General features: G+C 34.8%; 5 protein-coding genes and 1 long non-coding RNA gene across 7 annotated transcripts in view; 1 reads left to right on the forward strand and 5 right to left on the reverse strand.

Annotated features, from left to right (window-relative positions):
• Nucleotides 1-22,548: 22,548 nt before the first annotated feature.
• Nucleotides 22,549-24,287, forward strand: LOC141665303 (uncharacterized). The gene is made up of 3 exons (XM_074471284.1): nucleotides 22,549-22,825; nucleotides 22,978-23,246; nucleotides 23,505-24,287. Exons 1-3 carry the CDS (start codon nucleotides 22,549-22,551, stop codon nucleotides 24,285-24,287), a joined length of 1,329 nt encoding a protein of 442 aa, XP_074327385.1.
• Nucleotides 24,288-30,709: 6,422 nt separating this feature from the next.
• Nucleotides 30,710-31,690, reverse strand: LOC141665304 (uncharacterized). The gene has a single exon (XM_074471285.1). The coding sequence runs from the start codon at nucleotides 31,688-31,690 to the stop codon at nucleotides 30,710-30,712; it is 981 nt and encodes a 326-aa protein (XP_074327386.1).
• Nucleotides 31,691-33,431: 1,741 nt separating this feature from the next.
• Nucleotides 33,432-34,412, reverse strand: LOC141665305 (uncharacterized). Its single transcript, XM_074471286.1, has one exon. It carries the CDS (start codon nucleotides 34,410-34,412, stop codon nucleotides 33,432-33,434), a length of 981 nt encoding a protein of 326 aa, XP_074327387.1.
• A 1,741-nt stretch (nucleotides 34,413-36,153) lies between these two features.
• Nucleotides 36,154-37,134, reverse strand: LOC141665306 (uncharacterized). The gene has a single exon (XM_074471287.1). It carries the CDS (start codon nucleotides 37,132-37,134, stop codon nucleotides 36,154-36,156), a length of 981 nt encoding a protein of 326 aa, XP_074327388.1.
• Nucleotides 37,135-39,437: 2,303 nt separating this feature from the next.
• LOC141668726 (uncharacterized) lies at nucleotides 39,438-40,873 on the reverse strand. The gene is made up of 2 exons (XR_012553167.1): nucleotides 40,517-40,873; nucleotides 39,438-39,763 (listed from the first exon to the last, which is right to left on the reverse strand). It is a non-coding gene; the product is annotated as an uncharacterized LOC141668726 (long non-coding RNA).
• Nucleotides 40,874-69,307: 28,434 nt separating this feature from the next.
• Nucleotides 69,308-72,089, reverse strand: part of LOC141664072 (acetyl-coenzyme A carboxylase carboxyl transferase subunit alpha, chloroplastic-like) — a 4,926-nt gene continuing 2,144 nt past the window's right edge. For both annotated transcript variants that reach the window (XM_074469933.1, XM_074469932.1), the window contains exons 6-11: nucleotides 71,607-71,721; nucleotides 71,353-71,507; nucleotides 71,187-71,238; nucleotides 71,030-71,098; nucleotides 70,557-70,634; nucleotides 69,308-70,487 (exon numbers count right to left, since the gene is read on the reverse strand). In XM_074469933.1, coding sequence (XP_074326034.1) covers nucleotides 69,471-70,487; nucleotides 70,557-70,634; nucleotides 71,030-71,098; nucleotides 71,187-71,238; nucleotides 71,353-71,507; nucleotides 71,607-71,721 — 1,486 coding nt within the window. In that variant the 3' untranslated portion in view covers nucleotides 69,308-69,470. The remainder of the gene's footprint in view (nucleotides 70,488-70,556; nucleotides 70,635-71,029; nucleotides 71,099-71,186; nucleotides 71,239-71,352; nucleotides 71,508-71,606; nucleotides 71,722-72,089) is intronic.

Raw genomic sequence — 72,089 nt, forward strand, 5'->3', positions numbered from 1 at the left:
CCTGTCAGCCATGCAGTAGTTAAGACAATAGTTAATGGGCACGGGAAATAAGTAATAATTACTATGCACATGCAGTTTTTCAAAAAAAAAAAATTGTTCCCACTAAACAAGTAATTATGACTGTCTTTATCTCACTTAAACCAATATTCTGATAAAATAGAACCGTTGAAGTATTGACCAAAAATAAATCAAGTAAATAAATACTGCCACGTAAGCTTCAGAACTTGACTATTATCAGAATTTAAAGGTCATCAGAATATGGCTTCTGAACTCAAAAAGTTAATGTTTATTTCTGTAATTCTTCACACAAATACTGATATGGTTTCCTCAGAACTTAATCATCAGAACTTCCATCACAACTTGTCCTCATAATTTATGCAACTAACACTTAAACTGTTCATCTAAAACAACATTGATCACCACAGTAATTTTTATCATTTATATGGAGTGTAAGTGTGTGTTTTAAGCTAAATATCAGACAAAGAGTAAAGTCTGATTCACTTCAGTACATCTTAGAAATAAGGCATAACTAAGAACTTTGCTCAAAATCTGTCATTAGTCTGAAGTGTACTATAGAATGAGTTCATGCATGAGTCCACCTCAACTGTTTTGTGCTCATTTTATACATCTTTTGATATTCTTTTTCACAGGAGCTTCTCAGTGTAAGTGAGTCACAACTGCTTATCAGAATTTATACTATTATCAGAGTATTTTTTCAGTAATCAGAGAATGTGAAAAGTCACCAAGAAAATTTTATTTTGCTTTTCTAATGCATATTACTTAATACCAGCAATGCACTTGGGTCTTCCCTTCCACATACATTTTTCTCTAGATCTCAAAGAAGTACCTGATATTTATTTTTTTCTATACTTTTTCTTTTGATAAGTGAGGCTTATCAGCACTTAGTACATTCATAAGATTTACCAACATCATAACTTAACAGATAAGAAGCACTATTCTAGTTTTTGACTTAGTAATACACAAAGTAAACCTAACCAAGCTCAATATCAGAATTTGCTTGTGTTAAAAGATTTCCACATAAACAATTACTTCAAACATGGGATTTTTAGTATATTAGAGACTACTATGTCAGCATCTAGCACAGTTATCCTCATTGGATTGAATAGTCACAGGAATATTCATATCACTATCAGAGTTTAGAAATTCACATCAGACAACAATCAGCATTTAGGTAAATTTCAATTTAAGCACAGATTTTATATAGATAGTAATATTTGTAAATACTGATCATAAGGTCTGATGTATCAGAACATAAACTAAACAGATTTAGAGAAAGAACCTGAAACCATTCCAAGTTCATTTACCAATCTTGTAAAAGTAGCTTCACACAGTGGTTTTGTGAAGATATCTGCTAGTTGTTGATCTGTTGGAACAAAATGCAATTCCACTGTACCTTTCATCACATGCTCCCTTATGAAGTGGTACCTAATGCTGGTGTGCTTTGTCATTGAGTGTTGAACTGGATTACCTGTCATAGCAATAGCACTTTAATTATCACAGTAAATGGGTATTTTAGAATATGTTAACCCATAATCCAGTAACTGATTCATCATCCAAAGAATTTGTGTACAACAACTTCCTGCACCAATGTACTCTGCCTCTACAGTTGATGTGGAAATTGACTTTTGTTTCTTGCTAAACCAAGAAACTAATCTGCCTCCAAGAAATCGGCAGCTTTCACTTGTGTTTTTCCTGTCAATTTTGCACCCTGCAAAATCTGCATCTGAGTAACCTATTAGCTTAAAGTCTGATTCCCTAGGATACCACAATCCTAGATCAGTTGTACCCTTAAGGTACTTAAAAATTCTTTTCACAGCTGTTAAGTGAGGTTCTCTTTGATCTGCTTGAAATCTTGCACAAAGACAGGTAGCATACATAATATCAAGTCTACTTGCAGTTTAATAGAGTAGTGAGCCAATCATACCTCTGTAATCAGTAATATCTACTGATGTACCAGTATCCTTATCCAATTTTGTTGCAGTGGCCATAGGAGTGGATGCACTTGAACAGTCTTGCATTCCAAATTTCTTCAACAAATTTCTGGTGTACTTAGATTGATAAATAAAAGTTCCTTCTTCATTCTGCTTGACTTGAAGACCCAGAAAATTGCTAAGTTCTCCCATCATACTCATTTGATATCTTGAATGCATTAGCTTGGCAAACCTTTTACAAAGTATGTCATTTGTAGAACCGAAAATGATATCATCAACATATATCTGCACCAAAAGTAAGTCATTTCCATGGTTGAAATAGAATAAAGTTTTGTCAATAGTCCCTCTATTAAATCCACTTTCTAGAAGAAATTGAGCTAATGTCTCATACCATGCTCTTGGAGCTTGCTTAAGGCCATAAAGTGCTTTATCAAGTCTGTAGACATGATTAGGAAATTTTGAATCTACAAAACCTGGAGGTTGTTCAACATATACTTCTTCTTCCAATTCTCCATTAAGAAAAGCACTTTTTACATCCATTTGAAAGACTTTAAACTTTTTGTGAGCAGCATAAGACAGAAATATCCTTATGGCTTCTAATCTAGCAACTGGTGCAAATGTTCCATCATAATTAATTCCCTCTTGTTGAGAATATCCTTTTGCAACCAGCCTTGCTTTATTTCTTGTAATTATGCCATCACTATCAGTTTTATTTCTGAACACCCACTTTGTACCAACAACAGATCTATTCTTTGGTCTTGGCACTAGGGTCCAGACTTTATTTCTTTCAAATTCACTTAACTCTTCCTGCATTGCTTGCACCCAATCAGCATCTTGAAGAGCTTCTTCCACTTTCTTTGGTTCAGTCTGAGAAAGAAAAGAATGATAGAGACATTCATTTGATGTTGATGTTCTAGTTCTAACACCTGATTCAGGATTTCCAATAATCAAGTCAGGTGTATGTGCTTTAGTTCACTTTCTTGCAGATAGAAGGTGATCTCTAGAACTGGATGCTCCCCCATGATCCATGCTGTCTCCATCAACATTTTCTAATACTCCTCTTGAAATTATGCTCTCTGAGTTGGATCCTTCAGAATTTGAGTTTTCAGAGTTATCAGAACTTGGCCCATCAGAACTTAATGTATCAGAACTTGAAGTGCATGTTCTAGGTTCTGATGCTTCTTAAGATGTGGTTGGATTTTCAATATGCTCCCCCTGCACAGGTGTATTTTCCTTTGGCATAGTCACCACAGTTTCAATAATATCAGAGTTTAACCCATCAGAGTTTGTAGTATCAGGATTTAGACTATCAGAATTTACAAAATCAGAATTTAAAACTTCATTCTCAAATCTCAGCTGATCATGATCATTGAAATCTTCAAGTCCAGTAATCTTCTTATCATCAAAAGAGACATTGATACATTCCATGACAACCCTTGTTCTTAAATTGTAGACTCTGAAAGCTTTTATGGAAAATGGATATCCAACAAAAAATCATTCATCAGCTTTTAGATCAAATTTGGATAGCTGTTCAGGATGAGTCTTAAGAACAAAACACTTGTATCCAAATACATGAAAGTACTGCAGATTTGGCTTCTTTTTCTTCACCATCTCATATGATGTCTTTCCATGCTTATTGATAAGTGTTGCATTCTGAGTAAAACAAGCAGTCTGCACATCTTCAGCCCAAAAGTAGGTTGGTAACTTTGCTTCATCAAGCATAGTTCATGCAGCTTCAACAAGAGTTCTATTCTTTCTTTCAACAACTCCATTTTGCTGTGGAGTTCCAGGAGCAGAGAATTCATGCTTTATTCCATGGTCTTTGCAGAACTCTTCCATTATCATATTCTTGAACTCAGTGCCATTATCATTTCTTATGATTTTCACAGAGTCTTTGACCAATTTATCCAGTTGTTTGACATGATCAATCAAGATAGATGCAGTTTCACTTTTTGTGTGCAAGAAATACACCCATGTGTATCTGGTAAACTCATCTACTATGACCAAAGCATATTTCTTCTTTGCAATAGACATGACATTCACTGGACCAAATAGATCAACATGTAGTAGGTGATAAGGCTCAAGAATAGAAGATTCAGTCTTGCTCTTGAATGAAGATTTTCTTTGTTTTGCCTTTTGACATGAATCACAAAGGCCATCAGGAGCAAATACTGATTTTGGCAGTCCTCTCACAAGATCTTTCTTGACTAGTTCATTTATATTGTTAAAATTTAAATGAGAAAGTTTCTTGTGCCAATCCCAGCTTTCTTCAATTGATGCTCTGCTTAACAGATAGATTGCAGAACCATCAGAACTTGTTGAAAGCTTGGCTTCATAAATGTTACCATGCCTGTATCCCTTCAGAACAACTTTGCCTGTAAATTTGCTCACAACTTCACAGTGTTCTTCAAAGAAATCCACATGATAACCTCTGTCGCAGATTTGACTAACACTCAGTAGATTGTGTTTAAGTCCTGAGACTAGAGCTACTTTTTCAATGATGATATTCCCAAGATTGATATTTCCATATCCCAGAGTTTTCCCATGTTGTCATCTCCATAAGAAACTCCTGGGCCAGCTTTCTCCATAAAGTCTGATAGCAGGGCTTTATTTCCAGTCATATGTCCTAAACATCTACTGTCCAGAACTAGGATGTTTTTCATGTTGCCCTGCAATCACAAAAACTACTAATGATTAGTTTTAAGGACCCAAAATTGCTTGGATCCTTTGGCCTTATTAAGTTTGTTAGCATTTGCAGCAGATTTAACTTTAGAGTTTATGCTAACATTTTTCATATCAGATTTTATAGTATAAGACTTTGCATCAGAACTTACACTAGAAGGAATAATGCTAACTTTCTTTAAAGAAGGTTTTATTTGATAATAATCATAATACAAACTATGATATTCCTTACAAGTATAAATGGAATGCCATAAACTACCACAATGAAAACAAGGATTTTGTGGTTTAAACCTAACATTTTGACTCTTAACTCCTGATTTAGGAGGTAAAGAATTTATATATTTATTCTTCCTGTAAAAAGAAGCAAGATGGTTAGTGTTTCCACAGTTATTGCATTTCTTTCTAGGAGCATTAGGAACAGACTTATAATTATTGCTTTTATTCTTACCTTCCTTTCTATTCCTATTTTTCCTAGGTGACTTTACCTTATTTACATTCTTAATCTCTTTCAGCTTATACTTAAGTTGCTTCTTTGTCATTAAGCCTATGTTAACTTCAGCTGGTGTATCATGTTTTAATTTGTCAGAAGTTGACTCTGCCTTATCTTCTGTATCAATATCTTTCATCTTTTCAGAATCAGACTTTACAGTTTTAGCTACAAACTTAACAGGATTTACCTTTGGCTTAGTAGTCTGTTTAACAATAAGTGGCTTAATTTGTCCAGTTCCTATTTCACTTTTATCATCTCCATAACCTAAGCCCTCTTTCCAGTTTCCACTACTTAGCAAATTCTGAGTTGTTCTGCCAGAGTTAGTTCAAGTCCTGATAATCTCTATTTCCTTTTCTAAATCGGTTTTTAGAGATTGATTCAATTTTAGCACTTCATCTCTAACATAAAAAGTATCATCTCTTTCTTTCTGAGTTTGATGGAACATAACTAACTCTTTTTTTAAATAGTCATTCCTTTTCTTAAAAGCCAGATTTTCAGAAGTTAACCTATCACATGTTAAGGTCTAATCTCTATAGCTAATGAATATGGTTTTAAGATAAGATCTCAGCTCAGAGATATCATCAGTATGAAAAGCATAAGTTCTTTGAGGTACCTTTAACTCAGCAGCTTCAGAACTGCTCTCAGCATTTGCCATCAAGGCATAGTTCACCTCATCTTCAGAATCTAAAGTGTATGTCCAGCTTTTCTTCTTTATGACAAGTGCCTTGCCTTTGTCACCTTTTCCTTTCTTACAATCAGGAGATATGTGGCCTTTCTCACCATAATTGTAGCATTTAACATTTGAGTAATCTCCTATGTCAGACTTTCCTGCTTTGCCTTCAGATTTTCTGAATCCCTTCTTATCAGAACTTCCACTTTTCCTGGAAAACTTCTTTCCCCTTCTGAATTTCCTGTAGGCTATCTTTGTGATACCCTTCACCATAAGAGCACACAATTTTATCATCTCTTCATCAGCATCCATCTCAGATAGACTTTCAGTTTCTGAATCCTCATCATTATCAGAACTTGATGAATATAAATCAGACTTTGTGATAAGAGCCTTTCCTTTTCCTTTCTTTGAGACATCCACTTTGGGGGATTCCTCCTCAGCCTTAAGAGCAACTGTCCTTGACTTTCTCCCATGTCTCTTGCTTCTTTAATCCATCTCAAGTTCATGAGTTTTTAGCATACCATAAATTTCATCAAGAGTAGTTTCATCAAGAGCATAGTTGTCTCTTATAGTAGTTGCCTTCAAATCCCAACTTTCAGGAAGAGCTAAAAGGAATTTAAGATTAGAATCTTCAAGATCATATTCCTTATCCACCAGTGACAGATCATTCAAGAGTTTGACAAATCTGTCATATAAACCAGTTAATGATTCATCAGGTTTTGAGTCAAAGTGCTCATACTCTTGAGTGAGTATAGTCCTCCTGTTCTTCTTAATTGCACCAGTTCCCTGGCATCTTGTCTCCAAGGCACCCCATATCTTCTTTGTAGTCTTGCAGTTAATTACCCTGTTTGACATGACATTATCAATGGCACTATGTAGCAAATGTCTTACCTTTGCATCTTTGGCAATAGATGAGATATTTTCAGTTGTATACTCACTTTTCTCCTTTGGTACAGTCTTTGCTGGCTGATCTGCAACTACAACAGAGAGCTTGGTTGGCTTATATGGTCCTTCATTAATTCTGTCAAGGTATTCTGGATCTGTAGCTTCCAGAAACATAGCCATCCTCACTTTCCATAGGGGATACTCAGAAGGTCTCAGCATGGGAACCCCAATACTCTCATATCGACTGTGGATTTGAGTCTTTGGAGTTTCTTCAGTTTTGGTGGGCTTGGTTGGAGTTTGTTCTTCTTCAGACATGATTGTTTTGGATCTTTACTGTATATGTGTTAACAGATTTGCTCTGATACCACTTGTTAGGTCACACACTGTAGAAGGGGGTTGAATACAGTGTATAATACAATTAAATCGAATTAAGAAAACAAGTATGTAACAAAGAATAATCTTATTAATAAAACAGTATTGCAATGGAACTGTTCTCTCTCAGTGATGAACAAATATCACGAGAGCTGCTAGGGTTACAATGAATAATATTCTCGATGATGATAACATATATACCACACAGTTACAAGATAATCTCTAATTGATATCGAATATAATTATGTATCCTAAAATATATCAATTAGTTATATTTTCCTCCAAGTCTTCTATTCTTCATAGAATTCTTCTCCATGCATATCTTTTCTTGTTTTAGTCTTGATCTTCTTTTCCTTCAATCAGCAGCCTTTCTTATCTGAAATTCTTCTTAAGTCTTGATATTATCTCCTGATGAATATCTTTTTATATCTTAAGTTCTGATAACTTAAGTTCTGATATCTTAAGTTCTGACTTCAGTATAAGTACTAATTTCCAGTTAAGTCCTGATTTGTCCTGTTAGTCAAGATCTGAAAACTAAACACAAATCATTATTAGACATGAAATCACAAATATATCTAACACACGACATCCATAGTCGGTTTGCACACGATCTCACCCATGCACTTGGGACTGCATTTAGAGCCACCAGTGTTGACATCTAGTGGCCGGTATTTGGTGAGGACTTTGTGTATCCGCCTCCTGATACACCTAACACTCCACCCGTTGAGGGTAAGGATTCTGATTCACATTAGGTATCCCTGAATTCCTTATTATTACCTTCACTGAGGACAGTGAATATTTTAAGTTTGGGGGTAGTAATTGAAGGAATATAGTTTTGTCAGAGTCACATATAGTTGCATATTCATGATAGTTTAGTACATATAGTTGCATTATTTTCCATGTAGTTTTTTTTATTTTTGGTAATTTTTAAGAAATTTTGTTCATTTAGTTTCATGCATTTGCATTATAACATGATCCCTTAGATGATTTTTCTGATTAATTGGTGATATTGATGCTAGTGTAGTGATGTCGTATTTAGTGATGTTGAGTCTTATCGAATTGATTTTCATGTTAAAGATAATTGTATTTCACTAAGTCTTATAGATTGCTAGAGTGCTAGATTATGATCATGGTTTGTTTGTTTGTCGAGGTTTAATCGTTGTTTATATTTAGAATTTAGGATATTCTCTTAATAATAAAAGACATGGATATTTAGAATTGGAAAAAATTGGATTTCATTGCTAGTTGTGTGGCTAGGTGTCAAATAGCTAGTAGCCGGCTCATATTTTTATGAGTAGTCTAGGGTTGGGCGAGATGGAGCGAAACACATTCGTTTAGAAATTCGTTGTAAAAAAAATATAAAAAAAGAAAAAAAAAGAATAAGTGTTATGTATAATTGATCACGAGTGACCTCTTTAGTACTTGAGTTATTAAGTTCTTAGGGGACTTTGTGCCTAGTAACCTAAGGCTTTTATTGTCTGGGATTCGCTAACCTAACGCTCGCTACATGGGTACTATTGTATAAGTCTTTTGTGGACCTCACTCATTGCACGATCAAATAAGCATACTTGTGTTTTTTTATTGTAAATAAAAGCATGAATCCATGTTAAACTCCGACATAAGAATTGAAGTGTTATAAGTTATTTTGAGTCTAGCTTTTATTCTATTTATAAACTTGCGATTGTTTTGATAAGTAGTGAGTCATGATTGTCGATCTAGTTACGATATTACATCTGTAAGCATTTGCACACACGCACGTCTCTGGTTTATAGGTTGATTTGTCAGATTGATTGATCTTTATGCGAATAACTGCATTTGCTGAGGTGTTGCTTGTGGATTGGTTTAGTTATTCTATGGGGATCGTTGCATTCGTTTAGTTACATTCATGCATTTTTATTTCTTGTTCTTTGAGTCTGTTTATGCTTGAGGACAAGCATCGATTCAAGTTTGGGGGTATGTTGAGTGGCATTTATGACACTTTATAATGCTCTAATAAGCTTTGAATTGATGTGTTTGTACTCAAGTTGTTAAGTGTTTTAACGTGTTTTTGAGTGTTTTTTGTATTTCTGGCATTATCTAGGTAATCAGGTGAATTAGCATTGTTTTGGTGCTAATTTGGTGTCAAGGTGGTGTTGGAATAAAAGCTCGTCGAAAGTCGGCTCAAATCTGCAAGAAAAATGAAGAAGTCAAGTTCTGGCAGAAGCCCAGCGCGCCCGCGCTGATCAAGCGCGCGGCCACGCCTAAAGTATAAAAAGCCAGCGCACCCGCGCTGATCAAGCGCGCGGCCGCGCCGTGTCGGGTTGGCAGAATCCTGTTTCTACTTGGTTTCTGAGAGAAAGAATTCTACACTGCATGGGGCTGCTATATAAGCAACTTTAATCCATTTTTAATAAAAAAAAAGAAGCCAGAGACATATCAAGGAGAGCCGTAAGAAGACCGTATTAGCACGATTCAATGAAGACGAAGAAGATCTTGTTTTTACTTGTGAATCTTTGTTTTAAGTTGTAATTTGGATGCTAGTTTTCTTATTTGTGAACCTTACTTTTGTTTCATACTTGGTGATTTATTCGTTATAAAGACTACGTTTCTTATATCATGTTTTCATTGGAACCCATGTTGTTGATGAGTCCGACAATGGGATAATTGTTATCGTGGGGTTCTAGCGGATTTATTTATGGATTTCTTTAGTTAAATTATTGATGTTTTAGTATGTGGTGATTGTATGATAACCTAGTATTGGTTGTGCGTATTCGTCTTATGAGCGTCGCGAACTTATAAGATAGTGTGTTAATTCTTAATGAAGCGAAAGTGAATTTAAGGAATTAGAACTTACCATGCTAACATAGGTTCATGTTATTGTTATGCATGATTCGTGGGTAATTTTAACCATCTTACTTGCCCTGTGTAATCAAGATAGATAACTTGTGCTTAAACCGTTATGTAGTCAAATTCTATAAACATATAGGATCTCAATATAATTGGTGTCTATTCAGCTTCTATCTCTTTTGTGGATGTCTGGTAGTATGGTACTCATGCAACGAAAGTTGGCGTTTATCAGTTTCGTGTTGTCTGATTAGTGTCATCACCATTGCATGCTAAGGTTAAGAACAATAAGGCTATTGAATGAAGTATTTAATGAAGTTAGAATCCCATGTTTGTCATATATATTAATTCAGTCAATCTTATTCTCTTAGTTATAATTGTTAGTTTAATTCTTAGTTATAAACAACCTCAATTTGTTATCGTCTTAGCATTGAATAATAACCATACATTGTTGCTTAAGTGCATTGATTAATTAGTTAATCAAAGTCAGTCTCTATGGGAATGAACTAGAAAAGATTTTATACTACTTGCGAACTCGTATACTTGCGTGTATTATTAGCGCATGTTTAGCGACTAACAAAATACACTTTGAAAAACATTTTTGAAATATTTTTCTAGATTATGGCTTTTTACTTTTGATTATGTCAATTAAATTCATGCATATTTGGAGAGGCTATACATGTTTTAAATTTTATGTTAAATTATGTAAATACCAAAATAAATAATTAACCGAAGATGTCCTTTCAAATACTAACCAAGTCAACCCCGACGTCTCATATTCATTAGACACCAGAGTTAGGAGCTATAAATCAAAGAAAAACCCCAAGTTAAGTAATTCAAGGAACCCAACCTTGAATACAAATAAAAAATACTGACCAAGTAAACCCGACCATTCATATTCATTAGACCCCGGAGTTAGGGGCAAATCAAAGAAAAACCCCAAGTTTTTCTTCTAAGTAATTCAAGGAACCCAACCTTGAACACAAATCAAAAATTCTATATCCGAGAAACAAAATCTAATCCCCCATCCGGGAAACCTATCTTATTCTCACGCCGGAGGTTCCGCGGGTATGCCAACCCTTCCGGTTCTGTTTTGCAGGATCCTCGCCTACAGCTTAACCGCCATACACCCACTCCCGTATAAATGGAAACTGAGTTCAGATAGACGAAGGAGAGGATCCCGAGGTAGGACGGGGGTTATCAATGCTAAATTCCCGCAATAAAATTTTTTAATGCATCTTTATGGAGCTAGTAATTTGACTAAATTATAGATGTAAAGGTGGACAGTTGAGACCAGAGATTAGAAGTGATGCCAGGCCTTCATCAAGTTACTGTGAATCAGGACTCCTAGTAGCATCTCCAACGCTAACATCCAAAACCGTTAGCTAAAACACTATTAACTAAAATTTTATTGAACATGTAAATATTTTTGCTTCAGTGACATTAGCTATATTCATAATATTATTTTTTTCATTAATTTTAAATATGAAATTAAAATACATTTAGTTTATTATTTTTTTGTAAGGGAGTTTAATTAGTTATGTTCAATATCAGTAGAAATAAAATATTATATTCTCTAAAAAGATATTTAATTATAATATTATAACATTTTTATATTTATATCAATATTTTAAAGTAAACATTATAAAATAAAAATGAGTAATTATTATGAATATTAAATAAAGTATATGACTAAAACATATTTTACTATATTAGAATTTTTATATCTTTAGTTAACACTGAAATAACTTTATTGCACTTAATATTACATAACATTATTGTTTTATAAATAAAAATACAAGTAATACATCTATATATATACATATAATAAATATCAAGATATATGCATCATTTTTATATTAGAATATTATATATTAAAGCTTAAATATGTTATAAAAAATATAAAAAATAAAATTTAGAATAAAATTTAGGCTAGATTAGGGTTAATGAGGTTAATGTTGGAGTATTATGCATGATGCAACAAATGTGGCGTGCATCTTTTTCGTTATCTAAAATTATACATAACATGTCTTTCCGTTGAAATGTTCCATTTTTTACATGTTAGATATAATAAAGTGACATGTAAATATTATACCGCATAACATTAGAGATGCTCTAACATAATATTCTCAAAAAGGGTGGCTGACGTAGTTGTCGGAATATGTTTCATGCTTTCTTGAGCCCAAGATACTATTTTCTTCAAACATTTACTTCAGAGATTGTACAGTTAGCAGTTAAATCCTAGTGCATCTACTTCTGTATTGACATAAGCTTTCTATCATCTTCCTTATGTTATATGTAAATACATCGCTAGCTGCAATACTTTCACTCTTTATCAATTAGAGAAGCTCCGGTGGGAGCTCATTTACCTGCCTCGGGACTGTCAAATTGACTTGGCCACCTGATTTTAACAAAAATAGCATTGGAGTGGTTCTGACAAAATTGGGAAAGCCCACTACGGTGGCCACTACCCATTTCATTTCTTACTAATATTGTTTGTTTTTATTATTTTCTTCCTCACCGACTTACTTTTTTGTTTGTTTTTATTATTTTATATACTAGCAAATGATCTCCTACATTGTATGAACTTGACTATTACCCATTTTTCATTGACTGGCATAAATAGAGCCCATTACATATAAAAGTGGTCTTGGAGCATTGCAGATGATCTTAAACTCATTTGAAACCTTGGGTTCTTCTATTTGACTATTCTTATTTATTTACACGTGAAGGAATTAAAATAATTATAAGTTTGCTTTTGAAAATTTGGTGTACTTTTTTTGTCCGACAGAAGAGAGCCTGTACTTGGATTTTAAACTTATATTCCCTTTATCCATCCCATTTGTTTGTACTTTTCTTTTTGGATATCCATTTCAATCTTTTACATTTCAAAAATTTTCAAAAATAATAAAAATTTTATAATATAAAAAGTAATTACATCCACTATTTCTCTTCACTATACTCACTTTATACATATAATATTAATCAGTTCACTATACTTATTTTATACATATAATATTAATCAATCACATTACTTTAATCACTTTTGTTATTTTTCTGCATTATTTTATTATTTTTGTTAATATCTGTAACCAACCTAAATGTAAATAAATGGGAGGGAGTATTAACTTTTGCATCAGAAACATCATGAAACGATATGACGTGCTGGCACTCCACTCATTTGTTTTTAGTATCTATAAATTTTAATATACAAATGAGGTATCAACCTAAAATTTTTTTTTTTCAAATATTGTAAGAAATAATAGTTCCATATAAATATCATTTTCTGCAGGTCCGTAGTTTTTGTCTAATATGGTAGAACTCTAATTTTATATATTATAAAGCAGTATTTATATGTAGACCAACGCAAAAACCCAATATGCCGTTAACAACCATATTATTTAACTTATTTGGCTTTAGCTAAAATTAAACTTCGCGTAGATTATCTACGTCATAAAATGTATAGATAATTGCATGCAACAATACTCTTAATAAAAATTACAAAATATCTGGAAGTTTCTGCATCATTTCTATTATTCTGTACAACCGGGATATGTACGGGTGAACATCAGTCAGTTTGGGCGGTTTGGAGGGTCCAAACCGAACTAAAGCGAAATTAGCGGTTTCCCTAAAATCCAATCCGAAACCAAACCGTTATGTGAAAAAATCAAACCAAACCAATCTGTTTAAAACGGTTCGGTTCGTTTTGGTTTCGGTTTAAACCATTTTTTATATAAAACAAAGTTAGAAATTAAATTAACTTTAACTTGTAAATAAGAATCGAAAGTTTGTATTATATTATAGAATTATATTTTCTATTATAATCATATTCAAATATATATATATATATTATGACTTCGAGAATTAAAAAAAAATTAAGAAGACACGAAAGATGCGATCAACTCTCATGATTTATTATAAAAATAAAAATAATGAAAATATAATAGGTACATAGATATTAACATCTTTGAATAAAATATATTAAAATTAGTTCTTTTATATGTTTTAGTTTACACATATGTTATAAATTATAATTTTATTATTAATTGCACATTACTAATATATGTATATTGATATTTCATTCTAAATATGCGGTTCAGTTCGGTTATTTCGGTCGGTTTGGAGGTAAAAACCGAAACCAAACCGAAATAATTCGGTTTTTAAAATGCCAATCCGTAATCGAACCAAACCGTTAGTAAACCGTAAAATTCGGTTTGGTCGGTTTGAATTGGACAGTTTCGGTCGGTTTGGCTAATTTATGCTCAGCCATAAGGATATGTAGTAAACTTATGCACAAGTCTTCTTTGTAGGATTTGTGTCATCCCAGGAATATGTACATTACATATATAATAAATGCAAATCTGGCGAAAGCCTGAGAGAATATCTTGTAATCCTATCACGCGCAACTTCCAACTATGTCATTGAGGCAGGTTCCGACGATGCTTAGGGATAACAACAAATCGGTTCTAAATGTGGGCTCCCTGACTTTTTTAGCACATTTGAATGGAGAAATCATTTTTTTGGCACAGCCATTCAAAACTTTCCAAAAGTGGCACGGAAAGCCACTTCTTCCGGGGTTCAACCCCAAAGACCCAGAAGAAGTGGCGTTTTGGGGTAATTCATTTTTTTTTGCTTTTTTCCTTTCCTCTCCGGATTGACTTGCAGTTGGCTTGAATTGTTTGTAAGTGGGAAATAGTTAATAGAGACCTAATTTTGAGTCTTGATATTAAATTGGGAAAAAATTATTTTGGTGTAATTTTTTTTGTTGGGTAGTCATGCAAGCCTATTTTTATTACTTAATTTTTGTTTAAAAAAAGTGTATGTATGACTTTTTGTGGCTGAAAAAAGGTACCTTGGTAGTCGGCAACGAAAATATTCAATGAAGACGTAGTTTTGAGTCCGAATATTAAATTGAAAAAAAATCATTTTGGTGTAAAAAAAATTTTATTGGGGAGTCATGTCAGCCTATTTGTAGTATGTAATTTTTGTTTTAAAAAAAAGTACATATATAACTTTTTGTGACTTCAAAAAAGGGTACTTAGCGAGTCGGCAAAGAAATGTTTTTATGAAAGGGTACCTTGATTTTTTTTTTTGTAATAGAAAACAATAACATCAATTATGCAAGCGAATACAATATTCTTATCTTTTAGTAAAAGTAACAAGATGAAATCGACTTGTCAACTTTTAAAAGTCCGAATCTTCAGACAAATATGAAGATTTAAAAGAAGTACTGTGTGTACGTAAAGGAAATGCAGATTTCTTAAATTCACGGGAGTAGGCACATGCAGATTTTTAAAATGATTTGACAAGTCAACTTTTGTTTTAAAATGAATGACACAGTTGAATACTTTCATCTTAAAATTTTTAGGGTCAATAATATCAATTATTTCCACATTCCTAACTGCACAACCTAATATTACATATTAACCATGTAAAATTATGCCTATAAATAGTTGCAAAAAATAACCTATCAACTAAATTTCCCCCTTTGTAGTATTTCATTTTCTAAATTTTGAGGCTGCTACAGTCAGGTCATGGGCAAGGGTAAGGGACACGGTAGTTCTGATATTCATAAGTACGGGGAAGTTAATTGGTATAAATGGACCGAATATCAGTCACAAAATGAAGCTCAACGAGCAGCAATTTAGCATGTCAAACAATTTGTGAGAAGAATGTGAGGTATACAGGCTGCACAAGGGCATGCCATACGTGATAATGAACAGTTCGTTGGCTATGGGGAAATGCACTTGAAGTTTATGAAATCAACGATCGAGTATGAAGAAAATATTAATAAGAATTTCAACGCTGGTCACATTTTAAAGGAGGAACATGAGTACGAGTTAAATGAAATGTCTCGATATTACCACTCATGGAGGACGAGCTTGAGATGAGGAAAAAGGAGTACGAGGATGCATACGCAAAGCGTCGGGCTGAAAGGATACATAAAGAGGACAAGGAGTGGGATGAAAAATATGCGAAATATATCGTTAAACTTGGGGATTTTTCTCAAGGAAACGATGATGTTGGTATGGCTACAACTATATGTCATGGAACTCAGGGGCCCCACGCATTGCCATCGCGTGAAACTCGGTCGAGTACATACGCCTCGACCGGCGGATATGGGGAGGGAGGTCATATGCATACATCCCCTCACATACAAGAGGATGAGGACGTAGATGATGAGTTTGATCAATACGTAGTTAATCTTGCGGATGACTAAAAAAATTGAGAGCTTCATTCATTTTCCAATTTTTAGCTACAATGTATTTCTCTTATTATATGTTTACGTAATCAGTGTTCCCTTGCAATGTAATTTGTTTCCAATATAAATAAAAATTGCACTCGTTATTGCATTTTTTTGTTTACAAATTTACAGAAACATTTGTACTAATTGTGATAATATTCCCAAAGTTGATGTTTGGAAAAAGTTTCTTCCACGTATTAGTATTGTTGGAAAAGTAAGTAGCACGTGAATCTTACAGGCATGTATTATTACTTTTTGGTAAATTTATGAGTTTTGACTACTCAGAAACAGAAGTATAAATTGATGATAAGGAAAATGACAAGGAAATTAGTTAGGTATCCCATGAATACACAGTAGAAAGCACATGCAATAGTTTGAAAAAAGTTTTCACTTTTTAGAGATGAAAGTAAAAGAAGTTACTTTTACGAATGCCAGTCTGCAACTGCAAAGTTGGAAGGATCCTCCACAAATTGTTTTCCACATGCAGACTGCAAGAAAGTAATTGAGTAGTTTTGTCAAATACAGTAGAAGTTGTAAAAGCTATATAATGTGACAAATGAATGTTAACTGTTTCAAAGCAGTATGAGAAGTAAGTAGCACGTGAATGTTACAGGCATGTCTACTTAATTTGTGTGGCCTTTCGTCCTTGTTTATTATGTAAATATGATGTTGTTCAGAAGTTAATGTTGTACACTAATTGAAGAGCAATGAGTTACACTCCTGGTGATATTATTCGAGCTACTGGACGGAAATGGTTTTGTGATGACGATTTTAGGTATTCAATGGATTCAAATTTATTTTACTCAAGAGGTTCAGTAATCACGATGCATAGGGAGTGGGAATGGCGTGTACGGTGTTTGCAAATATGTGTAGCCCAATGTCAAGAACATGGAGTGCGAGTGGCTGTAAGATTTCTCTTCTTAGATTAGTACCTCTTCATTTGTCACAGTTTTCGTTTATGTATACACATTTACATGTTATCAATACAGGTTAAGGGGTTGTCCACTGCCTACCACCAGATTCAGGAGTCCGGCGCGGCTGAGGATGATGATAATGTGGATGAGGCGCTTCAGGGTATACATGGCATATTAGATGCCATGGGTTTCCCATATCTTCTATAGAGGCCCCCTCATCCACCTCCTGCTACCTCACGTACTAGTGGTGCTCATGCCCGTAGGCCAGGTACTGCATTTGTTCATATTGCACCAGCTCCTCGGGATGGTTGGGAGCCTTGGCCTCGTCCATCAGGTGGAGAGGGTTCTTCGTTGTACACCTCCTATGGCTCAGGTTGGGAGCATAGCTTTCAGGGGCATGGACATATTGACCGTACCTGGGATAACTTTATCCAGGGAGAGGGAGATCCTCATACGTCTACTTGGGGTCACAGTTCACAGGTGCATGATGCTGGTGGGTCTTCTTGGGGGCAGAGCACTCAGAGTCATGATGCGGGTGCATCTACTTTTGGCCACCCTACTCAGGGCCACAGCCCTTATGTCGGTGCATCTATTATGGGCCACACTACTCAGTACTCAGGCCTCTTATGCTGTTCCTAGTGCATGGGCTACCAGATCCAGTTGGGGCCATTCTACTCAGACTCATTACGGTCATCTGGTTCAGGCTTTTCCATAGCCTACATACAGTTTCCCGCCCGAGACAGGTGGTTCGGGCTTCTCTTTCCAGACCCCGCCTAGAGGATTCAACCCCTGGTTAGTACGTGATTCCTCTCCACAGAGTAATGAGCAAGGGCGTGAGATGCATACACCCCTTATCATGCAGGATGCAGATGTGGAGGGTGACAGTGATGAGCAGGATGATGATGATGAGGAAGCTGATCCTCCTATACAACTCAGATAGCAGCCCCGTAGAGCAGTGAAAGGAAAGGGGAGGCTATGCCACACCTGTGGGAGGTCCTGTGGCTGATCAGTACTATTTCCCATATTTACAGACTTGTTATTTTTAGTACGCTATGTTTTCATTACATATTCATTTCAGACTTATTTTTATTAGTTCTCGTCAATTTCAAACTTGTTGTTTTTCTTACCCCACAATCTAGTCACATTAAACTGATGAAACAAAATAAATAAACTAATACATGAACGAAAACATAATAAGTGAAATGGAAACACAATCACAACATGACCACCATCAATGCAATAACTTTAATTGATTTCATCTGCAAAAATTGATAACTCCTATCAAATAGTTATAATTTCCTCTATATTTCATTTGCTTGCATGTGCTTCTAGTAAGTACTCACGGGAAAGGGTCTACAAATTATTGTCATATTTCACATGGGTGGTAGTAATGACACGTACATCAACAATACTAACAGCCTGTACATCTTCATTACTTTTATGTTCCACGACTGTTAGTCTTATTAACTTTTATTTATCACCCGACTACTTACACTATATAAATTATACACCCTCACACATATTACATCCAAGCAGTACTATGATGTCATCGTCCACAAATAACAAGTGGTTGCTAAGTGAAAGATATGACGATTACCGTAGTCTTAGGGTAAGCGATCCAGTGGAGTACTTTGCTGGTGTACGCCGAGAATGGGCATTTCACCGTGAAGAATCTGAAAGCGTTACACATGATCTTATTGTGATAAGTGTAAGGGTTCCGCTTCGTCATTCTCTATCCATATATCCTCGCCCTCATGAAAATCTTCCTTGGTCTGAATTTAGGCAAAGAGTGGTTAAAGCCGTGCCCGTATTTGACTGGAAAATAACAGAATGTTGTTGCGTAGGAGTCATTATTATATGTTCGAACTAGCACAAGATTCAGTTTGTGCTTCTGGTAGAGAGCTTATGGAATCAGAACAACACAGACTATTACAGAATGAGGATTACATTTACGATGATTACATGTCTGACGAACAAACTTGACAAGAATTATTGTGTTCTAATTTGAGTGGCTTTTTTTTCCTTTTTGGATTTATGCATTCTAGCTCTATATTAGTCGTATCTTTCTTTATTGTAATATTGTTATCATTAATAGTTGGGCGCTCATTTCAGTTTATTTTGCAATTACTGTTTTTGTATTAGTAAACAGTTGAAACCACATGCAAGCATTTTCAATAATTTGAGATAAACAGTGAAAAAGTTAAAGTGGAATGACACTTTCAAACAGTACATGACAAGTCAAATCCTATACATGAAATAAAGAGGAAAATATAAGGCTTTGTATGTAAAGTCATTGCATGTATAGAGTTTCGCTGTTACTTTACAGCAGATAATGAATCCATAATTTTGAAAATAATGCAGGTGAGAGCAACAATGACAAGTCACAATCAAGTTTTAAATATGAACTATAATTGTATAGTATATTTAGCATGTGAACTGTCCTTCAAAGTAGCTTATGTCTTCTTTACCAAATCACTTATAAATAGAAAGTTACAACCTCATGAAGTCACACTCGTCAGAAGTAATTATGTCTTCACTCCCAAATTTGGATTATTATTTTTGTGAAAAAATAGATGTTGTAGCGCACTACTGGAAGGATATTGACGCAGGAAGGCGATTTATCAAATGTCCTGACGGTGCTTGCATTTACGAACGTTGGATCGAAGAGCCGCTTGAACCCCGTGCAACATTTCTCATTGAAATTCTTAGGGAAGAAATTACCACAGAGAATGTAGCCCACTCTACAGATATTTGCGAGTTGCAGCGTGAACTTGAGGAGTCAACAAGGGAATTACAGAGAATGAAGGCGTTCATCGAGTCCCATACCTGGAACATCAATGAAGATGATTATGACTCCGATGATGATGACTCCAATGATGCAGATGAATGATCCGATTCATATATTATTGGCTCTTAATATTTGTATTATTGCATCGTACTCATTTTTATTCATGTATCGTGTTATTATTGTCTATCAACCTACGCACAGTTTTTCAACTGTGTTTTATTATGTAACTGATGTTATGTCATAGAATTTGTGCTTCAAGTCAAGTATTCATTATCAGCAAATTAGTTCATATCAAATATAAGCCCTCGTCAACAAAAAAAAATTCCCCCATGATACACTATTCCATGCAACTAAAACCTTACAAAAAAAATTAAAATTAAAGTAAAATTTACATACTACAAATAGGTTTACATCACTAGTCAACAGAAAAAAATTAAACCAAAATATTTTTCTAGGAATTAATTATGATTTTTGCTAAACATGCCCCCACGTAACAATTGCATACTCGACTGACTTGGCACCCTTTTCAAAGCCAAAAAAGTCATATATATATATACTATATTTTTATTAAAACAAAAAATACGTACTAAAAATAGGTTTGCATGACTATCCAAAAAAAAATCACCAAAATAATTTTCTAAAAATGTAATATTAGGGCCCAAAAATAGCTCTCCAATGCTGATTTTACACTTAGAAACTTAGAAATAGTTTACACAAATCACAAGTCAATCAGCCAGGACAAGGAAAAAAACAAAAAAAAATACATTACCCCAGAACGCCACTTCTTCTGGGCCTCGGGGGGTGAACCCCCGGAGGAAGTGGCGTTCTGCGCCACTTTTGAAAAGTTTTGAATGGTTGTGCCAAAAAAATAAATTTTTCGTTTAAATATGCTAAAAAAGTCAGGGAGCCTCTAAATGTGGCTTCCTAACCCAGTACGAGTGGCCTACAATCGTGGCCCTGACCCTGGGAGATATCTAATTAAAGACCGATGCTAGTGTCTGAAAATAAACATACATTTTAGTTTCATGGTTTATCAAGTAAGGTGGATTTATATAAATATAAGTATAAATATATATATATATATATATATATATATATATTCTGCTGCAGTTAATTAGCCTAAAAAGGAATTCTATTGAAAAAACCCTTTAGTGCATCAATTGGTGATTATATATTCAATATTGGTGTAGTCTAAAATGTAATTTCTTGAATAGCCGGAGTTATTGTGTACCTGGTATGTCTTTATATATATACGGATCTTGTATATTCTCATGTCACATTCTTTACTATTACCGGAGAAATTATGTGTAATCATAACTGTCTCCTTTTTTCTGATAAAATTTAAATGATTTCTTAAAACATCTAGAAAAAAATAGGGTTAATAACCTTTTCGCCCTTCAAGTATAGACCGGTGTACCCATGGACCCGTAAACTATAAAAGCATTCATTTTCGCCACTTTGATATAAAAACATACATATTAACCCTTTTCCCTATTTTTATTCCATTAATACCCTTACAAGATATATATACCTCTTAGCACTTAAATTATTAATGTACCTCTTTAGCCTTTTAAGTATAGACTTGTGTATCATAGACCCTTAAACTTTAAGTTTTATCGAATGTTCAGAAAATTATTTTAGAAGATAAAACTTGGCATAATTTGCTTGAAAATTGTGTTAATGGTAAAATAACTGGTTCCAGTGACATGAAAACTCAAAGTTATGCCCGAGCGGTATTATTAAATGTTCTTTGAAATGATCTAAATGTCAGAGATCATGTAAATGATGATATGTCAGACAAAAAGAGTATTTGTTCTCAATTTACTGACATGATCTATTTGATAAATCCTGAAAAGCCGCACTGGAAGTGTCCTGAGAAAATATATGAATCACCAACTAAGATACAAGATTCTAGAACAAGTGGTGATGGTGATTATGTTGACAGTGGGTTAAGCCTCTTCGTAGAGTGGTGAATGATAATAATTTGTATAATGTTGATGTTGTCACGTTGATGGTGACAAGTGGTGATGGGGATTATGTTGACGGTGATTCTAGATTTTGAAGAGTTACGTTCTATTGAGGACCACACAGCTGTCTCCACCTATCAGTGTCTCCACTTAATCAGTCCTACACTATTTTGTCTCTGCATCCATCCGTTATTGTTATATTTTGTCTTTTTACGTTTTCTAGGATCAATCAAAGGTGGTTGGAATATTATTGTCCCTTTCCACCACCAGTAGTTTATAATAGACTGTAGCCTGATCATTTGTTCAAGTAAAATGAATACATTATTGTTACAGTGAGAAACAGGCTGAAACTATCCTTTCTTTATTTCATCTATCAGATGGCCCTTTGTCTGTCAGTGTCTCAAAGTTGCAAGGAACTGGTGATTATCGAAGCTGGAAACGGATGCTTGAGCTTCAACTCTCTGCCAAACGAAAGTTGGGCTTTGTTCAAGGCACAGTGGTCAGAAACAAAGCTGATGAAACTCAGGCTACTCAGTGGGACACATGTAATGATCTGGTAATTTCCTGGATCCATGCTAATGTCTCGGATAATATAAAACAATCTATTCTCTTTATTAATTCTGCTAGTGAAATTTGGAAACAACTAGAGCGTAGATTTCAGTTGAGTAATGGTTCTAGAAAGTATAAGCTCACCAAGCTGTTATTTGAGCATCAGTGGTAGTAACAGTAGGCAAAAGGTTCATAGAGTGAATAATTAGAGGATGGCAAATCATGTGGTTCAAGGCACCTCTGAAATTCACACAGACTCAGATATTGTGTTCAGTCCTCAACAACTGGAACAGATTTTGAAACTTATTCCCGGTGAAGCCTTGCAGAGTCTAAAATCTTCTGTGCCTGATGATGAGTTTGATGTGACTTTTTCTGGAATGGTCACTTGTAATTTAGCAAAGTGTCACTATGCAGATTGGATAGTAGATTCTGGAGCCAGTGATCACATCACTGGATCACTTACTATGTTAACTAATGTCAAAGCTGCTGGTGAGAATCTCACTATAAATCTTCCCACATGAGCAATGTCAAAAATCACTCACATAGGTGATGTGAATCTTCAAAATGGATTGGTGCTCCACAATGTGCTGGTGGTACCTCAATTTAGGCATATCTTTTGTCAATTCATAAATTGGCAACAGATAACAAGTGTGACATACAGTTTACACCTCATACTTGCAATATTATTGACTCTGCATCTCAGCAAACTAAGGCGGTTGGAAAAATACACAATGGTCTGTACTATCTACATGATAAAGCTGAATCTACAATACACTTGCCTTCAGATGCACCTGCTTGTCATGCTGCAGTTGTTGATAGCAACATTTGGCACCTAAGGTTGGGCCATGCTCCTTTGTCCAAACTAAAAAGCATACCTCAGTTGAAATCACAGCTTGGAGTTTCTGATCAGGTATGCCTTATCTGCCCTATGACTAAATTCACTAAACTGTCTTTTCCTGTGAGCTCTTCCCATGCTGATAAATTATTTGATCTCATACACTTGGATACTTGGGGACCCTATAAGACACCAACAAGGGGAAAATTCAGATACTTTCTGACACTTGTTGATGATAAATCTAGAAATACATGGTTGTATCTGATGAAAAATAAATCTGACTATCTTACATGTTTCCAAGCAATCTGTCAGTATGTTTTGACTCATTTTCAGACAAAAATCAAGTGCATCAGATCAGATAATGCACCTGAATTTTCAGACCCTTCTTGCACTATTTTTTACTCATCTCAAGGAATAGTGCAGCAAAAGACATGTGTTTATAGGCCACAACAGAATGCCAGAGCAGAGAGAAAGCATAGGCACATCTTGGAAGTTGCAAGATCATTGAGGTTACAATCAGGTATTCCTTTGTCTCACTGGGGTGATTTAGTTATGACTGCAGTATATTTGATCAACAGGCTACCAACTCCAGTGCTTCAAAATAAAACACCTTATGAGATGTTATATAATGAGCCTGCAGACTATAATAATTTAAGAGCTTTTGGCTGTTTGGTTTTTGCACCTAATCCAAATCAGTCTGCAGACAAGTTCAGCTTTAGAGCAGTGCCCTCTGTGTTTATTGGATATCCACCAGGAGTAAAGGGATACAAGTTGCTAGATCTATCAACAAAGCAAACATTTGTTTCAAGGGATACTGTCTTTCATGAATCTGTGTTCCCAATGAATAATAACTCAACTGGAAGTTATGTACATCCTGTACCATTGGCAATGCCAACACCAGAAAGGTCAATTCCAAACACAGATGACATACTTGTTCCAGACGATGCTGAGCCTCCACCTTCACCTCTGTTGGACTCTCCACTATCTGAAGCTGCAAGTGACAGAGAAGAATCTGAATCCAGCTCTTTTGAACCATCTTTACCACCTAAAGTTTTAAGAAGATCAGACAGAATCAGAAAACAGCCTGTTTGGTTGAACAGCTATGTCCGTACATAGCATGCCAACCCTAGTGCTAATGCAGCTCAATCTGCTGATCAAGGTATTCATCCCAAATTTAATTGTTTCTTAGCTGCATTGACAAAGACCCAGGATCCAATTTAATTCAAACAAGCAGTTCAACACCAGAAGTGGGTGGATGCTATGAATAAGGAGTTGACTGCTTTAGAAGATAACACATGGGAAATTACCACTTTACCACCAAATAAAAGAGCTATATGATGCAAATGGATTTACAAAACTAAATTCAAACCAGATGGATCAGTGGAGAGGTACAAGGCTAGACTGGTGATATTGGGATGTAAACAAGTCTATGGCATTGATTATTTGGATACCTTTGCTCCAGTGGCAAAGTTGACAACTGTCAGGACATTGCTTGCTGTGGCAGCAGTTCAAAACTGGATTGTTATATAAATGGATGTCACCAATGCCTTTTTGCATGGTGACCTCCATGAATCTGTTTACATGAGGGCTCCTAAAGGCTACAAAGGTATTGGTTCAAGAATTATTTGTGATCCAGGAAGCAATATTGATTATTCATCTGTGTCCTTTGTCTGTAAGCTGCTAAAATCTCTTTATGGGCTGAAACAGGCCCCTAGACAGTGGTTTACAAAACTTTCTATGAAATTGTTGGACCTTGGTTATACTCAGTCAAAAATAGACTATAGTTTGTTCACTGTAACCTCCTCGTCTTCTATTACACTGGTCTTAGTGTATGTAGATGATCTCCTAATTGCTGGAAACTCTACATCAGACATTGATCAGCTCAAAACCTTTCTCTCAAATGCTTTTCACATGAAGGACTTGGGCAATGTGAGCTATTTTCTTGGCATAGAGATTGACAGGTCAAATGCGGGCTTCTTTCTTTCTCAAAAGAAATACACAGTTGATCTGTTGACAGAATTTGGTCTCCAACATTCCAAGAGTCTTAAGGTTCCCATGGATGTTCATGAAAAACTAACACCAACTTCTGGAATTCCCTTGACTGATCCACACCCTTATCAAAGACTACTTGGCAAATTGATATACCTTACGGTGACAAGACCTGATATCACTTTTTCTGTGCATGTTCTAAGTCAGTATATGCAAAGTCCCACATCAGCACACATGCAAGCTGCCACTCGAGTGCTTAGATATCTAGCTGGGAATCCTGGACAAGGGATATTATTGGCATCTTCATCTGCTGTGAAGGTTCAAGCATATTGTGACAGTGACTGGGCAAGCTGTCCAGTCACTAGGAGGTCAACTACAGGATTTTGCATTTTACTTGGTAACTCTCCTGTCTCATGGAAATCGAAAAAGCAAACCGTGGTAGCAAGATCAAGTGCTGAAGCAAAATATAGGGCTATGGCCCTCACTACCTGTGAAATTACATGGATAACTGCTCTGCTGGGTGACATGGGACTACATAATCTTCCTCCAACTCTTCTACAGTGCGACAATAAAGCTGCAATAGCTATTGCTGCCAATCCCGTTCTGCACGAACGAACCAAACATATTGAAGTAGACTGTCATTTTATACGAGATAAAATAGTCTCAGGATCGATTGTCACTCAACACGTTCCTTCTCACGCGCAATTGGCAGACATTTTGACTAGGCAGCTCTCTGTTAAACAGCACCATCATCTACTTCACAAGCTTGGAGCTTCTGCTTGTTCTGCAGCTCAGCTTGAAGGGGAGTATTGAGGACCACACAGCTGTCTCCACCTATCAGTGTCTCCACTTAATCAGTCCTACACTATTTTGTCTCTGCATCCATCCGTTATTGTTATATTTTGTCTTTTTACATTTTCTAGGATCAATCAAAGGTGGTTGGAATATTATTGTCCCTTTCCACCACCAGTAGCTTATAATAGAGTGTAGCCTGATCATTTGTTCAAGTAAAATGAATACATTATTGTTACAGTGAGAAACAGGCTGAAACTATCCTTTCTTTATTTCATCTATCAGATTGTTGCACTCAGTCTTATCTTACTCTTTACATTCTTTATGATTTTTTGCCTTCAGTATAAAAATATATAGCACAGTTCTGCAAAATGCTTGGGCTTCTCAAAACAGAATCATGGAGGTTCTTCAGCCCTTTAGATGAAGATGATGAAGTTTGAAGAGGATAGAATTTGTGCTTTGTTGGTAGGGGGATTCAGCTAAATAAAATCATGAAACGTTGTAGGCATTGGTTGATTTTATATGCAGTGGCCTGTTTCTATTATGTTTTGACACTATTTGATGTACTACAATTCTCTTAATCGTAAAGAAGTGCTCACTTAATTGCTCCTAATTTTCTGCTTTAAGCTCAACTCTTGCTTTTCGTGAGTCTGATCTGGTAGTGCCTTCAGCTGATCCTTCATGGGTTATCCACTGTTTGACTCATTTTTTATGCTTAATTTATGAAGATCTTCCCCTGGACTTTCATTTACTCTGTAGCTCATGTCACCCTCTCCCAGGATATCAGTAATCCCACGTAACTTTCTTGGTATTTTCTGAGCATGTATTGCCGTGTAATTTGGTTCTTGATGCCCTTTGCATTTCCTAGGTTGGCATGTTTTAGTTTCCTCATTTATATTGTCAGTCACCAACATTGAATTTTTGAAGGAAGTAATTGCTATGCTTTTAGAGAAGCTTATTGCAGCAGGCACTGGAAATAAGAGGTACATTAATATTTTAAGGGTTAAGAGATATATATATCTTGTAAGGGTATTAATGGAATAAAAATAGGAAAAATGATTAATAGATATGTTTATGATACCCGAGTGTCGAAAAGGAACGCTTTTAAAGTTTAAGGGTCTATAGGTACACCGGTCTCATTAAGCCAAAAACATATACAGAAGATGTATATTAAGATATACTTGTTGTTAAAATGATCGTTGATGCATATACTATTTTGCATTATGACGGATTAAATTACTCGCGGATATGGTTGCTGCATGTATTCACAGGTACCTATCCACATACTTGAAGAAAAGGTAGTATCCCTATATACTTGAATAAAAGGTAGTATCCCTATATTTTTACGAAGATGGTTCTACTGACTGGCTCACTGAAAAACTTAAGATGGCTTACGAAGAATTGGCAAAAAAATAAAGTAAACTTTGAGGTTGTTCTGATTTACCTTTATGACACATCCCGTACTTGTGATTGTGACCGTACAGATGATGGATCATTTTTGGGAAATATTTAAGACTATGCCATGGTTGGCTCTACCGTTTAGGGACCTGAAATATCCAAAGTTGCTACATTTTGTTGTTATCCTCCTTATGAAGATCCGCTATATTAAGCTTCTAAACTTGTGATTGTTGGGCCTCGTGAGGAATATATTGGACCTTGGGATGCCAGCAGCTTAATGCCATATAAACTTGATGCATTTCCATTAAGTATCCCAATTTGGAATTGAAAAGTTAAGGTGCTGAAGTTGGAGAGCTCCGTTGGTTTTTTGACAAACTTGAATGGAAGATTCATTTTTTATGGGATAGTTGTTCAGAATTTTGCAAAAATGGCACATAAAGCCACTATTTCTGGTTCTGTCATTGTTAACCAAAAGTAGTGGCGTTCTGGTGTATAATATTTTTTTTATATTTTTTCTTTTCCTCCCCTTTATTACCTTGTATTTGTGCAGATTTGTAGAAGCTAAAAATCATGGTCATGTTTTGAACCCTTTTATTGAATTAAAGAAAAATAATTTTGGTCTTTTTTTTTTGTTGGATAGATTTGTAAACCTATTTTTAATATGTAATTTTTATTTAATTTTAAAAACTGTATATATATGATTTTTGGAGGTCGAGAAAGGGTGTCATGAGAAAGGATTTCTCATTTTTTGACGAAGACACATTTTCACAATTTTTTTTAAATATAGTTTAAAATTTATTTTGGTTGAATTCTTTTTTTGTTGAGCAGTGATGTAAACCTATTTGTAGTATGTAATTTTTTTAAAAATTTTAAATGACATTTTTTGTCATTTGTATTATCTAAATATTCTATCATGCAATTATATCATGATTACTTAAAAATGTAGAATTACTATCAGTTGTATCCCATTCCACAAACATCACATGATTACTTAAAAATCATGATTATGAGGCCTCGTCATGAGAAAAAATATTCCCTCATGATACCCCTTTCCAAGCAACTAAAACCACATAAAAATAAATTTAAAATTAAAATAAAAAATACATACTACAAATAGGTTTACATCATTACTCAACAGAAAAAGAATTAAACCAGAATAATTTTTTGGAAATTAAATATGAGCGTTCAAAAACATACGCTCGCGTAATCTTAACACTCCGCTCACAAGGCACCCTTTTTGAAGTTACGAAAATCTTATATGTACAACTTGTTTATTTAAATAAAAATTACATACTAAAAATAGGTTTACAAATCTATCCAATTAGACCAAAATTATTTTTCTAGTAATTCAATATAAGAGTTAAAAACATGCTCTTCACCTTCATTTTTTCAGCTTTCGCAAAACTACACAAGGCACGGGGAGGAAAAGAGGAAAAAAATAATCAAAAAAAGGTATTATATCCAGAACGCCACTGCTTCTGGGTAACAGTGGCAGAACCCCAGAAATAGTGGCGTTCTATGTAATTTTTGCAAAATTCTGACCAACTATCCCATAAAAATGAATCTTCCATTCAAATGTGTCAAAAAATCAACGGAGCCGAAGTTGGAGATGCTGCGGGGTCCAAATACAGTCTTCAGAAGAAAATACGAGACCGAGGTGAGTTCTTGGCTTGTTTTTTGGGTTTTATATCAAATTGTCCACCGAACTCGTTAAAATGTATCAAGTACCTACTCAATCTTCACGACGACTCATTTAAACCACTAAAATACTAGTATATATCACTCCGTTAGTTTTTTTAGTATAAACCACTAAAAATTTGTAGTCGTATATTGTAACAGCCCGCACTTCCGGACTATTAAATTCTAAATCGAAAACTAAAAATAAAATATATTATTACTCGATAATTCTAATAGATCACGAAATTCAAAGCAGCGGTCAAACTCAATAATCAAAATCATAAAAATAGAGACGCAGCTCCACAAATCCGATAATAATTGTCTAACAGATAATTAAATTTATTCTCTAAAAACAAAATCTTTATTCTAATTCAAATAGCACAAACGAAGCAGCACAGATCTCCACATAGTTCTCATTCCTTAATCTTAATATGCTCCAAATTCCGAACCTGAAATGTTAAAAGGGGTGAGCTACACAGCTCAGCAAGTACAAATTGACTAACTTTTAAACAGAAAAACAATGGGTGTTTTGATAAAACGATTTTTCTTAAAACAATAATAATTTTGTAAAACATTTTCTAAAATAAATCCAACCCAAAGTTTTATATTTTAAAATTCAGAATTTAAAACAGAACAGAGCAGAATTTATAACAGTACAGATTTTATAACAGATCTGAGCAGAATAAAACAGAACGAAACGATAATTCTTATAAATACCACAGTCTTGATCTACGGCCACACTTTGCCAGTAGCCGGCATCTAATTCTTATTCTTATTCTTTATACCACACTTTGCCAGTGGTCGGCATCTAAAGTTCAATAATTACGCGCCCTTAATAGGTATCTAAAGTTGCACACTTGTGCGCCTACTAAGGGTATCTAAGGCTAGTTCCGGAACTATAGCGTAAATTACGAACGGTTCGAAAACGTAGAGACTGGGTTCTAAAATTCACAAATACTTATATCTTATAATTTCGAAATCAAAGTTTTTATATCTTATATGAAATTAAAAACAGAACTGAAATATCTTTTCGGAAATTTAAAAGTAAGTCAAAAGGTACTTACCTCAAAGCCTGACCAGATCTGAATTTACTCTTTTTGACCCTCTAAACGATATTTTCTTGAAAAACACGAAACACGAAAGCTGAAGATAACGAAAAGACCTTTCTGAAAAGTCCAGAATCACTGAATTCTGACTTACGATGAATTTTCTACGAATTTTACAAGACAGCTGATTTTTGCTGAGAAAGTCCTACGAATTTTAATGATAAAAACAAGGAATACGAATATGGTGTATTTATAACGATACAAAACCCTATATCTCAACTAGGAAATAATAATATTTCCTCCTAAAGATTTACAACCTCTCCAAGTAAATTCCATAAATAAAATATTTGATACACACAATTACCTAAACTAAAAAAATTTCGATTTTCTAAATTATTCTTACACTTATTTCCACAAATAACAAATCTTTTCACAAATCAACTACCTTGCACAAAATGTTTTCAGAATATTCTAATTTTAAAATATTTATCTAGACAAATTAATATCTAATTTCTAATAAATAAATTAAAAATAAAATTACGAATTTTACATTCTTCCCTCCTTAAAAGAATTTGGTCCCCAAATTCACATAACATAAATAAATTAAATAAGTCACTAAAGAAAAGAAATCATACCTTAATTGCGATAGTTGTCATTTCCTGTCAGCTGAAACACACGTCCTTTGTCCATCTTGTTATCTGCTTCCTTCCTTGGTGGCGGTGGCGGATTGTGCGGACAATTTGAAATCTTATGTCCTACTTCTCCGCAATGAAAACAAGCACCTGTATTCCAACGACAGACTTTGTCCGGATGATTCTTGCCGCACCTGGTACACGTCTCTCGATCACCTTGACCCCCGATGTTATCATACACGTGTGGCTTCTTGAGTGGTCCCCCTTGAAAAGATTGCCCACTAGTTTGAGTGAACCGCCTCTTATTCCAACTGCCAGACGCCTTTTCAGATTCTGCCAAGCCCCTTTCGATCACTAACGCCTTGTTGAGGACAACCTCGTACGTCTGAAGTTCAAACGACGCCACTGAATTCCTGATGTCACTTCGAAGTCCCTCCTCTAATCTTCGTGCTCGACTGCTCTCATCTGCTAGTAGGGTCGACGCGTACTTCGCAAGCTTTGCAAATTCTGCTTCGTATTCAATGACGGTTCTTCCACCTTGTTGAAGTCGAATGAAGTCCCTCTCTTTCTGCAGACGAACTGTTCTCGGAAAGTACTTGTCCTCTAAAGCCTTCTTGAACTTTGCCCAAGTGTACGGTTCATGATTTTCTTCAAGATTTGTCGTCTCATTCTTCCTCTTTTCCATAAGCCACCAGTCGTAAGCGCTTCCTTGCAATTGGTACACAGCTAAGGTCACCTTCTGTTCCTCATTGCTCCCCAGAAGTCCGAAAGCTTTTTCCATCTCTTGGATCCACATCTCAACGATAGCCGGGTCTGTAGCTCCATCAAAAGTTGGCGGGTTCAAACGCTTGAATTGAGAGACGATGTTGGGCTTCGGTTGCTGATTCACAAGTACAGCTAGAGTTTCAGCCAGCTGGTCAAAGACGTTTCCTCCTTCATCATTATTGCCCTGATTTTCATTGTTGTTCTGATTTTCTCCATCCATCTTTACTAGAACACACAAAACAAATTCTAAACTTATAGTCAATAATCAAAAAAAACACAAAAGTCAAACATATCAAATAATCACACAAATAAATGCCCTAAATCCAAAATAATTTTCTAAGACCTATACGATAGTCTAAAGGATCGCATCCTAGGGAATGTACTAGTCCCATACCTAATACACTCCGAAGGACAGCCTGCTCTTGATACCAACTGTAACAGCCCGCACTTCCGGACTATTAAATTCTAAATCGAAAACTAAAAATAAAATATATTATTACTCGATAATTCTAATAGATCACGAAATTCAAAGCAGCGGTCAAACTCAATAATCAAAATCATAAAAATAGAGACGCAGCTCCACAAATCCGATAATAATTGTCTAACAGATAATTAAATTTATTCTCTAAAAACAAAATCTTTATTCTAATTCAAATAGCACAAACGAAGCAGCACAGATCTCCACATAGTTCTCATTCCTTAATCTTAATATGCTCCAAATTCCGAACCTGAAATGTTAAAAGGGGTGAGCTACACAGCTCAGCAAGTACAAATTGACTAACTTTTAAACAGAAAAACAATGGGTGTTTTGATAAAACGATTTTTCTTAAAACAATAATAATTTTGTAAAACATTTTCTAAAATAAATCCAACCCAAAGTTTTATATTTTAAAATTCAGAATTTAAAACAGAACAGAGCAGAATTTATAACAGTACAGATTTTATAACAGATCTGAGCAGAATAAAACAGAACGAAACGATAATTCTTATAAATACCACAGTCTTGATCTACGGCCACACTTTGCCAGTAGCCGGCATCTAATTCTTATTCTTATTCTTTATACCACACTTTGCCAGTGGTCGGCATCTAAAGTTCAATAATTACGCGCCCTTAATAGGTATCTAAAGTTGCACACTTGTGCGCCTACTAAGGGTATCTAAGGCTAGTTCCGGAACTATAGCGTAAATTACGAACGGTTCGAAAACGTAGAGACTGGGTTCTAAAATTCACAAATACTTATATCTTATAATTTCGAAATCAAAGTTTTTATATCTTATATGAAATTAAAAACAGAACTGAAATATCTTTTCGGAAATTTAAAAGTAAGTCAAAAGGTACTTACCTCAAAGCCTGACCAGATCTGAATTTACTCTTTTTGACCCTCTAAACGATATTTTCTTGAAAAACACGAAACACGAAAGCTGAAGATAACGAAAAGACCTTTCTGAAAAGTCCAGAATCACTGAATTCTGACTTACGATGAATTTTCTACGAATTTTACAAGACAGCTGATTTTTGCTGAGAAAGTCCTACGAATTTTAATGATAAAAACAAGGAATACGAATATGGTGTATTTATAACGATACAAAACCCTATATCTCAACTAGGAAATAATAATATTTCCTCCTAAAGATTTACAACCTCTCCAAGTAAATTCCATAAATAAAATATTTGATACACACAATTACCTAAACTAAAAAAATTTCGATTTTCTAAATTATTCTTACACTTATTTCCACAAATAACAAATCTTTTCACAAATCAACTACCTTGCACAAAATGTTTTCAGAATATTCTAATTTTAAAATATTTATCTAGACAAATTAATATCTAATTTCTAATAAATAAATTAAAAATAAAATTACGAATTTTACATTCTTCCCTCCTTAAAAGAATTTGGTCCCCAAATTCACATAACATAAATAAATTAAATAAGTCACTAAAGAAAAGAAATCATACCTTAATTGCGATAGTTGTCATTTCCTGTCAGCTGAAACACACGTCCTTTGCCCATCTTGTTATCTGCTTCCTTCCTTGGTGGCGGTGGCGGATTGTGCGGACAATTCGAAATCTTATGTCCTACTTCTCCGCAATGAAAACAAGCACCTGTATTCCAACGACAGACTTTGTCCGGATGATTCTTGCCGCACCTGGTACACGTCTCTCGATCACCTTGACCCCCGATGTTATCGTACACGTGTGGCTTCTTGAGTGGTCCCCCTTGAAAAGATTGCCCACTAGTTTGAGTGAACCGCCTCTTATTCCAACTGCCAGACGCCTTTTCAGATTCTGCCAAGCCCCTTTCGATCACTAACGCCTTGTTGAGGACAGCCTCGTACGTCTGAAGTTCAAACGACGCCACTGAATTCCTGATGTCACTTCGAAGTCCCTCCTCTAATCTTCGTGCTCGACTGCTCTCATCTGCTACTAGGGTCGACGCGTACTTCGCAAGCTTTGCAAATTCTGCTTCGTATTCAATGACGGTTCTTCCACCTTGTTGAAGTCGAATGAAGTCCCTCTCTTTCTGCAGACGAACTGTTCTCGGAAAGTACTTGTCCTCTAAAGCCTTCTTGAACTTTGCCCAAGTGTACGGTTCATGATTTTCTTCAAGATTTGTCGTCTCATTCTTCCTCTTTTCCATAAGCCACCAGTCGTAAGCGCTTCCTTGCAATTGGTACACAGCTAAGGTCACCTTCTGTTCCTCATTGCTCCCCAGAAGTCCGAAAGCTTTTTCCATCTCTTGGATCCACATCTCAACGATAGCCGGGTCTGTAGCTCCATCAAAAGTTGGCGGGTTCAAACGCTTGAATTGAGAGACGATGTTGGGCTTCGGTTGCTGATTCACAAGTACAGCTAGAGTTTCAGCCAGCTGGTCAAAGACGTTTCCTCCTTCATCATTATTGCCCTGATTTTCATTGTTGTTCTGATTTTCTCCATCCATCTTTACTAGAACACACAAAACAAATTCTAAACTTATAGTCAATAATCAAAAAAAACACAAAAGTCAAACATATCAAATAATCACACAAATAAATGCCCTAAATCCAAAATAATTTTCTAAGACCTATACGATAGTCTAAAGGATCGCATCCTAGGGAATGTACTAGTCCCATACCTAATACACTCTGAAGGACAGCCTGCTCTTGATACCAACTGTAACAGCCCGCACTTCCGGACTATTAAATTCTAAATCGAAAACTAAAAATAAAATATATTATTACTCGATAATTCTAATAGATCACGAAATTCAAAGCAGCGGTCAAACTCAATAATCAAAATCATAAAAATAGAGACGCAGCTCCACAAATCCGATAATAATTGTCTAACAGATAATTAAATTTATTCTCTAAAAACAAAATCTTTATTCTAATTCAAATAGCACAAACGAAGCAGCACAGATCTCCACATAGTTCTCATTCCTTAATCTTAATATGCTCCAAATTCCGAACCTGAAATGTTAAAAGGGGTGAGCTACACAGCTCAGCAAGTACAAATTGACTAACTTTTAAACAGAAAAACAATGGGTGTTTTGATAAAACGATTTTTCTTAAAACAATAATAATTTTGTAAAACATTTTCTAAAATAAATCCAACCCAAAGTTTTATATTTTAAAATTCAGAATTTAAAACAGAACAGAGCAGAATTTATAACAGTACAGATTTTATAACAGATCTGAGCAGAATAAAACAGAACGAAACGATAATTCTTATAAATACCACAGTCTTGATCTACGGCCACACTTTGCCAGTAGCCGGCATCTAATTCTTATTCTTATTCTTTATACCACACTTTGCCAGTGGTCGGCATCTAAAGTTCAATAATTACGCGCCCTTAATAGGTATCTAAAGTTGCACACTTGTGCGCCTACTAAGGGTATCTAAGGCTAGTTCCGGAACTATAGCGTAAATTACGAACGGTTCGAAAACGTAGAGACTGGGTTCTAAAATTCACAAATACTTATATCTTATAATTTCGAAATCAAAGTTTTTATATCTTATATGAAATTAAAAACAGAACTGAAATATCTTTTCGGAAATTTAAAAGTAAGTCAAAAGGTACTTACCTCAAAGCCTGACCAGATCTGAATTTACTCTTTTTGACCCTCTAAACGATATTTTCTTGAAAAACACGAAACACGAAAGCTGAAGATAACGAAAAGACCTTTCTGAAAAGTCCAGAATCACTGAATTCTGACTTACGATGAATTTTCTACGAATTTTACAAGACAGCTGATTTTTGCTGAGAAAGTCCTACGAATTTTAATGATAAAAACAAGGAATACGAATATGGTGTATTTATAACGATACAAAACCCTATATCTCAACTAGGAAATAATAATATTTCCTCCTAAAGATTTACAACCTCTCCAAGTAAATTCCATAAATAAAATATTTGATACACACAATTACCTAAACTAAAAAAATTTCGATTTTCTAAATTATTCTTACACTTATTTCCACAAATAACAAATCTTTTCACAAATCAACTACCTTGCACAAAATGTTTTCAGAATATTCTAATTTTAAAATATTTATCTAGACAAATTAATATCTAATTTCTAATAAATAAATTAAAAATAAAATTACGAATTTTACATTCTTCCCTCCTTAAAAGAATTTGGTCCCCAAATTCACATAACATAAATAAATTAAATAAGTCACTAAAGAAAAGAAATCATACCTTAATTGCGATAGTTGTCATTTCCTGTCAGCTGAAACACACGTCCTTTGCCCATCTTGTTATCTGCTTCCTTCCTTGGTGGCGGTGGCGGATTGTGCGGACAATTCGAAATCTTATGTCCTACTTCTCCGCAATGAAAACAAGCACCTGTATTCCAACGACAGACTTTGTCCGGATGATTCTTGCCGCACCTGGTACACGTCTCTCGATCACCTTGACCCCCGATGTTATCGTACACGTGTGGCTTCTTGAGTGGTCCCCCTTGAAAAGATTGCCCACTAGTTTGAGTGAACCGCCTCTTATTCCAACTGCCAGACGCCTTTTCAGATTCTGCCAAGCCCCTTTCGATCACTAACGCCTTGTTGAGGACAGCCTCGTACGTCTGAAGTTCAAACGACGCCACTGAATTCCTGATGTCACTTCGAAGTCCCTCCTCTAATCTTCGTGCTCGACTGCTCTCATCTGCTACTAGGGTCGACGCGTACTTCGCAAGCTTTGCAAATTCTGCTTCGTATTCAATGACGGTTCTTCCACCTTGTTGAAGTCGAATGAAGTCCCTCTCTTTCTGCAGACGAACTGTTCTCGGAAAGTACTTGTCCTCTAAAGCCTTCTTGAACTTTGCCCAAGTGTACGGTTCATGATTTTCTTCAAGATTTGTCGTCTCATTCTTCCTCTTTTCCATAAGCCACCAGTCGTAAGCGCTTCCTTGCAATTGGTACACAGCTAAGGTCACCTTCTGTTCCTCATTGCTCCCCAGAAGTCCGAAAGCTTTTTCCATCTCTTGGATCCACATCTCAACGATAGCCGGGTCTGTAGCTCCATCAAAAGTTGGCGGGTTCAAACGCTTGAATTGAGAGACGATGTTGGGCTTCGGTTGCTGATTCACAAGTACAGCTAGAGTTTCAGCCAGCTGGTCAAAGACGTTTCCTCCTTCATCATTATTGCCCTGATTTTCATTGTTGTTCTGATTTTCTCCATCCATCTTTACTAGAACACACAAAACAAATTCTAAACTTATAGTCAATAATCAAAAAAAACACAAAAGTCAAACATATCAAATAATCACACAAATAAATGCCCTAAATCCAAAATAATTTTCTAAGACCTATACGATAGTCTAAAGGATCGCATCCTAGGGAATGTACTAGTCCCATACCTAATACACTCCGAAGGACAGCCTGCTCTTGATACCAACTGTAACAGCCCGCACTTCCGGACTATTAAATTCTAAATCGAAAACTAAAAATAAAATATATTATTACTCGATAATTCTAATAGATCACGAAATTCAAAGCAGCGGTCAAACTCAATAATCAAAATCATAAAAATAGAGACGCAGCTCCACAAATCCGATAATAATTGTCTAACAGATAATTAAATTTATTCTCTAAAAACAAAATCTTTATTCTAATTCAAATAGCACAAACGAAGCAGCACAGATCTCCACATAGTTCTCATTCCTTAATCTTAATATGCTCCAAATTCCGAACCTGAAATGTTAAAAGGGGTGAGCTACACAGCTCAGCAAGTACAAATTGACTAACTTTTAAACAGAAAAACAATGGGTGTTTTGATAAAACGATTTTTCTTAAAACAATAATAATTTTGTAAAATATTTTCTAAAATAAATCCAACCCAAAGTTTTATATTTTAAAATTCAGAATTTAAAACAGAACAGAGCAGAATTTATAACAGTACAGATTTTATAACAGATCTGAGCAGAATAAAACAGAACGAAACGATAATTCTTATAAATACCACAGTCTTGATCTACGGCCACACTTTGCCAGTAGCCGGCATCTAATTCTTATTCTTATTCTTTATACCACACTTTGCCAGTGGTCGGCATCTAAAGTTCAATAATTACGCGCCCTTAATAGGTATCTAAAGTTGCACACTTGTGCGCCTACTAAGGGTATCTAAGGCTAGTTCCGGAACTATAGCGTAAATTACGAACGGTTCGAAAACGTAGAGACTGGGTTCTAAAATTCACAAATACTTATATCTTATAATTTCGAAATCAAAGTTTTTATATCTTATATGAAATTAAAAACAGAACTGAAATATCTTTTCGGAAATTTAAAAGTAAGTCAAAAGGTACTTACCTCAAAGCCTGACCAGATCTGAATTTACTCTTTTTGACCCTCTAAACGATATTTTCTTGAAAAACACGAAACACGAAAGCTGAAGATAACGAAAAGACCTTTCTGAAAAGTCCAGAATCACTGAATTCTGACTTACGATGAATTTTCTACGAATTTTACAAGACAGCTGATTTTTGCTGAGAAAGTCCTACGAATTTTAATGATAAAAACAAGGAATACGAATATGGTGTATTTATAACGATACAAAACCCTATATCTCAACTAGGAAATAATAATATTTCCTCCTAAAGATTTACAACCTCTCCAAGTAAATTCCATAAATAAAATATTTGATACACACAATTACCTAAACTAAAAAAATTTCGATTTTCTAAATTATTCTTACACTTATTTCCACAAATAACAAATCTTTTCACAAATCAACTACCTTGCACAAAATGTTTTCAGAATATTCTAATTTTAAAATATTTATCTAGACAAATTAATATCTAATTTCTAATAAATAAATTAAAAATAAAATTACGAATTTTACATATATTTTTGTTAAACTGCCAGACACATACAATTCAGATAAACAACAAGAGTCCTAATTGAAAGTACATATTATTTTCATCTCTCTGTTGAATTTTACTCAAATTAATATTGCAATTGCAGACCACCCAATTTTTATTTTACTCGTGAAGATAACGATTATTTTAGAAACAATTAAACAGATATACATATGAGAGAGACACTAAGTTTGCTGATAAACCATAATAATCAAAAGCACTTCTGTTAAAAAAAATTAAAAAATCTAACGGAGTGATATATACTAGGATTTTAGTGGTTTAAATGAGTCGCCGTGGAGACTGAGTAGTTACTTGATATATTTTAACGAGTTCGGTGGACAATTTGATATAAAACCCCTTATTTTTTTGTCTTGTAAATTCTCCGAGAAGTGTACTTTTTGTTTTGTTATCGTATTAAAGTATATTTGGAATTCATTTTTGAAAGCCAACTCGGTCAATAAATTCTTCTATAATAAAAGGTCACAAGACGTATCTGCCATGTCTCTATACTAACACTCTTGTAGTCGATCGATCTTAAAATATGTTTCTTCTTACCTTTCCATGAAATTAAATTGCTTCCAAAAACAAAAAGATAATATGTGGTGGTAGATCGCTTAACAAATAAATCAGCTTCATCAAAAATCCTGCTAGTTTCATATGTCCATGATCACCAAATAGAAAACCTCGTCCAGGTGCACGTTTGAGAAATTTCAATATTCAAATTCTTAGTTACTTACGGATAGAGAGAAATTCACTCGATATACTGACCGGAAAACTTGTCTGTAGTTGAGTTTTCAACCTGTCTTCGATATCATTTATGATCCTCTAATAAATCACATTCTTTACTTGTTTATTGCTGGCGTGAATTATCCAGGTTTTCTCCTAACAACCCCGTCAAGACATACTTGTCAGTTTTTCCATAAAAATGATTTCGGAGCTTGAATTTGGTGCTTGTCATCTGCAGTTATAAAGATGTCATCAACAAACATAAACAAGAAATATCACAAATTCAGGTTGTCATTCTTAAGTCTTAACAACTAGGTGGTTAAAGGGAACTGAGAGGCCAATGATAACTAAATAAGACATGCCGAATTCTTATTGTTGTTGCCAAGTCTTGGTCTGTAAGGTGTTCCGTCAACTAAATACCCTGCTGCTTCTTAATTCCTGATTAAATCGGGTCTGAAAAGAAAAAAGAAAAAAAAAAGTATCCAAGTATAGGTAGACAATAAAAGATACTTTGATACAGCTAGCGTATTAGAATGAAATATTGTCTATATATCAAGGCAGGGATTTGAATCAACCCCTTCCATGGATTTTCCTGAAGAGTCAATTTTCCAGACCAGAGGAAGGGAGTTCGAAACTCGACCTTGACATTGTCTATGCCAGCAACAAAGGGAAAGGTAAGCTACCAACTATTTGCCTCCCCTATTGTTGCCACTTCTATCTGTCCTTTACTATCAAGTCAAGTGTCATGCTCTGGTCTTTTTGGAACATCAAAGTTTCTGTGAGTGAGACCCCCCTCCCGCCCCACCTCACTTATTTAATTTTATTCTTCCCAAAGCTCACTAATTTAGTGAGAGGTGGCTCTACTGCTGCACGCTACAGGTAGCTACTAGGAAGAGTCGGCAGTACGAGATGGCTTGAGACCTATACCAAAAAAAATAAACATAAAATAGTAAAGCTGCTAGCAGAGGTTGGAGAAGTGCTATACCTTCGTGGATTCAACGAGTTTAATGTACTAAATCTCATCTAGATTGGGGTCGGAGTCAATTTTACTAAACAAGCAACAACTAGGCAGTCGACAATAGCCCCCAAGTCAGGCTTCGAGGCTCGCCCGAGTACCTCTGCGTCCACCTGTACAACTAGTTTTCTTGGTGATAACAATGCTCTGATGTCAGAAATCGTATCTTCACTGTTTTTGCTTTCAAATGTATGAAGATAGCCCATTCAAGTCTATCCACATTAGCTGTAATGTCAATTTCAGATGTCTTATAAGTTATAACCTACTTGTTAGGTCATCAAAATTGAACTTAGTTGACGCATAATATATGATGCTGCACCTGCTTTTCTACTTTTTTCTGCTTATTGACTTGACAAAACTACATGCAGGTTCAGCTCTGTCAACTTTCTGGAAGATAATCATGCAACTTTTTGAGAGTGATATTGATAAGCCTCGAATATTATTAATAAATAAAACTAATCATTAAGGAGGAACTTTCTTTACTTAATTAGCCAACCTCCTCAAATGAGGTTGCTCCTTCATATTTATAGGAGTCCCAGATGGGCTCTTTGTTACAAAATGGGCATCTTGGGACTTTACACAAATGTTACATAATTTATTATTACTAAGTCTTCTTGGGTTTTTCTCCCTTAGTACAAGATCCAACATTTATCCCTCTCCTGTTTTGAGGAACATCTTTAGATTTGCGTTTTAGGTATTTTGAAGCCTAAAATTAGGACATTAGAGGTAATGCAAAAATAAATATAGAAAAGGGATAAAAACGGATAAATAATAAGATTTTTTTTTAAAGAAAATTGAATAATCCTAATAAAAACAAATGATAATAGGAATAAATGATAGGTGATTTGCGTGTTTGTCTCTTTTCTTTTCTTTTCTTCTTCCTTTTTCACTTTTCTTTTCCCTTTTTTTTGCAAACGTATAAATACTTATTTTGTGTTTGTTTTTTCTTTTCTGGGTGGCATTGATTGGAGATCGGCTGTTCGGCTTCTCCTCCTTTTTATCAAGACCATAGCGGTTCCCGGAGGGTTGTTATCATACCTTCTTAATTTAGTAATCTCCTGTAAGTTCCTTTTCTTCCTCTCTTATTTGCTATTTCTTACTGTCATTCCATCATAGTATTGTTGTATTGTTCTAGTGTTCGATCGTCCTCGTACCATGGAACAGTCAAGTTCTTCATCCCTACGTACTGAATCCGCTCGTGACCCAGGTGAGAGGCCTTTAGAGGAGGGCGATCAAGAATCCTCTCTTAATTTAAATCATTTGGAGATTCTTGATCTGTCCCAATGCGGTTCTTTTGATTTTTTAGAGGAGGATAACTTTTTGAAAGGTGTTCCTGTGGGTCCACTTTCGTCGCCCCCTTTGAGTCCACAGACGTTAGAGACTAGGAATCGTATTGTCGAGGAGAGTCTTCGACTGGGTATGGAAGAGTTTGGGGATAAGTCCAGTTTGAATTATTTGAGCCACTATATTACCAAGGACCCATCATTGAGCAAGCTAAAGTCATATGTAGATCTGTCAAACGGGTATCGATATCGGGTTCCGACGGCCGATGAACGTGTGTGGATGATGCCGGAGTTTGGGATGCATGGGATACCGATGATTCTGTTCCACTTCGGGCTCCAGTTACCTATGCATCCTTTTCTTCTGGCGATGTTCGAGGCAGTTGGTTGTGGGGTTAGTCAGTTAACACCCAACTCCATTGCTTAGCTCAGTGGGTTTGTGGCTCTGTGTTGTGATAAGAATCCGGTGTCGTCGTTTAAGCTCTTTTTCTCGATATACGCGGTTCGGTATCACGATGGTCAGGTTTATTTTGACTGTCCGTATAAAAGGGTTAAGATTGTTAGTGTGCGATCTTTAAAATCTGGGTATCACTCCAAGTGGTTGTACGTCGGGGGTCCCGATTTGGAGTTTGTGTAGCCTTGTGGGAAAATTAGTCAGCTTACTATCGATTATTTGAATAATCTAGAAAAGTGTGAGACGAGTCATTTGAATGAGTTTCAAGGGTTGAGGTCGGTATATACCCATCTGCAACTAAAGGAACTTAGTTTTTTGGAAATGCATAATTGTAATGGGTTTTTTATTTTAATTGGTTTCGCTCTCTTCTTTTTTCCTCTTTTTTGTGTATTTCCGACGTTGTTTTTCTTTTATTACCTATGTGACTTGTGATCTGACTTTTCTCCATTTTTATTTGGTTGTAGTGGCCGGTGCTTCTTTGAAGAAGATTCTGAATAGCGGGATTCGCAAGGAGATGGATAAGGCGATGTTATTACTTGTGCAGAGGACATCGAAAAAGGGTGTTGATGCGTCTCAAGCCGGATCATCGAGGGTTGGCCCGTCGGGGACTGGACATTCGGTTTCTATTGAGTTACTAGATGAATAAGGGAATAGGGTAACAGAGGATCCTGGGAAGGTTGTTCAGGACGTTGAGGTGGCTGATGTGATCCCTCGTAAAAGGAGTCGTCATGATATGGTCGAGGTTAGTAATCCCGTGGAGACAGTTGCGACGGGAGGCGGGGTTAACAAGATTATAACCTTTATTGGCCACCGTGCTTTGATGACCAATACTGTCGATCCTCGGGTGAGGAAGGAAGCTTTTAGGGTTGAAATTCAGCCATCGAAGTGTTGGACGGGGGGCTCTACTGTGCCCTTAAGGACTTTTAAATTGTTTCATCTCCCCAGGACTTTGTCGCCTATACGGGTCGTAGCCGCGACGAGCTTGTTGATAGATGTAAGGGCAGGGTTGGTCAGGTATGAACTTTACATATTGCATATAAATTTTGTTATATTCGTGTGTTCTTATTCCTGGTTTAACTTATGCTTCACGCTTTTTTGCTTGCATTTGTTCCGCAGTTCTTATCTGATTTTATGCACGTGTTGGAGGACTACAAGGCTGATGAGGGTAGCAAAGTTCGGACCCGATTAGAAGCCGAGGTGTCTGCCCTCAAGACTGAGAAAAGGAAGTTAGGCTCGAGTTGTATGGATTTGGAAATGAGAGTTAGTGATTTGGTTGGGACTAATTCTACTTTGTCAAAGCGCGTTGGGGAGCTGGAGTTGTCCGAGCAGTCGATGGGTAGAAAGATATCGGACCTCGAGGAAAAGCTTCGTGATGCTGAGAGGGAACGTAACAACCTGAGAGAGAAGTACGAGGGTTTGGAGCGACAAGTTTATAGCAAGAGTACGAGACTTGAATATCACATATTAACACATTCATTAACACTAATGAAGAACCCTAGTTTCTAGATTGCTTTCGATCACCGTTTAATCGTTAATTCTATTTGCTCAGTAGTTTAAATTAGTTTAAAAGTACAAATCCAATAATTCTCCTCACTTCTAAACAGTAAAAGAATTACAACCTGAACTAGTATTAAATTCAGTCATCTCATGTGAACGAACTACACATAAAATTACTTCAATAATTACTTCAACAATAGTCTCCACCACCAATTCCACCTACATTAGATATCGAAGCAGCTACAAAACACAAACATCCTGATATTACTGAAGAATATATAAACATAATTATTTGGTGGAAGCTTATCTTTTTATTTATCAAAAGACAAGCTTCCACCAAATATTATTTCCCTCTCCCTCTAGTATCAAATTACAACAGAATTGTGTGATTTTTGCAGATCAAAAATCCAGGGGAAACTCGTGTCTAAAAATTAATCAGAAGTGAGGCTTTAATGGAATGGGTTGTATTTGTTTTGCTTGAGAATTACGGCTAAAAATGAAGATTAAAAATAGAATTAGGCATGCATTACTTTATTAGAATAGTACCAGTAACTTAAATATCAGTGTTACCTTTTCCTGTTACTTGTGATTTTCAAAACTATTAATTATTTAATGTTCATGTAAGATAGTCTTCTGCAAATGTTCTGATTAATGGATGTAAATCTTATCAGGATAGAGTAAAAAGAATATGGCAGGATATAGTTATCAAGCGTCATGTACTAGTTCACAACAGATGTATGTTATAGCATATTGTATAATCTTAAACAACAAGCAGTGATTCCCTGCATTTAGACAGAATACTTCAATTTTACACCATAAATAAGTATTATAAGAGTGCTGCAACAAAGATCTGCTACTAACCATGGCCAATTATGTAATATAAAGATGCATAATTGACTAGCAATATCCACTTTGTAGTATATAACTATATATACTAGCATGGATGCCCGCTTCGCGTGACATTGGTTTTTTAATAAGTTAAAAGGACAATCAAGTGATTATACGAAACTACTTTTTCAAAATTAGGAGTTTGGATGCGTATTGTTATTTTTTTTATGAGGGTGCCCAGGAAACGGAAGAAGGTTAAATGAATGGGATTACATATTTGTGAAAATCGTTCAGAAAGGATTGAGTGTGACGATTTTGTATTTCTTTTTTTTGCTGGATTACTCCCTCTTATTTTATTATTTTCGGTCCATATTGGAACCTGATATCGAAATCAGTTGAAGATTTTAACATAACGTTGACGGTTACTCAGCTATAGAAACTGTATGTTTAAGAGTTATAGAGTAGTAGGGGTAAACATAATGTGATAATGTCATAATGTGGTCCGCAGTATATGAATGCAGAATGTAATTTAAGAGTGAAAGATCCATACCTGAGAGGGTGCGTTCTCTACCCGGAGCTTCAGTAAGACCTCACCTACCTTCTTTATGTTAGGAATAATTCTACCTTTTTAATGGTAAGCAAACATGTATGTAAGTAATTGGTATGATGTGGCTGACGTTAATGGCTAACTTTGTACACGAAACAAAGTTGTAATCTGGTTGTTCAGTGGTTAAAGATTTGGAGGTAGAATCCTTTCTAATCTCTCCAACTTGCACTTCAGTAATACTATTACAGGTACTTAGTTAGATTGAAGATTATGTTATCAACTCATTCCAGTACAACACAGCTAACTTCTGCAAATACTAAATACATTTTCAAATTCAACTAAATTTAATATAAGTCTACATATTGAAAGTGTTTAATTATTTTATTTCAATTTTAGTAATACGTAAACTGAATTGTTCCATATCTTCAACTTTTGCTTTAATAATATTGGAGATATCATTTGCAGGAGATATATTCTGTAATTAAACTTTTTTTAAAAATAAGAAATAGTTTAAATTTAATTTACGTTGTATAGTTTAAGTTTATTTATTCAAAACCAATGATTCAGGTAAATGATAAACTATGTACGTAGCTTGATAAAATTTATTAGGTGATCGATAAGTTTTTCACCTCCAATTTCCTAAAATTACATAACAATATCGTGTACATGTTAAGCAAATTATAATTTATAAATTTAGTACGTTTAATTTCCCTAAGTTTCTTAAGAGCAAAATATCAATCTTAATATTCGGATGTCATTACCGATTGTAGCATTTGTTGTTACAATATTTTTTTGGTTAGTGCGTTAATTTGAATAATAAAGTTTGCAAAACCTTTTGTAAAGAGTTAATATGTACATGTGAGTAAATAGTGCATTTTCAATCTGTTTCATTTAAGTGAATAAATACATAGCTGAATTTTTAAATATAATGGACGTTTGTAAGTTCTTTTTCGTTGTATAGTTTAAGTTCATTTATTTTAACCAATGATTAATGTAATTTAAAAACTATGTATGTGGCTTGATTATTTTTATTAGGTTATTTGCAAATTAACTATTTTTAACTTCTATAGGTTGTTAAAGAACACATTTCCAATCTTAATATTCGGATTTCATTACTCTTTAGCAATGTTAAAAAACAAATGAACAAGATAGCTGCAAATAATAATTGTTTATTACTATACGTAGTTCTTAAACAATATATTGGTTTGGAAAAAAAATTGAAATTTTTAAGTTGAAGATGATTGTTTAATAGCACTTTTGTTTACTGTTATAGGAATTATGTGATTCTTTTATAATAAGTCTTCATAATTTACATATTGTATTTATGTTACATTAACCAAACTACATGATTACAGTGTCGAAATAATTCCCCTTTTATGTATCCAATATTTACGTAATGAAGTACAATTAATGTTTCATTTTAAAAAATCTATATAAAATTTTAATCGCATATTAATCTCTGGATAGATGCAATTGATTGACATACTATTTTTTTGACAAAATTGGAGCCATCATTTGTGATTTAAAAATAATGTAATCTATGTTTTTTTGTAAAAATCAAAATTTTTATTTTATTCAATGTTCTTACTATGACAATACATTATGGTTAATATTATCACTCTTATATCCTTGTAGAGAAAATATAAGTATGAACAGTTATATCACTCTTCTAAACAGCCTGACCATCAGTAATCTCCAAAACCTGAGGTTAATATTATTTACCTGAACATCATTTAAATGGTTAAGAGATGAATATGAACTCAAGGTAGTTGTCTTTTCCGAAGACTGGCGTTGCTGCTTTTTCATGCTAAGAATGACACGCTGCAATTTAGCTTTCTTTTTCTTTTTGCTTGATGTTGTTCCCGTGTTATTTGCCTAAATATTTTCAAATTTAAAATCAGAAAACTATTTAAAATACTGATATAAGAAAGCAAACTTACTATGTCCGACACCACTTATCAAATACATTATGATTTAAAAAATATTGGATTTGTAACCTAGTAAATAAAGGAATCATTCAGATATAAGCCATTTAAAGGAATCATTAGGGTATAAGCCATAAGAATCTAACTATGAAGGATTAAAAGGTCACCTTATACACAGCTTCTTTACTGAGGATAACTTTATCAGTCGATCATTGCGGAATCATCATTATCATCATCTTCATCTTCCTGTCACCCAGGGTCTGAATTTCCATAAACAACGCAAGAATCTCACCAATCTCAATTGTCTAACATACACACACTTGAGTCACAATTCATGTACAAACTAAAAAATCAAAAGATAAATCACAGTATAATGTATACAAAGAAAATAAAGGAACAAAAGAAGAGAAAGTAAATCTTGAATATTCAACTCTTACAAATCCAACATAATTCTATAGCACTGATTAACACCTACCACAGAATATGCCAGAAACTATTCTCCGCCATGTGCTTAACAATACAGCTACAAAATTGATTTAAAAAAAAATTAATAATGCAATAACAACAGCACTGAATTCAATTCCATTACACATTAACTCCTAATAAACGTAAAATGCTTCCACTGAATCATTCTATAAAATTCAAACCACTAACATAAATATCACAATTCCGCAAGCTAGACACCTTCCTACTATATACTACATTCATCAAATTCCGTCTTTCTCAGCCACAATTACCGCAGGCTAAATAGCTACACTCATCAAACTCCATCTTTTTGCAATCACAATTACCGCAAGCTAAATATCTTCCTTCTACACACTACATTCATCAAATTTCATATTTCCGCAATCATTCAAGCTACAAAAACTTCGATTACAATAAACACAAAGCAAAATCATTTTCGTTAAAATTTAGACGTTTGTACGTTAAAATTTTCTGAAATTGCAAGGGAATGGAAAAGAAGAACGAAGAAAGAAAGAAAGGGCAAATACCTCTTGTTGATTTATTATTAACATTATATCCTTCAGCATAATGCACAACATCTCTAGGGGTAACATCGAATACGACATTGTTGAGTTCATTATTAAACAGGCCAAAACCATCAAGCTTTAGAGATGCATACATAGAAGATGTTGGATCAATATTGCTTCTTGTGTTTCTGGCAAAACCTATCCGACCCAAGTCAAGACTGTTGCCAGCACTATCAAAATTTAAACTGCCTCCGCTGCTTAAAGCAGAAGCCATTCCTCCTCCTTGACCTGAGATGGGAGGTGAACCCCAAATAGCTTCAGTATTGTTAGTGGGAATTTAAGCTTTATTCACCATTCAAACACCTACATATACAAAAACACAGCTGAGGTACCAATATGAATCAGTCAGAGTGCTATTCATACACACTATCACCTAGAAATCAAAATAATTTCGATATACATTTAGCACAAAAGAAACTTTCGAAAATATCGTAGCTAACCACACAAACAATTATAGTATCAAACACTAAATTATTCATAAAACCAAATCCAGATAACAATTTGAATCTAGCAATCAACAAAATTAAAATTAAAAGTGATATAATAAACAATTATACAGTACATTCTTAGCCAACAAAAAAACTACAGGCTATAACTTTTATTTGGGTGAAATGAAATTCATGATGTGAGCTGTGAGCTGTTGAAAATGAAGACACTTTTTTTTCTTAAGCAATGGATTGGAAGTGAAATGGTAACATGAAAGGAGCAATGGATTGTTTTTCTTGAATCCAGAATTTAGATCAATTTTTAACCTCATTCAGGGGGGTGTATTCAATTGGGATTTTGAAGGATTTTTATAGATTTTAGAAATCATGGGGTATTCAATTTGGATTTTAAATAATCCTTTAAAATCTGAAGGTATTCAATAAGGATTGGAAAAAATCTTTTAAAATCTAAATGTATTCAATTTAGATTTTAAAAAGTCAATCAAAATTTGGTGGTATTCAATTTGGATTTTAAAAAATCCATCAAAATCTGATGGTATTCAAAAGTCCATGGATTTTCTATTATTTAAAAAAGTTGTGGATTTTGATGGATTTGCTAGTACATTTTTAATATCTTGAAATCTCTTCAAAATACATAAGATTTTGATGGATTTCTAAAAAACTCCACAAAATCTGCAAGACTCTACAAGATTTTGGATCAACTCCATCAAAATCCATGAAGAATTGAAATCAACGAAAATCTTTTAAAATCCATAGATTATTAACAATCCTTTAAAATCTGAAATGAATACACCCCCCTCAGTACTTTGCTATGTGTATTTTACTTGCACATGATGGTGTATCCACCCAAACACTGTTATAAACTTGTTAAATTAACTATGAACTACATTAAGAGAGGATCACAGAAATATAAACCTGGATTAAGCTATCCTCAAGATTTATGCTAGTTCGGAGCATTTCTAGAGTTGTTTTCAGCCTGGGTTTGTCTCGGTAAATAAGCCTATTCCCGCGTATCTACACCTTTAAGAGAAAAACAGATCAAAGATTTGGCAGTACAAAGCTCCTCTCTATTTCTTGCAGTTCACCAAGTTAATTATCAACTATAAAATTTAATCTCTTCTCGCTTAATAGGGTCCTTGAAAACTGATTTAATAACATCCTTTGTGGGAACTATTTTCCACTTGGGTATAAGATCTTCTAAAGTGGTTAACACGCTAACTACTACTAGATGTGGCTTCACCTTTTCAGATATCTGATAAAAAATGGTTCTTAGTGTTAATTGCCCCTGTCATTGTTAATCAAAAATTGAAAGAGTAAACTGTAAAATATTGTATCGTTACACTACAGTAATAAGAAAATATAACACAGTACCAACATATATCAATAAAAGTTATCGATATATGTATCTACAATCATATAAATCGAAATGATTTCGATATACATTCAGCACAAAAGTAATTTCCGAAATCTTGTAGCTAACCACACAAACAATTATAGTATCAAACACTAAATTATTCATAAAACCAAATCCAAATAACAATTTGAATCTAGCAATCAAAAAAATTAAAATTAAAAGGGAATATAATAAACAACTATAAACTAATTGAATCAGAAGCATACCTGTGAAAGTGTGAAAGTAGAGTAAAACTCTCTCTACATATGCAAGTCAGCATGAAAGCAAAATCCGCTAAACAAAAATATTTTTGTTCACCTAGATAGCATTGATATAAAATATGTAGAGAGATTTAACACAAATTAAATCTACAAAATATGTAGATAGCATTAACACAAAAAAACATGTTAACCTTTTTATTTAGTTTAACATGTGAAGGTAAAAAATATGAGATTTACAAAATAAATTAAAAAAAATTAAAACTTATTAGAAACACTGCCTTCTGGAATTTGCTAAATAAATATTGTCAGGTATTATAGATGAATAGAGTCATAGCCCACACTGAAATTTGCTTCTGGCAGCAATGGTGTTATATAAACTTAAAAGTGAAGTACAAAAGAAAGGGAGCAATAATTTCATGTGATAATGAGGCACAAATATTAGTAATTTTTTCTGCTCAAACTATCATTCAATATTCAGTAGGCAAAGTTGCATATTACTAAACCACAAAGCCACTTACCTTCTCTATGTTCTCCATCATAACAACTTCGACTTATGAAACCGGGGCCTTCACCTTGGCCAATTTATTGATTTCCTCTGGATGGTCAATGCAGTATTGCATATGCTCCTTCAATTTTGATCTGAAAAATGCAGTATTAGTGCCAGATAAACTGTGCACTTTAGTCATGATTCTTATCAGACAACATACCTATTTTTCTTACTTAGGCTATTAGCAGGAGCTGTAGCTCCTTTTTCCACTACCATATTTAGACACAAAATCATCCTTCACACGCTCTAAAAATGCAATTGGAACTTGTCCACCAGCTGATTCATCTGCGACCATATAATATGTTGCATCTCCAAAAAAATATAACTATAAATAAAAACTTTTTCTTTCAGACATATCATCGAACATTTTCTCAGCAATAGATAACCTGCAACAAATACATAAGCAGTGTATGTAGTATATAATATGTAACAAATGTAAAGAGATGGTTATGAACATAAACAAAGAATTTTACTCGGAAGTTAAAATAAATAAAAGATTTGAAATTTGAATAGATAGAAGAAGAGCATATAGATTAGAATCAGTGAAATTTGTTTGATACATTTAGTTGGGGGAATGTTCCCATATTTGAAATTTGAAAACATAGCTTCTTTTGGAAGTTTTAAGTAGAAAATGTGTTGTATTAACTGACATGGTGGAATATGTGGTAATTTTTTATAACTTGATGGGTAAATGCTAAAATGGGGTTGAAGTTACTATTTAAAAGGGGTAGTAGGAACTATTATATACATATATTATATATACGGGTTTTCTAATGTGTGTCCAACGGCACACAATAAGCACTAACTCCCATGAATTTGGTACATTTTGATTGGTCCTCTATAAATATTGATGGACCTCCCGGCATTTACAACAACTCCACCAATAAAAATGCACCAAACTCATAAAATTTAGTGTTTATTGTGTGCCCTTGAGCATACATTAATTCTACATTGTCTTGTGCTTGCTTTTCTTTTCTCACTTTCAACAAGGCCCACAGTATGGTCATTTGTTTGCATACATTGACCCTGTATAGTTCTAACCAAACCCAAATTTTATGTACTAGCGTTGCAGAAACGAGGAAGCACATGTGGCTCAGCGTTAAGTCTGGATGGCTGCAAATTAGCCATACTTGTCAGCAGGGCCGTGAAGATGGTGTTTCTTTGCCAATTTTCTTTACGAGCATGGAACCAAAATTACAATTTCTGACCTGGTATTCCTACAGAGCTATAGTGGAATAAAATTAGGGATCGAATATTCATAGCTTGAAAGGATTTGTTCTAATAAGCATTTCGGATCTGGAATCAAGTATTTTTTAGGTTCATACTCCTGTTCTTTAGCACAAGGTAAATTTCCTCCTGCAATCATTAATAACCTTTATTTATTAATAAGCTAATATCTTGGTTTTACTTATTTTTTTGATATCATTATTTTTTGATTTCATTTTTCATAATTAATGTTATATAAATGTATTATTTTTATCATTTTTGATTCCTATATATATATATTATTTTTACCTGTTTTTCTTTATTAATAAACTTTGTAAGTGATACTTTATTTTTACTTATTTTTTTGTTTTATCATCTTTTGTTTTCGGTTTTTATGATTCATGTTATAACTCTAAGTGTATTATTTTTATCATTTTTGATCTATATGACTTATAATTCTATATGTATTATTTTTACCCGTTTTTCTTTATTAATAAACGAACCGTATTTTTAAGTTGTACTTTGTTTTCACTTATTTTTTAGTTACACCACTTTTGGTTTCACTTTTTATGATCCATGTTATAACTCTAAGTGTATTATCTTTATCCTTTTTTATTACTATATGACTTATAATTCTGTATGTATTATTTTTACTCATTTTTTAAAATTTTATTGTTTTATTTTTATAGGTTTGAATCATATTTTTAATTATATTTTAAAATAAATATGTCCATAAATTGGCTTAACTAAATAGATTCCAAAAATTATAAACCACCACCAAGTAAATATGCCATGTGTTTAAATTGGAATTTTTAATTTAGAATTTTTTAATTTGTTGGTGGAATTCCACTTTAATAAAATGGTATGAATATTATAAAAACTGTATTTTGGTTTCACCACTAGAAAATAATAAAATTGTTCGAACCGTAATATGATTATAATTCTATTTTCGTAGAACTTTAGGGTACTTGATTTCATTTTAGTAAGGTTACACCATATTTTGATTTCACCCCTAGAGTCTATGTTGTTTTTTAACAAAATATAACCATATTATAAATACGATATTTCTATTTTCCGTAGAATTCTTTTTTATTTTTTATTAAAATAATAAAATGGAATCCTTTAAACAGTGTTATTATTAATTAATATGGAAACCATCTTTTCAGGGATACTTTGGTTTCACCCTTTTTCGTTTTTACGAACTTTTGATTTCACCGCTTTTTAAATCTTACCATAGCTCTAAATAAATCATTTTTTTTTATTCATATATGACTTATAATTTTATATGTAATATTTTACCCATTTTTTTATTCTTATACACCACATATTTATATTGTTTTTATATGAACAGAATCGTATATACATTGTAATTTCTAGATTTATACCTACAGAATTCTATTTTAGCACCAAATTCAAATTTATACGTACATAATGAATATTTAATTAGAAAAATTATGCAATCACAAACTATATAAAAATAAAAATTCAGCTAATAATAAAAAATTTAATATGCAATTACTCAGTAATATTGATTTATTTTTTTGTTAAATTATCCATCAATCGTGTCGCTACTAAAGTTTTGACGTAAAATATTAGTTATGTCTTTTTGAAGATACATAATAAGTTGAGTTTGTTGTTTTGATAAGATATAAAATTTGTGTAAATGAAAATTAAATATCATTTAAAATGACAAATTGCAATAATTGTACAATTTTATTTATTATATATTTTAATAAAAAAATAAAATATTTTTTAATAGTCATTATTTAATATTGATATCTCGTGCACAGGTTATCTCCTAGTACTTATAATTCACTGGTTAGTGTATAATTGGACAATCTATTTACGGGAATTTAATTAGGAAAAATGATTGGTCTTAGTGTTGTTCTTGAGACATCACAAGTAGACTTGCATCTAAAATTTGGCTCTCTGGAAAGATGTGGCAATTACTAGCACAAAAATGTGTGGAAGTGGATTGACTCAGACGCCTGGGTTCAGCTTTGTTGAGGTGAAGAAGTAGAAAAAATTGTTTCACAAGATATAACCTGGCCACAATCTAATGGTGATATGCTGCACCAGATGGAGTGGAAGTTGAAATTTGAAGGATATTCTGCACACACATCTCAATTGTTGCTTCATGTAGATGAAGAGGAAAAATGGAGAGATTAAGTAGACATAGTCAGAAGTTGGCAGTTGCTTTTGTTGGATACATACATCAGAAGGATCTCCTCTAAGTATAGTAAGAAACTTAAAATTTGTAACAATTGTGTTGTCTCGCATACACAAAGTTAATATCCACAATTTATGAACCAAGGATAATAGTTAGAGATAGTAATTTGTTCTACCATTTTGAAGATGGCAGTTGCTCCTGCAGAGATCTTTAAAATTTGAAAGAAGAGGCTAGTACTTCCAATATTACAAACAGAATGTCTAGATCTTTTTTTCTCTCAAGTCCGAAGCTTTTAAATAGATGAGGACTTCAGAAAAGAGCATATTTGAATTAGGTGCTAGTGAATCACTCTTCTCCAAAGCAAAACCTTTGATAGTTTTCTCTCACTAAGCATGTAAGCTCCCAGATCATGAGGGATCCGTGATGCTTGCATCACCCAAGTCCTAAGGTGACATAGAATTCCTTTGGCCCTGCCATCGTCAGAGTAGAAACAAAAGTTGAATTTGTGACACGTTCTATCAAGAATTGAGTTTAGTATATAAAACATGGCCAAACAGTTGGGGGAAATTGCAGGTGCATATATAATGCAAATGCCATCAAGAATTGCTAGTGATTACTTGGTGCTAGCACATATATATATATATATATATATGCAGAAGCTGAGAGATGGAAAAATGTAGCTAGTATTGGTTAATCACCTTTTTAAAATTCATTCAAGTCATTTCAATGTCCATATCTCTTTCACCGGTAGAATTTTCCTCTCAAAATTTATGTAACCGGGGAAGGCCACGGTATAAGTTGCTCATGAAGCAATATATGAACATCATCGGAATAAGAGTTAATTGCACTTTGCAACCTCCACCTTTCATTTAAAATCAAAACAGTATACATACTTTGTAAAATACAGTTTGCAACCCTTAACTTTCAATATCAACTAAACATGCATCCCTTACAGTTATAAAATTGAAATTGAGATTTTAATATTAATAACTAAAATTTTAAATTAATTAAAATATTTATTTTAATGCATTTTTTACATGAAAAAAATTATAGCTGATTTCTATTAGTAATACTCTAAATTAATCATAATGCTAAATACTTAAAATATATTTATTAAGCAAAATATATATTTATATATATAATCATAAAGTTTCTAAATATATCTATATTTTAAAATTTTAAAAATTATATTGAGTAATAAAATAATTGACATTAATATTATTTTTATAATTTGAAATTCTAAATTTTAGTTTAATTTAAAAAAATTAAAATTATTATTTAAATATTTTGTTGAATTTCAATTTTACCCTTCACAATATAAATATTTTTACAAAATGGTTAAAGGGATGCATATTGTATTTGATGTCTAAAGTTAGGGGTTGTAAACTGTATTTTTGAAAGTAAATATATAATTTTGTTATTTAATGAAAGGTAGGGGTTGCAAACTGCAATTAACAGTGAAAGATATGGTGAAACAGTTGAATTTTGTGCTTTGTTTTCCATTGTCATGTTTTTAGAACTACTCTAATAGCTAAAAAAATGCAGAGAACTGAATATCTAGACCGTGTCTTCGTTCTTTGAATTTAGAATCCAAAACAAGTGTATTGAAGGTTTCTAAGAGTATCCTTGAAATGTCCCTACTTCATAGGTCATGCTACACCAAGTTTTAAGGTACTAGTACTTAAATGCTTAAACAATCTGACTTCACAAGATAGCAAGATAATTCTTCTCTTAAGCTACATCACACGGATCTCTCCCTAGCCTGGCTAAAACATTTTGTGAGCTCCAAACTCTTTTTAGATTTAATAAAAGAGGAGAGGGAAATAGATAGAGGGACATCATTGGCTATCGGAGACAAGCTAAGCTAGGTAAATTTGAAACAAGTTTGGTTAAAATTCACTTTTTGGTAATAAAATATAGCAAGAGCTCCATCCATTTTCGTACAACCATTGGGTTTGTTCTAAGGTGACAATGAAAATTTAATCAAATCCCCTCGCACCAGGAAATCCAGCAAACAAGGCTCAATTCATCAGACTACTACAATTGAAAACTTGTATTTGTGATTAGCAAAGTGTAAATTGCATACTATCTCTAGTTCCCAGCGATTCCTTGACGATTTCTACTTGACTTGGTCCACTTGATTGCACCATTCACTTCTCATGCAGTCAGTATCAGTATGTCATCCACCCACTGATGGTGTGAATAATGATCTGCTTCCAGGCTCTCCAACCAACTGAATCAGATTTTACACAAATATGATGGTTTAACACAACTATTTGTCAAGATATCAAATAGGTGGTCAAATTTTGGTAAGAGGTCACATACTTCTGTTTTTTGAAGGCTTGGATATTATGCTAAAGGCAAGTAAGCTACAACTCAGAAAAATCCAGACGAAGGTGACTGTGTTTTATGTATTATCCATATAACCGGATGATGATGCAAATACGACAAATATACAGATCATTTAAGGCCAAGAAAGAGAAGGAAAAAAACCTTTTAAATCTAAAGCAACAATATGTAAGGTTCATCAGAACTCTCCGATATTAAGAGAAACAGCATTGTGTCGATGCACAAGCAACATATTCTTCACCTTAACTCGACCACATATGAATTAGTAAAAAAAATCAAGCACATACATGCAGCAAAAGTATTTGGGTCAAAAAGTTTTCTTAGTGAAAAAAAACAAATCAAACACATGTACACCAAGTAGACGGAAAAAAGTAAAAAACAAACTAGACAGAAACAGTATACACAGTCAATAAAGTTGAGAATCATTAAAGTTGAAATGGAAACACACCAAATCCAAATCGTGATCATCATCAGGATGATCATTACTAACTACTACGTGTAATACCTAGATTAGGCCTCTCAAGAATCTAGTTGCTTCCGCTAATTAAAACCTTTCCAGGAGCAGAATGTTGATTAGTAAATTAAGATATTGAATAAATTACAACCTTGCACAGTTACTTCGATCTCTGTTTACTAAATAGTGAATATCAAAGACAAATAATGAAATAAACTTCAGTTGATGTCATTTATCGCATGTAGAAATAGTTTTAGACAGACCGATGGAAAAAGGAACAAAAACTGTGCCCAATATTAGTTTTACAGGATGGGAGATGCTAGAGCAAGGAACTCACTCCACTCTTGTAGAATACAGGGTAGGTCCATATAAATAACATGACAGATTAAACATCCAGTTAAAGGCTTTGTCCAAAGCAATCATCCTAGCTGACAATCAAAATTTTTGAAATAAGAAATAACTAAAAGTAAATCCATTTGTCCTTAGATTTCCATTCATTATACTGTACCATAAACATGTAACACCTTTTTTTCCTCGGTTTCTCTAGTGCAGTAAACTATCCTTGCAAATATAGAAAATTATTTATAATATATTAAGCAAGGTTTCAACACAAGTAACTTACTGTTAAACTTACAAAAATAAAAGGATGGAAATATGGAAATACATAGGTAAAATTCATTCTTGTCATTATCACACAGAAGATTACTGCCTGCACTGCACAAGTTTGTCTCTTGCGACATGCAACAACTTCACCGCAACACTAATGTCAATGCGTTTTGCTGGAGTATGTTCGGAACAGAATATCCCAACTTCAAATATTGATGTCAGGCATATCTCCGTTGCCCTGCTATATGATTGATTTACATTTGAACCATGTTTTTTTTTTGATCTAGTAAAATCCGTAAATCAACAATGTCCATCACTCTTTGTGGGAGTGCCATCCTCACATAGTCATGAAGATCTTTGTCATTGTCCATTAATATGTTGCTTTCTTTAGGCCGCTTCCCGGAAAATATTTCTAGTAAAAGAATTCCATAACTATATACGTCTCCTTATGCTGATACCTCCCAACACATTCCATATTCTGCACAACAAAAGGGTTTACAAAATTGGCAAAAAAAAATAACTCAGATATATAATACTCCTCTATTTTAAAAAAAATTCCTAAACATTTAACGAGATATTTAAAGAAATACTCAATACGGATAAAAGAAACAATATGAAAAGTCACCTGGAGGAACATATCCAATTGTACCGCGTATACCGGTTGAATTCAATTGTTCTTGATTATGTCACTTGCAGTAGCAAAACAGAACCTCGCCGGACCAAAATCCCCAATACGAGCAATAAAATCCTCATTAAGAAGAATATTACTTGGTTTTATGTCGTAATGAATAATATTTGCGTGACTATGATGATGGAGGTAATCCATTCCAAGTGCAATATCAATGGCAATATTTATTCTTTGGAGTAGATTTATATTTCTTTCTTTCCCTTGATGATGATGACTTGGATGCAACCAGCTGTCCAAACTCCCATTAGTCATGAACTCATAAACCAATGCTTTGAATATGATCAGTGCTAGAGCATGTTGTGATGATCTTGAGAAGATTTTGATGACGAATGTTCTTCAATGTTTCACACTCTGCCAAAAAACTCTTGTTGGCTCCACGTACTTCAACATTTAGTACCTTCACAGCAACTATATGTTCCATTGATTCGACAACTCCTTTATAAACAGAATTGTATCTTCCTTCGCCAAGCAAGTTGTTTGGAGAGAACCCATTTGTAGCGAGTAAAAGGTCTTGGTAAGAAAGTTTGGGATGTTGGCTATTTTTTAATACTGGAATGGGTTCATTCAACTTCTTGAAATTTCGACATCGATAGAAAATTAAAGCAAGACATGCTAACAAGATACTGAGGGGTACAATGACTAGGATGTGTATCATTTTAAGGGACAATGCTATTTTCTTATTGCTCGGGACTTTTACATGACAAGCAGGCAAATGCAATGCTTGAATACCTCCACAAAGTTCCAAATTTCCAAAAAAGCACTAATGTTTGAAAAGTGACCTTTTTTGACACTTGTCCTCCGCGACAAGTTGAGAAATATCATTTGAAACCAATCAAAAAAACTTGGAATACTTCCAGAGAGATTATTGTTTGAAATATCTAAAAATACAAGATTTCTCAAAGCTTTAAAAGATGGTGGAATTTTACCTTGAAAATGATTTCCTGCCATATACAGCTCCCGCAACATCAAGCATCCATCAAGGGTAGCAGGTAAATCTCCCGTAAATTTGTTATATGAAAGATCAAGTTGAACCAATTGTTTCAGGCTACCAATGTTGGATGGAAATAGGCCGGTGAATAGATTCTTGGACAAATTAAGGTGTAGACAATGGGAAGTAAATCCAATTTCATTAGGTATTGCGCCGCTTAGCTTGTTATTAGCAAGGTCCCAGTCTTCTAAGGTTGAGACTTTAAACAGTTGAGTAGGTATGCTACCTTGGAGCATATTATCCCCTAAATAGAGACCAACTAGCTGAGTAATGTTGCTAATGGAAGTAGGAATTTCTCCTGAAATTTTGTTGTAACTCAAGTATAGTTTGCCTAATTTTGATAGTTTTCCAATTGATTCTGGAATATTCCCCTTCAATAAGTTGATATCCAATGAAAGTAATCTCATGTTCTTAAGTTTTCCGATTTCACTATGAATGAATCTGTATATGTGATTTCCGGCCAGATACAGTTCCTCCATAGTGGTGGAGAGATTTACAATTGAATTCGGGAGCTTCCCGCTTAAATTAGTTGTCTCTAAGCCCAATGTCTTCAGATGAGTACAATTAACTAAAGAATCGAGGAAGCTGAAGTCATCTGGCCGCATATTATCTCCAAGGGGATTATGACCCAGACCTAGCAGTTGTGAATTAGGAAGGCTACCCAAATTATTTGGTATAGAACCTGTAATATTGTTTCCCACGATATCAATTTGAACCAAATTAGATGCATTAACTATTGACGGTGGAAGCGGGCCCGAAAATCTGTTGTAACTAACATAGAAATTTTGCAGCTTAGGAAGGGTGAAACCCAAATCTGATGGAAGCGTTCCTTCTAGCTCATTTACATTAAGACCAACAACAGAGAGGAATGAATTGTTGTAAAGTTGTAGGGGAACCATACCGGATAGTCTGTTTGCTTCCAAATCAAGAATCTCTAATTTTGCAAGATGAGAAATATCAAAAGGTATATTTCCTACTAGATTATTATATTGTAGATAAAGAAAACGGATAGATGATTAGTTCCCTATCGACAGCGGAATTGATCCCGTAAAATGATTGTTTGCAAGATCAAATTTATTAAGTTTAGACCAAGAATAAAAATCAGTGGGTAGTTCCCCTTCAAGATTGTTGGCATACATATTGATTTTTCTAATATTTATACAATGGCTCAACTTGGCAGGAAATCCGCCTTCAAAAGAATTTTCATTCAAATTAAGGTATTTTAGTCTAAACAGTCGACCAATTTCATTTGGAATTGGGCCATGAAAGCTATTTTGATAGACGGAAAATCCCCAAAGAAATGATAGATTTCCAATATGAGGCGACAGTGTTCCCACCAAGTGGTGTGAGGAGAGGTCAAGTACAGTTACTCTCTGATGTGTGCGGCTACATGTAACCCCTGTCCATTGGCAGAAATGGATGGAAGTGTTCCATGAATGTAGTGCATCCGTTGGGTCAACTGTTATTGAAGACTTGAAAGAAAGCAAAGCCTTTTCATCACTGACATTGCTTGAAAATGAAAACACGAATGTTGTTGAGATTTGGAATACAAAAACTAAGAGAATGTTGAATAGGAGAAAGTTGAAAATCATGGTTGTATTGCTGGTGAATATTCAGCAAATGACATTATAAGGTCAAGCTGGTTTAGCCAAATAACCAAGAATTTGTGGAAACCAATTAATGGTCCCTGAAATGTTACCAGTATAAACAGTAAGTGGCAGGTGTATTCACTTTCCTACTATAAATTTTCAAGAAATGTTATATTCTGTTCAACTGCAGGTATATTAGTTGGTGACTTTTTCGAATTATGGACCAGATGAAAAAAAATTCATAAATAAAAGTAGTTGCAATGACTTGTTCCTTGGGGCAAAGCACATGTAGTAAAAGTGGTTGAATGGCAGTGGGACAACATAGTTTAATTGGACCTCTGTGTATTTTGGATCTGTATTGGATAAAACAAAATATTAATTTGTGAGACAAAATAGGTGAACTAATACCATTTTAATTCTTTGACAACTGTTATTTGCAGTGCAGAAGAAGAGTAAAAACTAGCTAATTGATCGACTGAAGAAAAGTCTGTTGTAAATCTCACTAATAAATATATCAACATAGAGACAAGTGTTTGAAGAATTAGCAAGTCCAGGGCAAGACCACAGTCAACAAAATAAAGCATGCATGTAAACAAAATTAGTAACTGAAATACCGAAGAGAAAAATGAAGATGTACCCGAAACCATAGCTTTCAACAGAGACTGATAATAATGGTAGTGCACAGATACAGAACGCCAAGAAAAAAAGATCACAGCTGAGTCACCAGGCCTTGCTCGAAGCCCTGGCTGCTCTTGAAGAGAATATTGCCCCCTATCTGTTGCGCTTGGGATGCGTGCAATATCTCCACCAGGATAAAACAGCTCGGAGTTTATGTTAACAGCAGCAACAAAACTTCCACCTCGACTAGCACCTCAGTCGCCGGAAAACTAACTAACAACACTTCGAACTTATGTTTTTGGGAGAGAAATGCAGAGAGGAAGAAGAGAAGAGAATGTTGTGTGGTATAAAAAATACATTCACTTTAACCTCTATTTATAGGAGTGGAAAAATGAAACTGTTCCACACACTTAATGTATGAATTAAACTGCTCCATTAATAAATAAAATCAAAACTGATCAGATTTTGAATTTAAATTATTTGATGTCCAGGTTCAATGAATTAGACTAATCCCACTAACAAAGTGACTTAGCCCAATTCAGTATCGAACCCAACCCAACAATTGTAATAATAATAATAATAATCCGGTCACTGATAAATAAATTTGAATTAAATTTAATTCTCAAATTAATAAAATCCCCGCCCCGGTCGCCTCGCGTACGCGAGACGCCGAGACATTCTCCCAAATCGCCCTTCGATCCGACCCGGTCCGGTCCGGTGCGGTGTAGTGCGGTGCGTGGCGGGGCGGGGCGGTGGTGCACGCGTGTGGGTATGTGTGTGCGCGTGAAGCACACAACAACACAATAGACCATCACACACCTTAGTAGTTGTATACCACTCATGTGTGTGATACCATATAAAGCACACAACCCCCTTTATTTATTTCAATGTGGGACAAACATTCTAAAAAATTCCAAGTTTTTCCAAGCTACTTTTAACTCTCATTTCATATGGATTTCATTAAAAAATTCTTAAAACCATACATGAAAATTTAAGTTCAAATATCATTGAACAATTTCCAATCATTAGAATTTAGGATTAACATCAAGAACATAATTAAATTAAGCTCTAAAAATCCTAATTTTCTAACAATCCCCCACAAATCCATACAGAAATACGATTAATTTTCCATCATGACTTGTTTTTTCAGAGTCGGTGCCCTTCCGAGTTTGAACCCTCCTAATTCCTCTACTTCAATGGCTATCGGATTCAGATGGAATGTTTCACCTTGAATCTTAATCCGTTTAGTATAACCATATTCCATAGACGACGACAAGTCAAAGGCTATGGTGCCAATCTACGGCTTTGAGACATTAATGGTCATGTCTCGATCCTGTTCGTCAAATACTTCAAGGATTAACCCTATCCTCTAATTGCGACCACACAATTACATTCGCTTAGATGGGCATCTCCAGAGATATACTGCCTCTATCTCGTCAAATGACTTGACCTCATTCAGAGTTTTAACACTCTTGCTTTTCTAGCAGTGTCAGTACCTTCTAGGTTTGCAGGGGATAAACTCAGATACTACAGTATCATCTATGTAGCAAAGGTACTACAAATTCATCCTTACAACTTATTATTACCCATTGAATACACTTCGAGGGATCTCCTCTCATGTGTATTGGGTTCCCACTATTGATGAATTATGATGTGTTGACAGTCCCATCCCCAACCTTGACTTCAGGACCACTGCAGGTTCCAGTCCTTTAGTAAGAGGATCAACTATATTATTATGAGTTCCTATGAACTCTATAGCTATGATCCTATCAGTCACTAAACCCCTTATATATAGACTTGAGTCTAACTTGGATGTGTCTCTTAGTTTTAGCATTATGCTTTTTACTGCTAATCTTGTCGATAGTTGTTCGACTATCACAGTGAATAGCAATAGCAGGAAGCGGTCTTCTTACTACAGGTATCGCAGACATAAGTCTGTGTAACCATTCAGCCTCCATCCCTGTGACATCAAGTGCACACAACTCAGCCTCAAAAGTAGACCGAGTAACTATAGTCTGTCTGCTTGACTTCCAGGATATTGCTCCACCAGCCAAGGTGAACACGTATCCAGTCACTCCATTGGAACCAGACTTCTTAGCTATCCAACTTGCATCATTGTACCCTTCAGGCACACCAGGGAATCTCCTGTAGTGTAAACTAAGGTACATTGTGCCTTTTAGATATCTAAGTACTCAATCAAGAGTATCCCAATGAGTTCTGTTTGGACAGCTTGTATATCTAGCCAACTTAGACACAGAATATGAAATATCTGGTCTAGTACAGTTAGCAAGATACTGCAAGCTCCCAATAATCTGAGAATACCTTAATTGAGACACAGGCACTCCTGAAGTATTCTTGACAAGGGCAACTTTTGAATCATAGGGTGTACTAGCGATTCTACACTGTGAATTACCATATTTCTCAAGTATAGGTTTCTCTATATAATGAGATTGAGTCAAGGTTATTCCTTCAGTGGACTGAATCAGTTTGATTCCAAGAATCACATTTGCCTCACCCATATCCTTCATTTCAAAATGCCTTTTCAAGAATTCTTTAGTCTCGTTAATAATCTCAATATTGGTTCCAAACAGTAAAATGTCATCCACATATAGGCACAAAATAACACACTCATTATCTTTAACTTTAGTGTAGACACACTTATCACTTTCATTAATCTTATAACTGTAAGGCAATACAGTTTCATCAAACTTTGTATGCCAATCTCTGGGAGCTTGTTTCAAGCCATAAATGGACTTGATCAACTTACATACTTTCCTTTCATTGCCAGATGCAACAAATCCCTCAGGCTGATCCATATAAATATCTTCTTCAAGTTCACCATGAAGAAAAGCCGTTTTTACATCCATCTGATGGATGATAAGACCATGGACTGAAGCCAATGCTATAAGCATTCGGATTGTTACCATTCTTGCAACCGGAGAGTATGTATCAAAGTAATCAATTCCTTCCTTTTGCTTAAAACCCTTAGCTATCGGTCTAGCTATGTACTTATCTATTGAGCCGTCAGGGTTCAACTTCCTTTTAAAGACTCATTTGCACCCAATAGTAGAACACCCAGGAGGGAGATCAACCAACTCCCATGTTCCATTAGAAATAATAGAGTCAATTTCACTCTTAACAGCGCCCTTCCAATGCCTTGACTCAGAAGAATCCATAGCTTGTCGGAAAGTTAAAGGTTCGTCCTCGATATTGTAAGTGATGAAATCACCTCCAAAATCCTTGACTACCTTTACATGCTTACTTCTCCTTGGTTCCTCTAGTTCATTAGGAATAGAGCTACTACTAGGTTCCGCCCCCACATTTGTCATCTTTTCCATATGATCAGGAATAGAACTTGATGTGTGATTAGGATCTTCCTCAGAAGTCATTTCAGGTATTCCAGTCTTCATAGGGTAGACATCCTCAAAGAATGTCGCATCTCGAAATTCAACTATCGTGTTTGCCACTATACCATCTATGTCAGATTTTAACACTAAAAATCTCATAGTTGTAGTGGTTTCAAGATAGCCCAGAAAGATACAGTCAACAGTCTTTGAACCTAGTTTCTTTCTCTTGTGTTCAGGAACAAGCACCTTAGCAAGGCACCCCCACACACGAAGATACTTAAGACTAGTCATCCTGCCTTTCCATAACTCCAAGGGTGTTTTATCCATGTGTTTCAGAGGGACTCTATTCAAAATATGGCAAGCCGTATTTAGAGCCTCTCCCCATATATATTTAGGCAACCCAGAGTTAATAAGCATACTATTAATCATATCTTTAAATATTCTGTTCTTTCGCTCAGCAACCCCATTAGACTCAGGTGTGTATGGTGGAGTAACTTCATAAACTATATTATTGTTTGCACAAAATTCATTAAAAGCATTACTCGTATACTCACCACCTCTATCAGATCTCAACCTTTTAAGTAACTTACTAGTTTGTTTTTCTACATCAGTTTTATATATAATGAATTTACTAAGTGCTTCATCCTTATGTCTAAGTAAATAAACATAACAGTATCTACTACTATCATCTATAAAAGAAATGAAGTATCTAAACTGGTCCTTGGTCAACACACCACCAAATTCACAAATATCAGTGTGTTTTAAATCTAACAAGTCTAAATCCCTAACAACATTATGAAAATATTTCCTTATTTGTTTAGCAGACACACATACTTGACATTTAGAATTCTTTTCTATGATATGTTTTGGAATCAATTCTAAGTTCATCATGTTCTTAAGAGCACCAAAGTTTAAATGACCTAGTCTAGCATGCCATATATTCGAATATTCAATACAGTTAACAGAAGGAATAACATTATTATTCAAATTTCCCAAAACGGGATCCGCATTAATAACAAATAAATCATTTGACAAGTAACCCTTGCCAAAGAATGTACTAGTGTTAATAAGAACTACTTTATTATATTTGAACGAAATTTCAAAACAACTAAAAACTAAACAGCTTCCACTTATTTTATTTCTACGCATATCGGGAACATGATGCACTCTCGTCAGAGATAGAATACGTCCTGAAGGGAACTTCAGATCCACGTTTCCAACTCCATGTACTTGAGCAACACTAGCATTCTCCATCTTCACAGTCAGGTTATGAGGGTGATGTTTAAAAATACCCATTTTTGGAGTCCAATGGCTGAAAATACCCATTTTCAGAATACATGGCTGAAAATACCGTTTTGGATACGCATTTTGTAATTGGATAAGTGTAATACGCATTTGAGAATCGGGTATCTAAGAAAATTACTAAAGATACGCATTTGTAGTTTGGGTATTACCATTGAGATACGCATTTGCCAAATGCGTATCTTAAAAAAATAAATTGAATACCCATTTGACAAATGCGTATCTAGTACAAAACACGATACCCAAATGGCAAATGCGTATCCAAAACGGTATTTTCAGCCATACACTTCCAGAACAGGTATTTTCAACCATTTGCCCCAAAAAATGGTTATTTTTAACATTCTTTCGGTTATGACTCTGTTGATAAGATAAAAATAAACTAATATCAGCACAAATATGTACATTAGCTCCAGTATCTATCAACCATTCATTTGATAGATAGGTAGAAAATATTACATGGTTGTAGGATACATACCGGTCAACGTCGGTTTCAGAAGCCGTAGCCTCACCAACGACCATGTTCACTACAGGCCCACTTGCGGTTCCAAGCACAACATTCGTTTGCGCTACCTCGGTTTTCTTCGCTTTCTTCGTAGGGAAGTCCTTACTCCAGTGCCCAACTGCCCACAAGACCAGCATGGTTTGTTTGCCTTGGGTTTCTTGGCCTTGTCCTTGTCACTCTTAGGTTTATTACTGTTAGTTTTCTTAGCAAAAGCCTTCCTCTTCTGTCCTACAGTTGCTATGTTTACCTTCGAGGTACCGTGTTCAGTTGGCATCACATGTCCCTGTTTGGACTTGTGTTGTTCTTGCACCGAGATGTCCAGCATAAGGTTGGTCCAGGTGATCTCTCTTTTCTGTCTTTTCAGGGAGAGAGAGAACTCTTCCCAAGACTTCGGGAGCTTTTCAATCACACTCATCACCTTGAACTTCTCCGGGAGGTCCATTCCAGACTCCTTCAAAGCATGCACTATCATCTCGAACTCATGCACCTGCTCAGTCATGGACTTATTATCCACCAGCTTGAACTCGTGGAACCGAGATGTCCAGCATAAGGTTGGTCCAGGTGATCTCTCCTTTCTGTCTTTTCAGGGAGAGAGAGAACTCTTTCCAAGACTTCGGGAGCTTTTCAATCACACTCATCACCTTGAACTTCTCCGGGAGGTCCATTCCAGACTCCTTCAAAGCATGCACTATCATCTCGAACTCATGCACCTGCTCAGTCATGGACTTATTGTCCACCAGCTTGAACTCGTGGAACCTTGCCACAGAATACTTTTCTAGACATTGTGAGTCAGTATTATGTGTCTGGTCCAGCTTCTCCCATAAGAGTTTTGCGGAGTAGGCATCAGAAGAATAGACATCAAACAAAGTGTTTGTCAGTGCCGCCAGAATGGCCGCCCTAGTCACTCCATCCTTCTCAGCCCACTTCACAAAAGCCTTAACTGTGTCAGCCTTCTCTTGATCCACTACTGGTTTCTCATATTCCAAAACCGCCACAGACCCTTTATAATCAGCCACAACTTCATCCTTTTCTGCCAGCGAGAAAAGCCAATGCCACCGTTGAATTTCTCCGGTAAACCGGTTAGTTCAACAGCTTGTGGGAAACTATAGGTGGTCCAATCAATGGCCCCAGCAGTTGCACCCGAACCGCTACCACCACCAATGATAACCTCACTTTCGTTAACCATTATGCTAAATTCTAAATAACTAATATTCTCTTCAAGAATGTTGTAAATCTCACTAACAAGCATACATGTAAACAAAATTAGAAACTGAAATAACGAAGATGTACCCGAAACCGTAGCTTTCAACAGAGACTGAAAATAATGGTAGTGCACAGATACAGAACGCCAAGAAAAGAAGATCAAAGATGAGTCACCAGCCCTTGCTCGAAGCCCTAACTGCTCTTGAAGAGAATATTGCCCCCTACCTGCTGCGTTTGGGACTTGTGTGTTTGGGAGAAAAATGCAGAGAGGAAGAAGAGAAGAGAATGTTGTGTGGTGTAAAAAATACATTCACTTTAGCCTCTATTTATAGTAGAGGAAAAGTGAAACTGTTCCACACACTTAATGTATGAATTAAACTGCTCTATTAATAAATAAAATCAAAACTGATTAGATTTTGAATTTAAATTATTTGATGTCCAGGTTCAATGAATTAGACTAAGCCCAATTCAATATCCCGCACGCGCGTGAAGCACACAACAACACAATGGACCATCACATACCTTAGTAGTATACTACTCATGTGTGTGATATCATATAAAGCACACAACCCCCTTTATTTATTTAAATATGGGACAAACATTCTCAAAAATTCCAAGCTACTTTCAACTCTCATTTCATATGGATTTCATTAAGAAAATTTTTAAAACCATACATGAAAATTTATGTTCAAATATCAGATTTTAGGATTAATATCAAGAATATAATTAAATTAAGTTCTAAAATCCTAATTTTCTAACAAAGTCATGTTTGAGATGGAGCTAAGCTGGCTTGCTTGAGATGTCATGTTTGAGCTGGAGTGCCACGATGGTGCTGAATAAGATGATGCTTACTGATGAAATCAGTTTAAGATTATGATATTATTTAATCCGTGATGTTGACTACTCATGTAATGGATGAAGTCAAATCTACATGTATGTGTTACCATAGGATGAAAGCTAAAATTTGAACAATGTCATCCAGATTTTAACAGTGTTACCATAGGGCCTGAACATGAAAGAAAAGGAAATCGACATCTACCGGGAAGCATCTGTAGTTGCCACCAGTAATGCTTTGACAATTTCCTGTGGAATTGGTTCTCCTGCTTGAACCATCCGCATTCAGTATCAGTATGTCATCCAAATTCCAAATTAAAGACAAACACATGGCCACAGTAGGTGTATGTTGAACTTTCCGCACAGGTTAAATAAATGGATGAACCTAATTGAACTAGAGCAGTTGTTCAGGAATTATCTCTTCGGACTTGTAAGGCCAATTCACGTATAACACTCTACTTAAAGCTTTTGCCCACTTCCATTTATTCACAGCACCAACTATTTCTTCACAGAACCATCCATTGTAGACTGTTGAGGCTCACAAAATGGATGACAAATATACTCGGCTAACACAAATTTGTTGAGTTGATATATTAAGTAGGTCGTAAAATTTTGATAAGAGGTCACCTACTTTTAAAGGCCTACTGAAGCCCAAACTAAGAAATATCCAGATGATTCGGATCTCGGTTGTATGAATTTCGATTCTGTTATTTTAAAATTTAAACCTACAAAATGATTGATTTCAATCCATTTCCATCATTCCATGGCCAACAGATAAATGCCATATAAAAAGTAAGCTTCATTTGAACAAACATGGATCAGAAGCTTCTCAATATTACAAATCAAATAATTTAGTGTGTCCACAAAAATATACTAGTATTAGGTAAGAACGTCTGATCTCACACTCTTCCATTGTGATTAACACTAGTTTTACCATCAATATCTACTTCTTTATGTGATCTCAACTCCGTCCTCAAATTCTCAACTTTTTCTTGCAATTTTTTAGCATTCATTGCAGCTCTGATCTGTTCTTTGATCTCTGCTTTAAGCTGCTTCACCTTTTCTGAACTCGAGTCTATTGCCACTTCCGCTTTCAGCTCTTCTATTTTCTTACCGATACCTGTTCCATTTACAGCTCCTTTGATCTCCTCACTGATCTCTTTATTCAACTTTACTATCTTTTCCATATTAGCTGCTGCAATGCCATCCTTTTTCTTGGCCGTCCCTACTATTTTCAAGTTTGATGTTTTTAGAAATTCCATTACCTCTTCCTTATTTTTCTGAACTTCTTCCGCCATGTCATTATCTAACGTTTGGCCTGTTGATAATTTTTCTTGTGCTTTCTTCAGAAGTTCAGTTTTTTCTTTGATGGAAGTGGGAACTTTTTGATTAATTTCCCTTTTCAGCTTCTCAGCATTCTCTCTCTGCTCAATAAACCTGTCAACTGTGCTCAGCTTTAGGAGCTTTTGCTTTAATCTAATATATGCGCCAGGCTTTGACAAATTCTGCTTGAATTCTTGTATGATTTTGTCTGCCTTCTCTTTTAATCCCGGGCTAAGTGGCTGGTTTGGTGGACGATCAGGGGCTCTAGACAACTCCAATTTAAGTGATACAATATTGTCCTGCATTCCCATGGAAATGAATGCCTTTGTCATTTCATGGTCTAAATCTTTCTTGAGTTTCTCAATGGCTTGGTCATTATTAAGGTCTGATGGTTCCTTTGCCTCGAAAATTCTCTTCCTTAAAGTCTCGATATCTGATTCTAAGTCTAAAGCGTTCCATGTGCTAGCTTCAGATAACTTCATGTTGCGTTTTCGTTGGGCCTCTACCTCAATACCTTCTTGGAAACCTCCAATAGACCGGTATTTAAGCATACGATGATGCAGTAACTCTTCAGTGTCCATCCTCGTCAATTCCTAGATATAAACAGTCAGAATTTAGTGTCAGTCAAGACAACAGCCTTTCTGCCAAAGTGAATTATGTACCTCCATCGCCTGGGTGATGGCATGTTTAATCTGTTGAGATGTCCATTTAGGGTCAGCATGTGCTCCACCAAGGGGTTCCTTCCATGACAGAGAAATTAATTGGTCCGTAAACACATGAAAACAAGTGAAAAAAATAAAGATCAAACATAAAAAAACTATCCGGTCCGTAATAAATTGTGACATTCAAGTGCATCCATTAAGGCCAGAGAACAATATGTAATAAGTAGGTATCTGCTACTAAAGCCCTCAACATCTACATTGACATGTACTTTTACAGAGTCACCTATATTTTCGAGATTAATTAATACATATTTTACTCGATATCTTTCAACTGTCCGAGATTTTAGTTTGGAGTTAACACTCTTGGCTTCAAATATTCAAAAAAAAAATTGGTTGGAAAATGTATATCATAGACTTTCTTTACCTTCTACTTGATGAGCAAATGAAAATGAGAGTTATGTTAAGGTGCTTACAGGAATGATGCCATCGGCAATTTTACGCTTGTAATGTTCCTGAGCTGTTATCTTCAGTTTCTCAGCCGCCTAAACAATTTATACCTAAAATGTAATTACTAGTGGGTAGTGGAAATGCTTGTTAATAAAAAGGGCAGGATTCAGTTTTGTTGGATACCTTGGGAGCTGCCTTCGATGATTTCCACAATATTGCAGCACAGGCTTCGGGACTTGACAAAAAAAGTAGCAGGAAAGAGAGATATAGCTAGGTTAAAATAGAGGACATGAATTACTTTTGCTAGGTAGGTAATTAAGAGTTATAGAGAAAGACAACTAGAAATCACCTTGCAACATAGAATGCTGAATTTTCCAGCATAAATAACTTATTGGCACAACCAATGGCAAGAGCACCGCCTGAACCACCTTCACCGGTCACAATTGATATTATTGGTACTTTCAGGCCAAACATAGCTCTCAAATTATATGCAATTGCTTCCCCCTGCATACAATCAAACATGTTCATTCATTTCTAAGAACTATGCCTTTGGCATACCTTGAATGAATATTCTTTAGGAAAATATATTAGTTGCTGACTCACTTGACCAAGTTCCTCAGATCTTAGATCAGCAAAAGCGCCTGGTGTGTCAATAAATGTAATGATGGGAAAACCATGATGATCAGCATATTTCATCATACGCAAAGCCTTTCTGTACCTGTATGGCAGCAGATTATTCAGTACACATTCTTATACTTCCTCCGTCCATGACCACATTTCCTATATTACTCGTCCCTAAAAGTTTGTCCACTTTCAATAATTAAGGTTAATAAAACTTTAAATATGTAAAAATTTTACAGATAAGTTACATTGCAGTGTAGATATGGAAATTAATATATATTTCTAGTAGATTGATAATACGTGATTTTGGTTGATGGACAAAATGAATGGGATGGAATGAATATATCCTTGAGATTGATGCAGAATTACATGTAAATTACAACTTGTCGACAATTTTTGTAAGGGCGATATTAGTCGTTGACTACAAAGTGAATGTGGAACTCAATGTGAGCTGCTAAACCCAAG

The sequence above is a fragment of the Apium graveolens genome, chromosome 6, assembly GCF_009905375.1.
Source record: "Apium graveolens cultivar Ventura chromosome 6, ASM990537v1, whole genome shotgun sequence".
NCBI classification, from domain to species: Eukaryota; Viridiplantae; Streptophyta; class Magnoliopsida; order Apiales; family Apiaceae; genus Apium; species Apium graveolens.

Bases quoted from the DNA above. Each gene is read 5' to 3' on its own strand.
- LOC141665303 (XM_074471284.1), top strand. From the start codon at position 22,549: ATGGCAAATCATGTGGTTCAAGGCACCTCTGAAATTCACACAGACTCA. The intron at 22,826-22,977 runs GTGAGAATCTCA...AATTGGCAACAG, and splicing joins AACTAATGTCAAAGCTGCTG to ATAACAAGTGTGACATACAG. The intron at 23,247-23,504 runs GTATGCCTTATC...ACTCATTTTCAG, and splicing joins AGCTTGGAGTTTCTGATCAG to ACAAAAATCAAGTGCATCAG.
- LOC141665304 (XM_074471285.1), bottom strand. From the start codon at position 31,690: ATGGATGGAGAAAATCAGAACAACAATGAAAATCAGGGCAATAATGAT.
- LOC141665305 (XM_074471286.1), bottom strand. From the start codon at position 34,412: ATGGATGGAGAAAATCAGAACAACAATGAAAATCAGGGCAATAATGAT.
- LOC141665306 (XM_074471287.1), bottom strand. From the start codon at position 37,134: ATGGATGGAGAAAATCAGAACAACAATGAAAATCAGGGCAATAATGAT.